Source organism: Camellia sinensis, chromosome 12, assembly GCF_055761805.1.
Source record: "Camellia sinensis isolate YWXY chromosome 12, ASM5576180v1, whole genome shotgun sequence".
NCBI lineage: Eukaryota > Viridiplantae > Streptophyta > Magnoliopsida > Ericales > Theaceae > Camellia > Camellia sinensis.
In genome coordinates this window covers 161,726,131-161,798,219 of record NC_138972.1, presented here as the reverse complement: position 1 = coordinate 161,798,219, position 72,089 = coordinate 161,726,131, and the positions used below count along the sequence as shown (strand labels likewise).

Genomic DNA, 72,089 nt, shown 5'->3' with positions numbered 1-72,089 from the left:
ACCGCGACAACGAAAATCGCGAGTCCGAACTGTAGCGAGGCCCCCTCCCTCCGCGGGCTTGTTACAGGTGAGCATTAACCTCTCATATCCGTTTGAGTATCCCTCAAACTCTATGACACAACATGTCAAGCCTTTGTATATCAAGGCTTTCTTCGATGGGATACAATTGAACCGAGTCTTGATAGATAATGGGGCAGCAGTGAATTTACTACCGAAATCTTTCTTGAAGAAATTAGGGAAAAAGAACCTCAGGTTAATCCCAACCAACACAACCATTGCTGGTTTCACTAGAGACAAACAGATGGCTCAGAGAATTCTGCCCATCAACCTGAGTGTGGGAATCAGGGACTGCATGACAGCATTCTTCGTCATCGATAGCAATGCTAAGTACAATGCTTTACTTGATAGAGACTGGATTCACACTAACAAGTGTGTGCCTTCCTCTTTGCATAAGAAAATAATGATGGCCTTAGGCAATAGAGAGACAGAGGAAATTGATGCATATCCTCAACCTTTCATAGCCTGTGCAAACTTCGCAGAGGCCAAATTATATATTGAGGGAGTAACCCCACTCAGTATACTGAGGAAACTTGATGGCTCAACCGAAGTGATGACTGATGAGGAAGTGACACACCTGAAGCACTTAGTCCAGGAGAGTGCTGATGAAGAGGTTGTCATGAAAGATGACAATGATGCCTGGTTGTAGGCAAAGAAATGAAGTCCAAGAAGCCAAGTCTTTGGCTCTAATTAAGTTCTCTATATTGGATGTAAAATAAATAATCCAGAGAGTGTAAGAGTAAGAGAAAGAAGCCATGATAACTGGCTGCAAGCAGGAGCAACAACAGGCCAGATTTTTGGTCCTTGACAAATACTGTGCATTGGATATTGAAACAAAAGTCCAGGAGATACAAGAAGAAGAAGCCTTATGGACAGACTTTGTCTATGAGGAGGAGGGTAAGGATGTTGAATTAAAGAATCTGGGAGTATAACAAAGCAAGAAGATTGTTTTGAAGGCAGAAGGAATCAAAAGAGAAGCCTCAGTGAGCTCTCAGACACAAGACCCCTTAGAAGAAGTAAATTTAGGGGGGGATTCTATACAACAGCCCACCTATATAAATGCTTGTTTGAATGCTCGGAACAGGGACCGTTATTGATTGTTCTGAAGAAATATAAAGATTGTTTTGCATGGTCTTATAATGAACTACCAGGATTGGATAGGTCATTAGTGGAACATAGGCTCCCTATGAGGCCTAATTTCAAACCATACAAGCAAAAACCAAGAAGAATGAGTCCAGAAGTAATCCAGAAAGTTAATGAGGAAATTCTTAGACTACTCAAGGCAAGCTTTATTAGGACAGCCAGGTATATTGAATGACTATCCAATATTGTGCTTGTAGTTAAGAAGAATGGTAAAATGAGGGTATGCATTGATTTAAAAAACTTGAATCTAGCTACTCCAAAAGATAAGTATCCTATGCCTATAGTAGATTTGCTGATAGACAGTTCAGCAGGGCATCAAATTTTGTCAATGATGGATGGGCACTCTGGTTATAACCAAATCTGCATTGCAGAGGAGGATGTTCATAAGACAACATTCAGATGTACTGGGAATATTGGCACATTCGAATGGGTTAAAATGTCATTTGGCCTGAGGAATACTGGGGCTACATATCAGAGGGCTATGAACACTATCTTTCATGACCTCATTGGAGGGTATTTAGAGTGTTATATTGATGACATTATAGTTAAATCTCAATCCATAGAGGAGCATCTGTTTCACTTAGATGCAGCCTTTGAAAGAATGAGGAAGTTTAGGTTGAAACTCAATCCTCTTAAGTGTGCTTTTGGCGTATCATCTGGAAACTTCTTGGATTATGTAGTACACAAGAAAAGGATACAGATTGACCAGAATAAAGCCAAAGCCATCATTGAAGCCAGACCTCCATCAAGTAAGAAAGAATTACAAAAGTTCCTTGGACAGGTTAATTTTTTTCGAAGATTCATTTCTAACACTGCAGGGAAAACTAAAGTATTTTCTTCCTTATTAATGCTGAAAGATGAAGAGGAATTTGTGTGGACAATAGAGCATCAAATTGCTTTCGAAGGTATCAAAGCCTACTTGGCCAACCCTCCAGTGCTGATGCCACCAAAGGGTGATAAGCCCTTGAAGTTGTACATAACTGCAGCAGAAAATTTATTGGGAGCTTTCTTAGCCCAAGACAATGAAGAAGGCAAGGAGCAAACTGTTTATTACCTTTGTAGGTTTTTAAATTCTTGTGAATGTAAATATTCAGCTGTAGAAAAGCTGTGTCTTGCATTGTATTTTGCTGCAATGAAATTAAGATACTATCTTTTGTCTACAACTGTCTTGGTAATTGCAACCACAGATTTGGTTAAGTATATGCTATCTAGACCTATGTTGAGGGGAAGAATTGGCAAATGGGTATTAGCCTTATCAGAATTTCATTTAGAATATGTTCCCCAAAAGGCAGTGAAAGGACAAGTTTTAGCCAATTTTTTGGCAAACCATCCATCTCAAACAGAAAGCCAAGAGATAATGGAATTTGGTATGGCTAGTGTTGAGCCATGGCAAATGTGGTTCGATGGATCGAAAGCCAATGGCCTAACTGGAATTGGTATAGTGATTAAGTCACCACAAGGAATAGAAACCACACATGGTTTCAGAGTGGATGAAATTACTTGTTCTAATAATCAAGTTGAATATGAAGCCTTAATAGTGAGATTGGAAATTCTTATTGGATTACAAGTTCATGAAGTTAACATATTTGGTGATTCTCAATTGGTGGTCAACCAAGTGAAAGGGATTTTCAAATGTCAAAGTATAAGCATGTTGTCATACTATGTTGTTGCATTACATCTGCTTTCTCAATTTCAAATAGCAAATGTAACTCATGTCCCAAGATTCTTGAATGATAGAGCTAATGATGTGGCTCAGAAAGCTTCGAATTTCAAGAGAAGGGATAATACTCAAAGGGACATAAGCCAAACAACATTCCAGAAATCTATACCGCCCTTAAATAAAAGGAATGTGGTCCTGGAAGTCAATCATAATGAATTATAGGAACAAGATTGGAGGCATCCAATAATGCAGTACTTGGCTGGCCCATTCTCAAAGGCCAACAGAAAAATTAAATTGCAATCTATGCAATACATCATATACGGCAATGCTCTCTACAAAAGGAGGGGAAGATGGTTTATTGCTGGAATATTTAGGCCTAAAAGAAGCATTAACAGCTATGGCTGAGGTTCATGAAGGCATCTGTGGTGCTCATTAGCCTAGTGTGAAAATGAGGTGGTTGCTTCGAAGGCATTCCTACTATTGGCCAACTATCCTTAAAGACTGCATAGAATATACAAAAGGTTGCCATGCATGCCAAAAGCATGGCACAATAAGGCATGTGCCCATAACTGACCTACATGCAGTAGTAAAGCCTTGGCCATTTAGAGGATGGACCATGGATATGATGGAGAAAATACACCCACCCTCTTCGAAGCATTATTGTTTCATTTTAGTGGCCATTGATTACTTCACTAAGTAGGTCGAAGCTAAGCCATGCAAGGCTGTAGACCAGATTGGGATTTAATCCATCAAGGATTTAATCCATAGATTTGGCATCCCACAACTATAACTGTTGATAATGGGACTGTGTTTGATGGAAAATGGTGAAGTCTTTTGTGGCAGAGTTTGGAATTAGCCTTGTTAATTCCACCCCCTATTATGCACAAGCCAATGGTCAAACTGAATCATCCAATAAGTCCTTGAAGAAAGGAATACAAAGGGTTGTGAAAGACAATCATAGGGATTGGCATAACTTATTGTTAGATGTATTGTGGGCTTAAAGAACTTCTCCAAGGTCAAGCACGGGAGTTACTCCTTATGCCTTGGTGTATAGGCATGATGCAGTGTTACCTGTGGAAATTAATATCAAGTCTTTGAGGGTAAGATGCCAGGACCAGCTAGATCCTGAGCCATACCATCAGAGTATGTGTTTGGAATTAGAAGGCATAGATGAAGCCAGAATTTTGGCATTAAATAGCATTCTCTTTCAAAAGAAGAAAGCAGCCAAAAATTACAATAAGAAAGTCAAATACATTGGCTTTGATGAAGGTGATTTGGTATGGAAGACAATACTCCCAATAGGAATTAAAAGCCATAAGTTTGGTAAATGGTCACCTAACTGGGAAGGACCATATCAAATTTATAGAGTCCTGCCTTTTGGAGCATATCATTTGAGAAATTTGAATGGCTACATACATCCCAAAAATGGCAGATATTTGAAGCCTTATTTTCCAACTATTTGGGAAACACAAGGAATAGAATAAATGTCGAGCAAACGAACACAAGAGTACTCAAATGATAAATCAGAATTTGTTTTGTCATAAAGAGTTAAATTCATTTTGCCATAAATTGGCCCGGAAATCATTACAATACCTTAATTTCTCTTTTACAACAGACTTCCTATTCTTAAATGAAGAAAACAACTGCATGGCTGTGGTCATTTCTTGCTTTCGATCGGCTAGTCCTTGGTTGGTGATCTGCAGTTTGGTGTCAGTTCGGATTAAGGCCTGGTTCACTACAGATAGCTCCTCCTCAAGTTGAGTTTTCCTGTCCAGTAGTTGAGTTCGAAAATGGGAGACAGAGGAATTTTGTTCTTTTAGCCCTGAGACTTCAGCATGTACTGTGGAAACAAAGCTCTAGTCGCTCACTAATTTCTCCTCTGCAGCCTTCGCAGCGTGACAAATGTTGATGTAGAAGTCAATAGTAGCTGCTGTCCGAGATAGATGACTTGAGGCAGTTATACTGGATTGCTCAATAACTTTGCAGCACTAAAGGAAGCCATTTCTTATTATAGGCCTTTGTAAAGCCTCAAAAAGAATCCTTGAAAAAGATGTCAATAACTCCAAACAGCTGTCTAAGTCCATCAGAGGTGCAGAAGGCTTACTATTGGAGGAAAAGGAGCTCTCAAGAATTTCTAACAAGGAATCAGCCAGAACTAATGGCTCAGCCTCATCATTAGCTATTGGAGAGGTAGAGGGCATGTCGAAGAGACTGGCTAGTCTTGCTTTGAAGATATCTACCTTATCTGTGGACATGAAGAGTGCAGAAAGAGTAGTGGTGGAAGGCACAGAGGACTGCATAGGGATAAGAGAAATGGGTGGAGCATCTTCAGCAGTCTCTATGGTCCTAGCCACCAATAGGTCAAGGGAAGAAGGGCTGGAAGTAGGTAAAGGTAATAAACCATGGGTTGGAGAGCTGCCAGCAACCCTCTGTTGGGGAATCGACTACCATCAGAGATGGAGCAGCAGTTGGAATTCCTTAGGAGGAGGGGGAAGAGCAAGGCTCGAAAGAGAACTGAATTGAGGTAGATCCAAAGATAAGTAGGGAAGATATGGATTTAATCCAAAGGAAAGAGATGCAAGAATGCTTGGCCTCAAGAAGGGTACATTGAATGTAGGCCTAGGAAGTGAGAGTATTATCTGAATAGTCCTCACATTTTGCATCTGATCAACTTCAACTGAAACTGAGGGAGTCCTTATTGGAAGAATAGGCTCAGTAGTTGTTGCTGCAAAAGAAGAGATGAAAAGTAATGTCAAGTTTCAATACCAAAATTTTGATAAGGGGGAAACAGTAGAAACATGAAAGAAATTACTTGTTTCAGAAGTGTTGGCAATGATGAGAGAACTACGAAGGGAGTAGTGCTCAGCAATGTGTTGTCTTCTTGTAGCCTCCCTTTAGATTGCATCAGCAACAGCAACTTCATCTCTTAAGAACTGCAGCTGCCGTCTCTTCTCAGCCCTTTGGAAAACAATTATGGCTTTAGAGTGTTCCTACTTTACTGCCTTGGCGGTCGCCTCATGAATAGGGTCTTCGACCAAGTCAAAAGGAGAGATAGTCATTTTCCTTCTCTTTCTTCTTGGTACTGGTATTTCATGTTCTTTCTCAATTTCTCTCTCTCCAATCTGGGAGTCGGATTCTTCAAAAGTGAGTTCCTCTTCTACTGCTCTGGCAGTTGTCTCATGAGTGGGATCTTGTACCAAGTCAGAAGAAGGGACGGTTACTCTTCCCCTTTTTTTCAAGGGTGAGTCCTGCTCTTAAGTTGCCTCTTCTTCTTCTTCTGCTTGAACCTCAAGTACCTCCTTTTCAGGCTCAAGTTAAAGTCTCATTTTCTTTTGTTGCTGTTTGCTTTTGAGAAGATTTAGAGCTTGGGTCTTCTGAGGAGAATCTCCCTGTGAGGCCCCCGCACCACCTTCACAAAAGAAGAACCAAAGATAAGGCTAAAAGCATTATAAAGAAAGCAAAAGGAGAAGAGACAAGGGTATATACCTTTCTTCGAGGCGACCCTAGTAACTCTAGGAGGAGTTGAGGCAGCAGAAGCAGACTGTGTGGTGGCAGGCACAGGGACCGAAGTGGTAAGAACAGTGGAAGAAGTAGCAACTCCAGCTCCTTTGGGCTTGGGCACATCCAACACCATTAGTAGGTCTTGAGGAGAAATGGCCGAGTACACTTCCATATTGGTCACCCACCAGTTTTGGTACCTCTTCAAAATGTTACCTTGAGGAAGGAAAGGGGTATACTCAAAATCGATCAAGTCCTGTATAAACTTAGAAGTTGCCTCTTCTAGTTTGGACCTTCGAACTTTCAAATCCCTGGTGGTAAGACTTAGATTGGTGTTACTGTAGAGAGGTATTGGGACCCCTTGTGAGAAGCCAAATTGTCTAACAAATTGAGCAGGGCAAGAGAGCTCAGCAATGCATTTGTAAGCTCTTGGGTTCATGGTCCCAATGAATAATTCTCTTGGGATTAAAATAGAGGCCCATATATCTTTGTGAGCAGGTGAAGTACAGAGCCTATCACTTAAGAAATTCTTTAACCAAGATGGGCCAATGGTAATGGGTTCGAAGGGACGAAAGTAGTAGGAAGGAGGAGAAGCTGGAAGTTGGTGGAAGAAAGAGAAGTAAAAAAGCAAAGGTAGAAGGATAAAGTGAAGCTTTGGCTAGCCTTATGCCATGAGTAGGAGGGTTTGGTTCAAAAAATTTAAGACATTTTGATTGTAACTTAGTGAAATAAGCAAAAAGCTAAAGCTGAAGAATCCAAAATGGCCCCTCTTGATTGGCATCTAAAGGTTTCTCATAGAAAAGAGAGCAGGCTCTATATACGTGGCCTAGAATGTACGGAGCTAAAGCTACCCTCTTCTGTAAAATAAGGGCTTTGGCAAGAGAGGCAAATTCGGGCATAATTCTTTGAGAGGAGGTGCAGAAAAGGAACTTGCAAAGCCAATATAGTAGGAAAGAAAAGAATTCCCTATCAGTCACAGGACCCTCCCTTCTATTCTCAGCCTTGACAAAGTCACTATTGGATGAATTAAGAGAGGGGAGGAAAAATGGACTGCTAGGTCAGGATAATCTGGTCCAATGGGGGTTCCAATAGGAGATAATCCTAATAGATGGCAAATGTCAAAAACAGTAGGGGCCATTATCCCACATCTAAATTGGAAGAAATTAAAAATAGAATTCCAAAAGCACAGGGCAGCAGGAATTAAGAAGGGATCCTCTGACATAGTTGACCTGGATAATCGGAGGGCATCGAGAAGGCAGAGTTTTTGAAGGTCCAGAGTCCTATCAGGGACAATCCGATCATACCATTCTTGCCACTCCGGTCTCACTGTGGGCCAGCATCGGTGGGGGCGATTCGTCCTACAGTTTCTCCAGTCAAGGTCACCTTCGTAAAGGAGACAATGGTCTTCTAGACGAGAATATAGAGCTGGAAGCTCAATAAAAATCTCCTTGAATATAGGCCCAAGCACATAGTCTTGTTGCTCATGACGACGAGGGATGGAGATGCGTCCGTCGATGTTACTTTTCTCCCCAGCCTTGTACTTTTCACATTCTGCATCAATGATCCTTTTCAGGACTACAGACAGGCTCGCACGTTCTACGACTGGCACTTTCAATGAAGAAGAAGCCATTGATAGAACGCTTTCTCAGAGGGCGAAGCTGGAAAGGGAGTAGAAAGAAGTGGAAGATCGGTAGAGATAAAGGGTTTGTGTGTTAGGTGAGCAAGTGATTTCAGAGCACAAAATAAAAAGGTTTTAAAAGCCTTTGTGTCTGGAAAATATATCGCGTAATTCGTTAAGTACTGAGAGTACGAATACGAAAGAGTTTCCTTCAATATTGATACTTTTGGAGGGAAAAACACAGCCCAGATGTTAATGCCAGCTTCGAAGTAGAATATTTGGCTTCGAAAACAGATTTTGACGCCAAAAGTCAAACAACAGTGGCTTCGAAACAGAGAAGTCGGCTTCGAAGCACATTCCATACTTAAGGATGCAAGAATACTCAAGTATTTGTTTACTTCGGAGGGATTAAAGACATGTTTTAGGTTTCTTAATGAAAGTAATGTCGTTCGAAGCAAAACTTGAGACCCCTTAAGGATGGGAATTAATGTTCGAAACATCAAAACCAATAGTTGGTTTGTATATATACAGAAAGAGATTGTCTTTTGAACTGAAACAGCATGAACTGTTGTTCGAAGCAAAAAATGGTCAATTTAAGATTGATTGATCATGCTAACCATGACCATATGTTGGTTATGACTAAAACGAGCTTTAAGGGGTAAGATTGTTAAATTCGAAGCACTAATTCTAAATGAAAATCAGCAAAAACTGTTAACTATATTCCATAAATTGGAAAAGTTCATTGTTGGTTCTTTCTAGTGTTTCATTTAAAACGATTGAGTCCAAATTCGAAGCATAAGATTGTTCAGTTCGAAGCCTTGAATTTGCTTTAAAGACAAATGGGGACAAGATCAAACCATACCAAACAAAGAAAAAGTCTTAGTGGTATTAAGGCAAAAGCAATTACATCGAATGGCCCTATTTGGGTACAAACTCAAGCTCATAAAAATAGGGAATGGAATAAACAACAAGATCATGAAATTTAGTCAAACTATGATCAATGAATTTCTGTTCTTTCTTTATTCTATTCTCTATTTCTTCTAACATCGGCTGCATGAGTTGATGTGCTCTCACTTCGTAAAGAGCTCTTCAGCCTTTATTTCGAATACTGTTTCTCTCAATCCTTGTTCCAATTCGTCTATATCTAAGTCATCCCAGTACGTAGAATCTTTATTCTTGAAATCATCGAATTCTTCAATGAAGTTCTATGCTTCGTACTGGACATGAACTCGAAGGGACGAGAGTTGGTCTAAAAATTATGTGGTGGCCATAGAGGTCCGATGCCAGCAAAGAAGCAATGGAAGTTGGTCCAAAAACATGTGAAGCTCTGCTTGGGCGAGGGGATTGAGGACATGACCCCGAGTCAAAATATCACAAGCCCATCGAAGGTTCTTGAGAGGGACTTCGTCCTCAAGAATATTGAAGGGCAAGTAAGAGAAAGCCGCGAGCAGAAGTTGAGCTTGCTTCCGCCTCAACTGGAGTAGGCGAAGATGGACGCTTGTAAGGTGGAAAGACCTTATCCGCGGAGAGGGCAAGCCTCAATGTCTCTGTCTAGCAAGGATTTGGCGGAGGAAAAGGTGTGGATGCTTCTATTTCAGGAGATGGAGCAAGAGCAGAAGGAACAAGGGCATTAATATAATCGAGCCAGTCAGAAAAACAAATCTTCGCCTTCTGGGCTAAGAATGATGGATTGTACCCTTGTGCCTCTTCTAAGCGTCGGGCGGCGTGCACTATCTTTGTAGGCATGGAGGATGTATACCATGCCACAAGCAGATTCTCCTCCAAACTGCGTTGATGGTCAATGGGCACGTAGGGATAGACCACCGAGCTTCGCACATAGGAAGGGAACTCTAAAGGGTCAGTAAACTCGACAAAGTGATGGTTAATTTGTTCTCTCAAATCACAGGCCTCAGGTTTTGACCAACTTGTCTAGTCAGAAGCCCCAGAAGAGGAAAAAGTTGCAGCCTTACCCCATGCAGAGTGTTGTGAAGAAGAACTTCCCATGTCCATATTTGCTACTTTCTGAATCAAAGGATTGAGAGCAGTTTGTTTGTAGTCCAAGGGTGAATCGGAAGAAGAACTTCCCATGTCCATATTTGTAAGTTTCTGAATCGAAGGATTAAGGGCAATATGTTCGAAGTCCAAGGGTTGATAATTTGCAAAGGCATCCATGACCTGAATATAGAAAGGTGGGTAGAGGTGGCTAATTAATGCATGAAGGTTCTTTCAAGGATGAACAACATCATCATATGACTCTTCATGTGCTCGATCAATGGAGGGAAAAATTGATTCGGCCATAAAAAATGTATCAATCTGTTCGAATACTAAGGTGGTGGGGGTGTTCAAAAGATTGAAGGAGAGTTTAATGTAGATGATGAATGACAGTTGCATTTCTGGGAGAATGCAAAGCCCATGCACATTCTAAGACGTGGGAAAAAGACCTTGATCCACTAATATCACCAAGTATTGGGTATATTAGTGCGGGGGGTAATGTTGGCTACATATTTTGTACAGGCCAATTACAATTCGATGCGTGGCAGAATGAGGGTAATACAGGAAGACTATTCAAGTCTTCGATCCTAATTGTACACGTGACAGTTAATATTGGTTATTATGAGATCTGAGTAGCAGTGGATCAACAAAGAGATGCAAGGTGACGTGGCTTCAATGGTTACTCACATTTAAATTCAAAATTAGGAGGGAAGTCTAACTGCAAGAGACAGCATAGTGGAGCTAATTTTTCTGTCTCATATAAGTCTGCACAGCTCAATGGACATTGTATATTGTTATTTGCTTCCGCTTGACCCTAATATTATGTTAATTTGTCTTAGAGGCCTTCGGTAATCCCAGGATTACTGACCGGTTACGATGCTAAACCTATAGGGGCGGGTTTGGGTCGTGACAGCCTAGAAGGCCATTGTCAAGTTTTTGATCGTGAAGTAAACTTTCGTTATGTGCATACGTTTTGTATAAAATGTTAAGTTACAAGTTATGTATTGAGTGTGGGTAAATTAAAGTTTTTGCATGATTAATGTTTGTTCATATAGATGCACAGCTCATTGGACTATTATTGTATTTTTATATATTGCTTCCGCAAACCCCGATTATTTTATTGTACAGGAAGGCCTTTGGTAATCCAAGGATTACTAGCCGGTTACGATATCAAACTGTTAGGGGCAGGTTTGAGTCGTGACAGAATGGTATTAGAGCACGAGTTAATATCTCACACACGTGTCCATTGAGCATTAGAATGTCTAGAATGAATTTAAGTTGGCATGCATCTAATAAGTAAATGTTATGTTATGCATTCAGAAAGAATTAAAGGTTGTTTTGGAATTTCAATGATTAAAGAAGACTGGGATGTTTGTGTTTAATAAGTTTAATATTGAAATTAAGAGCTGTTGTGAAATTTTTAATGTTATGAGGGAAATGTAATTTTTGGTTGGCACATTAATGAATATGAGTATATTGATCCGTGGGAATGCGATATTAGAATGAATTAATAAAATCCTTGATGGAAGTTATGGAAGTTACATAGTTGAATGTAAAATTAGGCTATGAGAATATTTGAAAAATCGAGGAATTTGATGATCCAATGAGGTATGTGGAGCTATGGTGATTGAGAATAAGAAAACTGTTAAGTTTGTAAGAAATATGTTGATTCAGTAAGGAATCTAATGTGTGAACCATAGAGTCTCATACCTTTGTTCAATGACCTTGAAAGTCTGATTGGAATCATGTTCGGCCAGCATAGCTTCAAATTGAAAATTCTCGGTCAACTTCATGGGAATGAATAGGTTGCCTTACCAATGTCTTTGTAAAAAAAAAAAAAAATGTTTAATTATGGTTGAATATGTGATGTTATGTTTCACATTATCCAATGTTACCCCAAGTGTTTTCTACTTTTGACTTGTGATTTTAGGAAAAGATGACGAGAAGTAAGTATGAAATGGAAGTTAAGTCCTTGTTGGAATAATTGGGCAAAATAGAAGAAGTGTTAGAAAATATGATGAAAACTATGAAACACTGTGACTTTGACAAATCACCTATGCTGATTATCGGGGGATGAATTTTGTTATTGAATTCTAGTATTTCCGAATTTATAACCAAATGCTTATGTAATCATGGAATCTGGACTCGTATGTGTGTGTATCTTTCCTCGGAGTAATTTGTTATGATATGTGACCCTCAGAATTAGATCCTCGAGACCATGGTTTTGTGACAAAGGAACCCGTTTGAAACGGAACCTTTATTTGATTTGATTTTGTTTATGAGGACTATGAATTGTTATTGAACGAAGGATGGGGTTATCTTTGCTAATGGAGGAGTAAACTGAGAACTTGTTTACTGTATGACTTCCACTGATTGGGGGCACATGCCTTATGACAAAGATTGAATGTCTTGGTATTATCTTTGTTATTGCTTGTTCAGGGAATGGTTGCATTTATATTACGAGTTACTTGAAAGTGTATTACTTAGATACATTGTCTTATCTTCTAATTGATTTTGTGGAAAATGTGAAAGATATGTTCATTATATGCTTAACTGCGACTGCCTTCACTGTTATAGGATGGAAATGTGGAGTCAATTTAGATTTCTGAATGACTAAAATGGATCTTTAAATTGCATTGACCATGTGTGACGGAACTGAATAATAATATAAGACCGAGGTTTCTAATCGTGTTACAGGGTAAGATAAGTTTGGAGGACCAAACTTCCTAAGGTGGGGAGATTGTAATACCCCAAAAATGCAAATTATAATTATTTGAATTATGCATGTGTTAATTGCGGATTATATGATTTAATTTGTGTATATCTGTCCAAATTGAAAAATTATTTGTTAAAAATACAACTTTGGAATTGAAATTGACGACCTTACTAGGTTCAGAAATCAAAATTGAGTACATGGATATGTTAATTGAAATTTTTAGAGTTATCCGAGAAGTTTAATTAAAAATTGATTCTATTTAATTCGCTAATTTTAACAAATTAGAATTAAGAAATTGGGAAGGAATTAGAGCCTAATTCACTTTAGTATAATTTAATTTGAATCAAAATGATTTTAATCTATTTAGTTTAATTAAGCCAATTAATTAAATTCTTATCTTATATCTTATAAAGTAAACATAATTTAAATAAGTTGAAAAAATTTATTTTTTAAAAGTTAGGAGAAACATATTTTTACTTCTATCTTTTTATTATTAATTTTAACTTGATAAAGGTGCACCAAACAAGCCCAATGTAAAACCTATTCCCCATTCTGTCTTTTGCTTCCCAATGGCAAGTGGTGTTTCAGATCATTTTGGGCCCTTTGGGGCTATCTTAAGGGTCACCTCAAGAAGAATCCAAAACAGAACTACCTACCTATTGTAAAATGTTCAAAGAAAATAAATAAATATTTTTCTGTTGTGGTATGTGCACTGTGTAAATGGGATCTATTCTTGGCTTCCATTTCATTAAACTTCTTTTACTGTCTGCTTTATTACTCAAGATTTACATTAGATACTAAGTATTGAAAAAAATCATTTAAATGTCAAAAATAGTGAGTATTTTACATTTAAATGTCATCAAGAATTCAATTTAGCAAATTCACTTCACTTCGATTGCTCAAGTATTGTTTCACACTATGTTATGTATTGACATGGGTGGACCCATAAAGGCTACAGCCCATTATGAACAACCCATGCCCACCACTTAGGACCCAATATATAATCCAATTAATGAAACCCAGCACCGCTGAAGCCCCACATAACAATAAGAACCAATGGCATCAAGACACATGGCAAAAGAAGGGTAAGCCACATCAGCAGACAAAGATCTGCAAAGTTATTGCTACACCACATCGCCATTAATGAGGCCCCTTACAGCATTTATTGCGATAACCCCTCTCCGTCGGGACAGCACGCCCTCACCCTGAACAAGGTAAGCTACAGCATAGACTTTCGGCCAAGGTGATAGGTCGGAAGGGACAACGAAATGATTACCAGAGGATATAAGCAGACGTTGAAGACAAGAAAAAGGTTAAGCTTTCTATCTCTAATCTCGCTATATACTCCACTTCTCTTTCCAACTTGCACGTCAGAGGGTTCGCTGGGAGACTCCCCGTTCCCCGTTGAACTCGTGTGCAGGTCTTCCGATGGTCTTGGTCATTCGGACATAGGCGTGAGGAGCGTGGATCAGTTCGACTCGGTTCATTGGACCGAACTGTATCATCAGTTGGCGCCGTCTGTGGGAATCTTTCTTACTCTGTGCGCCAGTTGTGCTCATTGTCGCCGGAGGCCCTTTCCCAATAACCCCTTCCTGTCACCTGCGAAGGTGAATGGTCACGACTAGATCCATGGCTTCCCACCCCAATGTTCCCGACCACCAAGCCACCCCTCCTAATCCAAACAACCCACCACAATACTTTACCGAGCTCACCAACAGCGTTAACCGCCTTGCTGAGCAGAACCAAGCTCTAATCAATGCCCTGCTCCAACGAGACCTTCCCATGCCCCCTCCACCACCTCCAGATATTCCACCCAACCAAGAACGAGCCCCGAGCCATCCTATCCAGCAGCCTTATCCACCTAACTTGGAAGGCTTGCAACCTCCTCTCCCAAACATAAATCCACTACCTCGACCCCCACATCCATCGGTCCTGGCACCAACCCCTGAATGAGAGGCCAGTAGCGTCCAGCCCCCGCTGCCCTCCGGTGGTGACAACATTCCTCTCTGGGACGCAGAACTCTGAGCCATGAAGCTCCAACTCCAAGGGGTCATGTAGAACATCCAGCATAAATCCTCTACCACAGCCAACTCGCCATTCGTTGCCTCTATCAGGGACAAACCTCTACCCCCCAAGTTCAAAATGCCCACCATCGACTCTTTTGATGGTACGACGGACCCAGTCGACCACTTGGAGACCTACAAGACCCTCATAATCCTCCATGCTTTCCCTAACGAAATCATGTGCCGGGCTTTCCCCGTGACACTCAAGGGGTCAGCTCGACTTTGGTTTAGTCAACTGCCAGCAAACTCTGTCTCCACTTTCCAACACCTCAGTGACTCTTTCATCAGTCATTTCATTGGAGCCTAGCGCCAGCGGCATTCAGCAACCCAACTTCTCAACATTCGTCAGACCGAGGGGGAGTCGCTACGCAGTTTCGTTACCCGCTTCAACATTGAAGCCCTGCAAGTAGCGGAAAACGATGACAAGGTCATCCTTACGGCTTTCATGGCCGGTTTGCGATCGTCTGACTTCCTTTTCTTCCTCTCTAAAAACCCCCCGACCTCCATGGTAGTCCTACTCTCCAAAGCCCAAAAATACATGAATGTTGAAGACTCCCTAGCCGCCCGGCAAGATCCTATAACCAAAAACCCGACCCCTAGAGAAAAGAGAAAAGATTCAGAAACCAGAAATACCTAGTACAATAACCAACCCCCAAGAACCGACCAGTCGGCCCCAGCTCGACCGCCCGGCCGGTTCGAGCGGTACACCCCCTAAACTCCCCCATGGAACAAGTCCTCTATCAGATCCAGCGAGACTACCCCCTAAAATGGCCCCAACCATCACGGGCTCCTTCAAATCGGAAAGACCAGTCCAAATATTGCCATTTTCACCAGGATCACGGCCATAATACCGAGGAGTGTTTTAACCTCAAAGATCAGGTCGAGGGCCTGATTCGTCAAGGACGCCTCAGCCAATTCACGAATACTCGCCCTCAGCAGAGGTAGCGGACTGAACCCATCAGAAACAACTGCCGGCGCACCCCTCCCCGACAGCCAGCACGGCCTAACCAAGGTCATGATCGTCTTCCACAGCAACCTCAGGCACAAGGTAACCCCGCCCGACCTGTTGGAGAAATCAGAGTTATCTCCGACGGGCTTGCTTGTGGAGGACCATCCCTGTCGGTTCAGCGGGCAGAACTCAGAAAAATAAGGCAGGGCTCAGACAAAGAAGTTGCCACGTTGGACCGACCCTCCAAACACCCCAGGCAGTCGACCGAGCCTATCACCTTTACGGACGCCAACTGCACAGGCATCCGTTATCCTCATGACGACCCTCTTGTCATTTCCGCCCTCCTCTCCAATTACAAGGTCAGACGGGTTCTCGTCGACAACGGTAGTTCTTCAGACATCATCTTCCTCAATTGCTTTCGCCAGCTCAAGATTGGAGAAGAAAGTCCGTCTCCCCTCCAAACCCCTTTGGTCGGTTTCACTAGCGACCGGGTGACCTCCATCGGCTCCATCAATCTTCCTATCACAATTTGTGATTACCCGCGGCAGACCACAAAGTTGCTCATCTTCCTCGTTGTAAACTACCTCTCTGCCTACAACATCATCCTTGGCCGCACTGCCCTAAATGCTTTCCAAGCTATCACATCCACTTACTACCTTACCATCAAGTTCCCCACTGATCTTGGGGTCGGAACAGTGAGGGGAGGGGAGAGCAAACCGTGGCCAGAGAATGTTATGTCGCGTCACTTAAAGAAGTCAAGCTGAAGAAGGCTATGATCATTGAAGGACTCAATGTCAGAGATAAGGACAAGCTGGCCAGAGGGGAACCAGTGGAGGAGCTTGTCAAGGTCCTCGTCGACTGCACAAACCCGGCCAAAACCGCCAAGATCGGCACGCAACTATCCCCCCAAGCCAAGGCCGACCTCACCACCCTCTTGGTTGAACACAACGACGTGTTTGCTTGGACTCACTCCGATATGCTGGGTATTGATCCCTCCTTCATCAGCCACCGTCTCAGTGTTGAGCCCTATTTCCGACCTATCTGCCAGAAGCAGCGCATTTTTCACCCGGAACGCAATAACCTTATTGCTTCTGAAGTAGACAAACTCCTTGAGGCACAGTTTATCACTAATGTGGACTACCCCAGATGGCTGTCGAATGTGGTTCTGGTTCATAAAAACAATAGTAAATGACGACCCTATGTCGACTACTCTGACCTCAACCAAGCTTGCCCCAAGGACAGCTACCCTTTCCCTCGCATAGATCTGCTGGTCGACGCCATGGCCGGTCATCAAATGCTTAGTTTCATGGATGCCTTCTCTGGATACAACCAAATCATGATGCACCCATCTGACCAAAAGCACACCTCCTTCATCACCGACCGAGGCACCTACCATTACCGTGTGATGCCATTTGGGTTGAAGAATGCCAGGGCCACTTACCAACGGTTGGTCAATGCCGTCTTCCATCATCAGATAGGCCGGAACATGGAAGTATATGTCGATGACATGCTGGTCAAGAGCAAGCTCTCCACCGATCATCTGGCCGACCTGCGAGAAATCTTCGCCACCCTACGAAAGTACCAGATGAAGCTCAATCCGAAAAAATGTGCCTTCGGCGTAGGATCTGGGGAGTTTTTGGGATTCATGGTCAGTTAGCGGGGCATCGAGGCTAACCCCAAAAAGATCAAGGCCTTAATTGAAATGTAGTCACCCAGAACGGTCAATGAGGTTCAGAGGCTTACTGGCCGAGTGGCCGCCCTCAACCGCTTCATTTCCCGAGCAACGGATAAGTGCCTCCCCTTCTTTAAAGTCCTTCGGCAAACTTTTGAATGAACAGAAGAATTTGAAGAGGCCTTTCAACAGTTGAAATAGTGCATGGCTAACCCCCCTACTTTCTCAAGCCATCACGGGTGAACCCCTCTTCCTCTATCTAGCCGTGTCACACACTGCAGTCAGTGCAACATTCGTTAGGGAAGACAGCTCTGTCCAGCGACCGGTCTACTACATCAATTGGGCTCTTCGGGGGGCGGAACAAAACTACCCATTGTTAGAAAAAATGTCCTTGGCCTTGGTCACAGCCTCCAGACGACTCCGCCTTTACTTCCAAGCCAATTCCATAGTAGTCCTCACTGACCAACCGTTGAAGAAGATAGTGCAACAACCAAAGCTTTCTAGCAGGCTTATGCAATGGTCGGTCGAACTCAGTCAGTTTGATATCTCCTACTGGCCTCAGACAGCAATTAAGGGACAGGCTGTTGCCAACTTCATCCTAGAATTCACTAACCTCACCTCAACCACAACTTCTCCACCGCCACCAACCCCTACCGAGCCAGAAGGCCCCCATTTTTGGACCCTCAACGTCGACGGATCATCCTACAAAAAAGGCAGTGGGGCTGGTCTCATCCTCACCGTCTCTAACTGTGGTTATTTCAAATGTGCTCTCTGCTTCCTATTCGATGCAAGCAATAATGAGGCCGAATATGAGGCACTGATAGCAGGTCTCCGCCTAGCCAGAGACATTGGTGTCAGCCACATCCGGGTGTTCAGCGATTCCCAGCTTATCGTTGGGCAAATTACGAGAAAATTCGATGCCAAGGAGGACACCATGCGGGCATATAGGGATATTGCTCTCCCCTTTGCTCGCCTCTTCAATACCTTCCACATCAAGCACATCCCTCGGGCTGAAAACTCCAAGGCAGATGAGATGGCCCAATTGGCTTCTGCAGACCAGTCAGACCTCAACCACGGTGTCCGCTTCGAATACCTGTCCCACCCGGCCATCTCCCCTAACCTGCAGGAAGTCCACTTCCTCCAAGATGAACCTATCCCATGGGCGGCAGACATCTTTCTGTATCTGACAATGGGGGAACTTCCAGACGACAAACAGGAGGCCGCCAAAGTCAGGGCCCAATCGTCTAATTACACCCTTGTCAGCGTCCTCTTGTACAAACGTGGCTTTTCACGCCCGTATCTGCGATGGCTCAATCCCGCTCAAGCAACCTATGTGATAAGGGAAGTTCATGAGGGTATCTGTGGTAATCATTCGGGCACCCGGTCCCTCGCCCATAAAATACTTCGCACTGGTTATTTCTGGCCTACTCTCAATCAAGATGCGACTGACTTCGTACTCAAATGTAATAAGTGTCAACGTTTTACCAACATCCCCACGCCCCCCCTACAGAATTGATCACGCTTTGTAGCCCCTACCCATTCGCCAAATGGGAGATCGACCTGGTTGGCCCATTACCCACTGGCCGAGGCCAAACCAAATTCGCAATTGTTGCCATCGACTACTTCACTAAATGGGTGGAAACAGAACCCCTTGCTACCATTACTGAGCGGAACACAACCCGATTCATCTGGCAGTCAATCATATGCAGGTTTGGTATCCCTCAAGCCATCGTCTCCGACAACGGCAAACAATTCGACAACGCCAAGTTCAGGAAATTCTGTGCAGAACTCCAAATCCAGCCATGTTTCTCTTCTCCAGGTCATCCCCAAGCCAATGGCCAAGTTGAGGTCACCAACCGTTCTCTCTTGAAGATCATCAAAACCAAGCTGGAAGCTGCTAAGGGACTTTGGGCTGAGGAATTACCCAATGTACTCTAGGCTTACCGCACCACCGCTCAGACTCCTGCTGGAGAGACCCCCTTTCGCCTAACATACGGCACTGAGGCGGTCATCCCAGTGGAAGTCAGTCTACCAACCCCAAGGGTTTTACACCCAAATCTAGAACTAACCGAAGAGCTGCGTCGGGCAGACCTAGATCTGATCAAAGAACTCCAAGAAACCACCGTTGTCAGACGGGCCTCATACCAACAAAAAATGAGAACACACTACAACCGCAAGGTCAGATAGAGGGAATTCGCCGTGGGGGACCTTGTTTTGCGCGAAGTAACTCTTGCCACCAAAAATCTGACTAAGGGCAAACTGGCAGCCAAGTGGGAGGGACCTTACGTTGTAAAAGCCAGACCACGTCCGAGCACTTACCGACTTCAGGACATGGAAGGTCCAGACCTCCCCCATCCTTGGAACGTTGAGCATTTGAAGCGCTATTTTCAATAAAAGTTATATTTTTGTATTGTCCAATTGCTGTATGTTCTTTTTGACAATCTGCACACTTGAATGTTCTCATTTTCTCCTCATATGGTGTAAATCTATGATCCAATGGGCTACATTTTGTATGACAACAAGCTTATATCTCAGTTATCTGTGGTATTCCAATAACGCTTTGATTGCGACCTCAGCTAGATTGAGCATGAAGAACTCGGTCAGACCGAGTCACTTAAAGCCTCAGCCAGACTGAGCATGAAGAACTCGGCCAGACCGAGTCACTTAAAGCCTCAGCCAGACTAAGCACAAAAAGCCTCAACCAGACTCAGCATGAAGAGCTTGGCCAGACCGAGTCACTTAAAACCTCAGCCAGACTGAGCACAAAAAGCCTCAACCAGACTAAGCATGAAGAGCTCGGCCAGACTGAGTCACTTAAAGCCTCAGCCATACTGAGCACAAAAAGCCTCAGCTAGATTTGGCATGAAGAACTTGGTCAGACCGAGTCACTTAAAGCCTTAGCCAGACTTAGCACAACAAGCCTCAGCCAGACTGAGCATGAAGAGCTCGGCCAGACCGAGTCACTTAAAGCCTCAGCCAGACTGAGCATGAAGAGCTTGGCCAAACCGAGTCACTTAAAGCCTTAGCCAGACTAAGCACCAAAAGTGTCAGCCAGATCGAGCATGTAGAGCTCGGCCGGACCGAGTCACTTAAAGCCTCAGCCAGATTGAGCACAAAAAGCCTCAGCCAGAGCCAAACCGAGTTACTTCAAGCCTAGGCCAGACTGAGCCACCATTGCAACTTCATGATCATAAGTATAGTGGTCATACTTAGTCAAATTCCAGTCCAACGTTTTCCAAATCAGACTGGTTCCTTGCTGGGTCGGGATTCACAAACTTCGCATATTTAACACTCTTACAAGTTAAACTTCATTTTACATTGAGTATTCCTTACAGTCACTTTGCATTGAGGTTGTCTTACATTTTAAACTTCACTTTACATTAAGTTTTCCTTACATTTTGCACTTCACAATGATTTATACACAAGCCTTATACAAGTCACCATTCTCATTCATTTCAGACGCATAAACAAAAGCAATAACATGAAAACATGACTCAAAATTTTATTTATTCACAAACTTGTACATAAGTTTATTACAACCATTCAAAAAAAAAAAAAACAACCAAAACTCTAAGTACATATTTTCTTCACTTCACTCACTCCTCTCATTCACTTGGGGCGAGATCTTCCTCTTCAATGCCCTCATCTAGGGGGGTCAGGGCCACGTCATCTTCGTCAATTCTAACACTGCTGGAGTCTATGTCTGGGAACAGCTCTTCTGCTTTACGCTTGAACATCTTCCAGCCACTGTTCCAGAATTCAGCCATTTCGTGTTTGTAAAAGTCCGACCGCTGGAAGCTCTGGATCACTTCATCTTCGCTCCTGCTCCTAGCGGTTGTCCTCGACGGACCAACCCCCCCCAGCCCCCTCTCTCGCCAAGTTGCTGGCAATAGCAGCATCGATGGCCATCTGAAAGTCAGCAGACACCTTAAATTGCTCTACTGCTGCGACGTACAGATCAGGGTATGCTGCCCTTTCAGAGGCTGCCTTGGTTTTTTCTTCCTCTAACTCTTTCTCCAACCTCCCCTTCTCCTCCATTGCCCTAGCACGCTTATCTTCCAGCTCCGTCTGCAGCCCAGCAATCTTTACGTCTGCTTCATCATTTTCTTTGATCTAATGGGCGCGCAGTTCTTCATTGCTGGTCATAGCCTCTTCAAACCGCTCGGTGGCGACCGTGCAGGCATTTTGAGTATCCCCTAGCTTCTTCTGCTCGCTAGCCAGCTGGAGCTCGAGCGAGACTACCTTGCAGCGTTCATCCTCTACCTCCAACTTGACCGCGAGCAGCTCAACATGGGCTCGAGCGGCAACATTGCGCTGCACGATCGCCAACACCTCCATCTTCTTCGCCTTTTGACCCTCCCCCAACGCCCTGGCACAAGCACTCTGCACAGCCCTCCTCCAACCCACACTCTCCCTCTTGAAATTTTCAAGTTGGGCCTCCACCTGCCCCAACTTCTCCCTCTCCCTCCTGAATTCGCCCTTCGCCACCGCCGCCTTATTCAATAGGGCTCCTGCTAAGGCAGTCGCCTCCATCTGGGCTGAGCACAACTCCTTCATCAGCTCAGCCTCAATATAACCAGCCATTGAGCGAACGGCTGCGTCTTCCACGACCCCCAAGAGGCGGTCTACAGCCATCCTGGCCTCCCTCCTTTCCCTTTCTACTCGCCCAGACACCGCAGAGACGTGGTAGAAGGCGGTCTTCAACCCAGGCCTCTCTCCATCTCCTTAGGATGCCAGACCCTCCTATGGTTGTGGCTCTTCCCTTGGCTCTACCCTTGGCTTAGCGCCGACCCCACCACTTTACATTTGCTCCCCAAGGCCAGTCGCCCCACTCTTTGCCTCTTTAGCCGCCTCCTCCAACCCCATTTCAGGGGTCCCCTCTGCCTCCCTTACCAGGGAGGTCTGCGCCGTCGTCGCCTCCTTCCTCCTCTTCAAGGCTGGCTCCTCTTCCCTCCTCCTCACTCTCCTCTTCTTCTTCACCACACCTTTCATCTCTTTGTAAGCTCTCTCCTTCAAAGGATCAACTGGGGGCGATTGTGGCCCAAATCCACCTAAGTCATTTTCCCTCAGGGGTTTAGGGCGTGGTTGGATCCTCTCCCTCGCGATCGGCTTCGGCGGTCGGTCTGCCTTGGACTCTTTGAACTTACTGGCTTTGGCGAGGATGGTCATATCCTTATCCTCTTGCGCTTTCCTTCTCGCCTCTAACTCCGCCGGTCCAAGGTCTCCACCGATCAGTTGAGGACCCAACCCTGCCGCAAACAAGGTTGACGGCTGAACAAGCTCGTCCCATCTGGCGCCCTCATTCTCCCTCTATTCCTTCACCTTCTTCATTCTCGCCTCTGCTGCTGCCCCCAGTTTTAGCTCCACAAACTTGGTGGGCACTTTCCAAACTGTGTGCACTCTAACCCCTCTGTTGGTGGACACATAGAACCACCGCGGCGTCCACCCCTTTATCGATGACGGCAACCCTGCCACCAGGCCCTTCTCTGTCATCGCCTGCAAAGTGACCCAAGTCTCTTGCTGCCCCGATGCCTTGTAGCACGCAAAAAACTCGTCCACCGTCATTTCAGCCCCCCCGTTCGCTTTCGGCCACGCACTCGCATAGGCCAGCAAGATTTTCCACGCATTGGGCATCAGTTGGCCTGGAACTACCTCCAACCGGTTCAACACGTCCACTATTATCCGGGGTAGGGGCAACCTCAAACCCCCCTTTAGCGCCTCCTCGTATAGGGCGAATTCCCCCGATCGAATATCGGATGCCTTCTCCTTTGATTCCGGCAGTCTCAACTCTATCTCTGCGGGAATCTGGTACTTCTCCCGCATACCCTCTAGCTCATTCGCGATAATGATTAACTTATCGGCCTTTGTATGCCAGTGATCTGGCTCCACCTAGCTGATTGGCGTCGGCGCCACCATCATTGTGGACGAACGAGGTCGCCCCGACGGCTCCCCTCCACTCCCCACTCACCTTTCCGTCCTGTATTGCTCCGCCAAATCCACCGCATCGTCATCCCCCAATGGATCAACCCTGGCGTTTGCAGCATCTTCTTGGGCCATTTCTGTGGTGTGTCTACGAATAGCTTCGGACACGGGCGCAAGGACATTCAAAAAATGTCGCAAGGGTGTATCACTTGCAACGAAGAAGTCTACACTTGGAATGTTTTGATTTTTCGAAAAATGGTAGGTAAAATGTATATACCAAAAGCCCAAGGCTTGCCTGTATTCCAGGGGTCACAATTAATTTTCGCCAGTTTGAAAAATTTTCAACCATCCGCTAAAACTGTCTTTTCAACACCCATAATGACCTCTCATTTCACTTTTGCCCCAACGCCTAACCTTCCCTACCACGTGTACAGCCACGATTAATTGCCCCCTTTCCCTACCCTGTCTTTTCCACTTCAAGTCACCACGTGACCCGCCGCCTCTCGAGCCCCGCACCCCGCCACCTCCCCTTTCGCGGTCGGCCCTCCCCATGGCCGGTCCCTCCACTCGGCTACCCTTCGCGGTCGGCCCTCTTCGTGGTCGGTCCCTCCACTCGGCTATCCTTCGCGGTCGGCCCTCCTTGTGGTCGGTCCCTCTACTCGGCGACCCTCCGCGGTCGGCCCTCCTCATGGTCAGTCACTCCACTCGACCACTCTTCGCGGTCGGCCCTCCTCGTGGTCGGTCCCTCCATTCGACGACCCTTCGCAGTCGGCCCTCCTCATGGTTGGTCACTCCACTCGGCCACCTTTCGTGGTCAGTCCCTCCACTCACCGACCATCCGCGGTCGGCCCTCCTCATGGTCGGTCCCTCTACTCGGCCACCCTTCGTGGCTGGCCCTCCTCATGGTTATTTCATCCACTCGGTCACTCCTATTGGTCGGCCTTCATCCTACCGGTCTCTAACAACCCTATTTTTCTTCATTATTCCCCTCGTTGGACTAAAGCTGCACATGGGAATGGGGGACTACTGACATGGGTAGACCTATAAATGCTACAGCCCACTATGAACAACCCAAACCCACCACTTAGGGCCCAATACATAATCCAATTAATGAAGCCCAGTACCGCTGAAGCACCACATAGCAATAAGAACCAATGGCATCAAGACACATGGCAAGAGAAGGGCAAGCCACATCAGCAGACAAAGATCTGCAAAGTTATTGCTACGCCACATCACTATTAATGAGGCCCCTTACAGCATTTATTGCGATAACCCCTCTCCGTCAAGACAGCACGCCCTCACCCTAAATAAGGTAAGCTACAACATAGACTTTCGGCCAAGGTGACAGATCGGAAGGGACAACGAAATGATTACCAGAGGATATAAGCAGACGTTGAAGACAAGAAGAGGGTTAAGCTTTCTATCTCTAATCTCGTTATATACTCCACTTCTCTTTCTAACTTGCTCATCGGAGGGTTCGCTGGAGGACTCCCCGTTCCCCGTTGAACTCGTGTGCAGGTCTTCCGGTGGTCTTGGTCATTCGGACATAGGCGTGAGGAGCGTGGATCAGTTCGACCCGGTTCATTGGAACGAACTGTATCATCATGTATGAACCATGATTTCTTTTTGGTTATTTTTTAATTATTTTTTCCATCCGCAAACTTTATAATTTGAATTAAGATTATTTGTTCTATGCTTATACAGAAAACTTTATGCAGTCATATGTGATCCAAGTGGACCTCTTTATTTTTGCAGCCAGGGATATGCATATGGTATGAGAAGTTTCCAGATCTCAAATTTAGAGATTTGTTTCTTACATGAGAAAGTTGTGCAGGTAACAAAAGAGAGAATATAGTCCTAGTCTAGTGGCAGACTTCTTCAATGAAAAGTATGCAAGACCGAGGAATTAGTGACTATTTAGGTTGCGTTTGATGTTTGGGATATGTCGAATTAGTGACTAATTCTTGTGACAGTGCTTGATGAAGTGTAATGCTTTGTTTAGCAATTTTTATTTTTATTTTTATTTTTTTGTATTGAGTTGCAAAATTGGAAAATGAATATGACTCATCTTTATTTTAAATGGAATTCAATTATTGTTTGATGATTTAGTGAAGTTACAAGAAAGGAAATTTGTTAATTATTGTTTCTAAGTTTTTTATTTAAAAATTAATTTTGGTTGGGTTGAATGAATTTTGTTCGATATTGGATTGAATGTTTATAAACAAAAATTGATTGTTCTAGAAATAAAATAAAAAAAAGATTTCGCAACTAAAAAATTGGTCGGCAAATTCTACACTTTTGCGACTAAAATCATTGGTCGACAATTCCTTACCTTTTGGCGACTAAATTGTTAGTCGGCGATTTCTCGACTTTTGGCGACTAATTTGTTTGGTCGTGGAATGTGACAATTAGCAACTAAGAAATTTGGTTGGGAAAATATCACTTTTCGCGACCAAAGTGTTTTAGCGACAAAATGGATTAGTCGCAGTAATTATATATTTAGCGACTAAAAATTTAATCGGCAAATCTAATTTTTCCCGACCAACAAAAATTTTAGTCGCGAATTACTTTTGCCGACCCTCAATTGGCGACCTAAGCAGCGACCAAAAAAATTGGTCGCGGATAACTTTTGCCAACTAAAAATGGGCTTTTAGCGACCAATTTTTTTGTTGGCAAATGTGTTATTTCTTGTAGTGAAATCTCAAACTATAGGGACTGTTAGTATAATTCGCCCATATTTTTATTATATTCTATATAACTATTAGTGACTTAGAATTGTTTTAAGAATTAGTTGTCCTATTTGAATCGGTAATTTTTTACCAAAGGAAAATTGGATTCTTTCATAAAATTCATGAATTTTTTTTTTTGGTGATAAAAATGATGTGGCAATATCATTATTGTAAATAAATTCATCTTCAATGATATTTTGTTTTGAAGTGAAAGATCAACAATGAATTACATCATTATGTATGAAAATTATGTATGTATTTTGAGAAATTTTACTATACACCTCTTTAGAAATGGTATACCATATGTACTTCTAGTTATGCCATTTTTTTTTTAATTATAATCAATTTTCTTATTTAGTTATGATATTATTTTAATTATGACTCATAAATTCTTTAGTTATACTTTATGTTGTGTTTGATTATGAAATTTTTTTTTTTTTTGAGTTATGACTAGAAAATTAAAATTATGTAATTTTTTTTTTAGTTATAAAGTGCATGTCCACCATAGTGTTTCTCATGTACTTTTTTGTTCGTATAATATTATTTTTTACGAAAAGGCGTATAAAAAAATAAATAAAATAAGTAACCTTTTTATAGTGACCTTTTAATGATTTCAACTTATTATCAAAACAACGTATGAACATATGAATCTGTGACAAAAATTACTCAATGGCTAACTATTTTAGTCATCGCATCTAAAGAGAAAAATGTTTTAATTGTATTTTAAATTCATTTGACGATGACTACATTTTTTTCCTTCAATGCACTTATTATTTTTATGATATATATTACATAATTTTTATCCTTCAATGCACTTATTATTTTTATGACATATATTACATAATTTTTATAGAGTTACAATAATTTATAGTTTAAAAATAAAATTATATATATATATTTTGATAATATTATATATTTTTATATTAATGATGCACATTTTGTGATTAGAAACTATTTATATAAAAAATATATAATCTATTACAAAAAGATATAATATGTATCATAAAAAATGCATAACATGTAACATAAAGAATCAATAATATAAAACACAAAAATATATACGACAAAAATGCATATCGCATGTGTACGCTCCAATGACTATTTTTCAAGTTTTGTTTACTGTGTTTGATTTTAATTTTTTGAATTTAATTTTTTAAAAATTGAGTTTTTTTTTGTATTCTTATTTTTATTTTTAGTGAATATTTTTAAAATTTTCATTTTTTTTCTTTTTTAGATACATATTACTTAGATGTATCTAAAAGTAAAATATTTATAAGAAAATATTTTAAAAAATTAATAAATACGAAAAATGTACTAAATTCTTGTATTTTTTTTTGTATTTTTGCTATTTAGTGATTTTTTTAAAAAAAAATCACAAATATTATACTTTTTAAGTATATTTATATTAGGTGTATTTAAAAATAAAAATAAAAATTGCTTAAAATATTAAAAAAATTCAGTAAAAATTTTAAAAATATGAAAAATAAAAAATTTTAATTTTTTGAAAAATGAATCTTAAAAAACCAAATCAAACAATTCAATTATATTTTACCCTTGGTAAATCTATGTGATGCTTCAATTTAAGTTTGATTAATTAAAACAGTGACCTCACTACTTTAAAGACAAATAGACAAATATTCAACCCTAAATTGTGTGGGGTAATATTTTAAAATGGGAGTAGCTTCCCTCTAGTTTTAGATTGAATTAGAGAGTGCTGGTAGGTCAATGAGATTCATCACGAGTCCCGTTTTAATAATTCGAACTGTTCAATACGTAAAACTCATTGAGTACTATATATTTATAAACAATCGCGTTGATCGGATATCGATAGCTATGTGATCAAATCAGTTTTGTATAAAAAAATAAATGATGAACAAATTAACGGTTGACACAAAACTGATTCGATGAGATAACTATCGATATCTAATTAACGTGATTTTTTTTACAATCATAAAGTACTCGACTAGTTCTACGTATTAAACAGTTCAGATTATTAAAATGAGACCTATAGTTGGCCCTTACAGGCCCAACAACACTCTCCAGTCCGATCTAGGACTGAAGGCAAGCTACTCCCTTTTAAAATCATAAGTAGCGTTTTTGGTTTACTTTTTAAATATTGAATTTGATTTTAAATCATGATTTGGATGAAACATATTAATTAAACATGTTTTTAAAATACAACTTAAAATTATTTTCAAAACTCTTCTCTCTTCTTTTTTTCTATTATTATTAATCAATCAATCAATCACTTTTTTTCTCTCATCTATCATCTCTTATTTTCTTTCACATTCTATACATCAATCAATAAAAAAAATTACAAATTATTCAAAAACTATTTTCAAAACTTGGGTATGTTTGGTTTGAATTTGTAGAGTGATTTTGGGAAAAAATTTCTAAAAAATTTGTTTGGTTTGTAAATTTTTCAAAACAATTTTCAAAATCAATTTCTCTCTCTTACCTATCAATCAATCACTTTTTCTCTCTCTTCTTTCATTCTCAATCACTTTTTCTCCCACACATATCTATTCAAGTATAACAAAATATCAAATCATTCCAAACTCCCAAACTCCAAAATTACTTTCAAAATACACAACCAAACAAACTAAAAAAATTTCTAAATTCTCTCCCCAAAACAATTTTTAAAAACTATCTCTCCAAAAATCAAACCAAACATAATCAAATATATTTTTAACTTTTTAAAATTAAACTCATAATTCAAAACACAACTCTTCTCTGAAATTATAATTCTAAAACAAAATCAAACCCAACATAACTTTTCAAGACTCACCCAGTTTGCTGGTAGTTTCGTAACTTGCTATAGTATGGAGTGTTTTAAGAAGGGAAAATGTCTCGTAGCTCAAATTTTGTGGCTCAAAAGTGGCTCAAATGGCCAAAACGACGTCGTTTTGGCCATTTTTATGTTGTTCTGTACTCAAAACGACGTCGTTTTGGCCATTTGAGCCACTTTTGAGCCACAAAATTTGAGCTACGTAGCATTGTCGTTTAAAAAGATAATTAAAATTATTATTATTCAGTGTATTTATTTGAGTTTTTTGAATTAAGTTTTTTAAAAATTAAGTTTTTAAATTTTTGTGTTTTTTTATTTTTAGTAAATATTTTTAAAATTTTAATTTTTTAAAATTTTTTTAGATGCACCTTACTTAAATGTATCTAAAAAGTAAAAAATTTGTGAAAAAATATTTTTAAAAATTAATAAATACATAAAAATATAAAAAATGTTCTGAATTCTCTTATTTTTTTTTGTATTTTTGGTATTTAGTGAATTTTTAAAAAGTTTTTTTTTTTACTTTTTAAGTATATTTATGTTAGGTATGTCTAAAAATTTTAAAAATTGCTTAAAATATTAAAAAAATTCAGTAAAAATAAAAAAAAACGAAAAATAAAAAATTAGAATTTTCTGAAAAGTATTTTTAAAAAATGATAACCAAGCATAGTGATTATTATTATTATTATTTTTTTTTATGAGAGAGGGAAGTAGGCTAAAAAATGAGCCTATATCCGGAGGATGTTTCAGTAATTTCACGCCAGATCTCTGCAACTACAAATTTCAGCTTTCCCGCCCAAGCACCCACCCTTATTCAGATCTATCTCCAAAAACCCGCTGCCCTGCCTGCTTCACACTCAGATCTCCCCCCTTCTCTCTCTCTCTCTTTCCCCCTCTCTCTCTCTCTCTCTCTCTGTGTGTGTACAACGCCCATGTTAGAGTCTCTTTCTACTTTCTCTACTATCTGTCTACTTTCAGTTTCTCCAGCTGCAGTTGAATATATAAATTTGCATATATATATATATATATTCCAAGCCTAAATTTGCCGTAACCACACAAGGGCTTTTAGGGTTTTTGAAGCGACCATGCCTGACTTGGGCAATATCTTGAACACGTCGTTGCTGTCAATCTCTCGCTGCCCCTGCGCAAACCTAAAACCTGCTTCCGATCAATGCGATTCGGGTGGTTCTACTACGTACCCCATTCCGGTGCAAACCCTAGGCAGAGACGGCGACAGTTGGTGTTGCGATCTGGACCAGAGTTTGCGATTCCCGATCGTGCACAAGGGGAAAATTTGTAATGGCAGTCGGATTAGTGTTTTTAGGCGGACTCGGACTCGGTCTCGGACTCGGGGGTCGGCAGAGCGAAGCAAGAAGTCATCGGGAATGAAGAGTTTGGACGCTTATGTGAAGGCCTGGGCAGCAATGAAGATTGAGTCTGGAGTTCCTGAGCCGAAATGCTTCCTTCCCTTCCTTGCTGGTTCGCCAAGACTGGTAAATTCTTGTCTTTGTAGCTTCCATGTTGATGATTTTTTTCTTTTTTGTGTGTGTGTCCTTTGTAATGAATTTCCAGTTATCTCTTATAGGTTGTGCTGCTATTTTTGTTTATTTTTAATATTGTTTTGTTTGTTATTTGTAACTTTAACCTAGACTTCATTTAATTTAGTGGTGTGGTGTTCAAATTTTGATTTGAATCTGAATATGAATTTGATGAGTTTCAGGGGGTAACTAACTCAGTTACAGGACTCAATTAGGTGAGGGTATTTTCAGTAATTTTGGGATATACAAAAATCTATTTGGCAAAGGGCCTCAGGACACCAACAGAGGTGTGCCCTTTATATATAGTACAGCAAATTTCACTTTATACCCTTGTGGTTTGGCCAATGTGCGGATCACCTCCTTGTTATTTGGAAATAACTATATAACGCACCCCAATGTGATTTGTACTTGTGCCTAAATTTGGCCAATGTGATTTGTAGACTAAAACACACCCCAACTTCTTTAACAAAACTTGTGAATTGACTTTTATACTCTCTTCTTCTTCCTCTTTTCTTAATAAATCTCTCTCTCTCTCTCTCTCTCTCTCTCTATATATATATATATATATATATATATATATATTCTCCACTTTCCTTCCATGGCTGCCATATATTCTCTCCATTTTTCTCCTATGGCTGCCAACTTCCACCCGCAGTCCATTCCTACCCCAGCGACCATCACCCAATCATGAAAACTCAGTGATTTGATCACAAATTTGCACCAACCACAATATGCATATGTATTTGATTTAGAACCTCTGTTCAACACCCATTTTAACCAATCTACACTAAAGGAATCATGATAACAATAGCTGTATATGGATATATACATGAGAATAAGTGAATAATTATAATCTGTTCAACACTCATTTTAATGCCATTATATTTATATATATGTATAATTATTATTGTAATTAAATCAAAATCACTTTTACAACAACAAAAAAACAAAAGGGAGTGGTGGGATGATCACATAAATTGGGGGGGGGGGGGGTTCAATGGAAGTAGACCAAAGGCAAGCTTGTAATTTCAAGATTTGAGTTCATTTTACAAGTTGGAAACTTATTTTTTATTTTTTTCTACAACCTGGTTTTAGTGTTAAAGGTTTTGCTTATAGTGTAATATGAGATGTGGGATTTGCATTGCCTAGACTTCTTTTTTTTTTTTCTACAACCTGGTTTTAGTGTTATAGGCTTTGCTTAGTGTAATATGAGATATGGGATTTGCATTGCCTAAACTTCTTGCATATCGTTTGAGTATTAGCTTTTGTTTTATGCAGATGAATCATTGATCCCCCATTTGGAGGTTATTGTCCCAGATTAACAGGGTATTGGTGTTTTTTGACAAGCATAGGAGGTGCTGATGACTGGGGAGGAATAGAGTGAAAAACATTAGAGAGGGAAAAAAGAATGGCATTTGAAGATGTATAAGGGGTGTTTTCATCTTAAAATAAGCTTACTCTCCACATAGATGCATGACTGTCACACATTGTTAGTTTAGATGGAAAAGCTAACGGTGCATTTTAATCCACAAATCATATGGGGCTTATGTGGTTATTTCCAAATGATAGGGATCCACACGTAGGCCAAACCATAAGGAGGTAAAGTGAAATTTTCCGTATATAGTATAGATGTGAGAGGTTGAAACATGAAGGGAGAAATATTTTTACACTGAATAGGAAGTCCTTGTGCAATTTGTTATTGGAGTTTTAAACTGTAAATGAATGTGAAGTGGTAGAGCAAGATAAATATATTATTTTTAAAGAACCAGATATACTTTTTGTAAAAGTTTGCATTTATTGGCCAATGGTTTAAATTTCCAATGATATGAGTCTTCTAGTGGATCCTTTTTAAACTTCTTTTATGTGTTGTCTGTAATGAACCTTAGATCTTGTAAAAAACAAAGCTGGTTAACTAGGCTAGTAGTTGACATATATGTTGTTAAGTTTAAAAGTTACAATGCTGTAGCCTAATGATACTTTGCTTCTTACATTTTACAAATAACAAGTTACAAATTTCTGTTAGGAAGCTTGATATCACCATTTAATTTATGAATCAAACTACTAGGATATAGTGCCATTTGAAATGGCATAGCCACTTACTAATATATTGGACAAACGTCAACAGAATAAGGTTATTTTATAGTTTATAGTTTCTGAATGGTTCAACGTCTTGTTTCACTTTAACAGTTTAAACATTTAATGGGTTTCCTTCCTACTAAGGTTTTGGACTATAATGCTGGTAACGTTTAAAGCGGAATCAGCCTGTTGGAGTTTAAGTTTGTAGCATGTTGCTGCCCATATAGCATTAATAAAGTTTGGGCTTCTCTACTTTAAACATTGTTTTAGTTATGTGTTCACAACAAAAGTGGAGTGAGCTGCGGTAGTGCCCCAACCTGTACAAGGGCTCACTCTTCAGCTCAATCATACCATACAACGGGGTCGATTGCAGCAATACAACATGAAATTAATGAAAAGGGTGTTGCCCCACTGCTTATCTCACCATTGCTTGCAGGCTAGCCGCTAGACTAGAGACAAACCTAACCTTAGCAGTATCAGTAGAAAGTGGCTGCTTTTTTAATCAAATTTGTGTTTCATGCTTGATAGCATGAACTCTTGCCATTGCACCAGGCAATTATTAGTTGAAGTAGATGTAGCGGTAATCTTTGGCAAATTTATGGAATCTAGAATTCTGCTTCCAGCTAACTATTAATTTGAATGCTGTCTTGGTGAGATAATTCATGCTGATATGGGAAGAGATGAATGCTTGTACTTTGTCATGTACTGTTACTTTCAAACGCATTTAGTAGTTTAAATTCTGTGAGATGGAAAATCTATGGCATGAGATGAGAGTAGTTTTGAACTATGTTACACGGACTCAGGTATGGGTGCATATGTAGAGGTCGGATCCATCAAATCTCAAATTTAAAGATATGCGGACTCGACAAAGAGGGGTCATATTTTTATATTTTTAATCTATTATGTGGGATAAAATGGTGTTATATGTAACATACTAACATGTAGTGTCAAAAAGGCATTATACTCATGTCATAGCAATTATACAACAATACAAGTATAATCTCTTCAATTGTTTTCTTCTCTTTGGTGTATCCAAATGTCAAGGCTAATTTTATCACTAAAACTGATTAAATCATTTTTGGTTTGAAAAATACTGTTTGTTAGGAAAATGAAACTGATGTTTCATAATCACTTAAGTAATGAGCTAGTTGAATTATAATCAATTTTTTTGCCATTTATCATTATAAGATATTAGATATTTACACTTGGAGCTAGGAATTCATAAAATAAAAACTAAAGACTAACTTTCTTTGCTTTGCGAAAAGGACTTGGCATCAGATTATTAATTATTACCCATTTTTATGATAATAATTGTAGACCAAAGAATTCTGAATAATTCAATTGAACATATCTTAAACATGGCCTTAAGTGTTTCCAACATTTATGTTGATTTTCTTTTTGATATTAGTACAACAAAATAGTAGAAGTTACTGTTTTGTTTGATGCATTGGTGGCAATTGGCAACTTCCATTATTTTATGTTTCATTTTGAACCAATAAAATAGTGTTGTCAAATATTTTCATAATTTATTGCAGGTTGAGTGCAGAGTTTGCCAGAACTTAGTCTATCCTGGGGAGGAGGTGTTATGCTCTGTTCGTGGTTGCAAAGGTGTATTCCACTCAACATGTGCGAAAGAAAAGCTTTGCTTCTCTTCTTTGAAGAAATTCAAGTGTCCTCAGCATGTATGATTCTCTCCATTATGATCTTATCTTTGATTCTACTTTTAGGTTCACTATCTAATCTTTGAATTGTGTTAGTATGCATGGTTTGTGTACAGATAAATTGCATGTTTGGTTTTTCAATAAAGAAATGAAAAAATAAAAGTTTGCTGTTATTTTGTACTGTGATGGTATTTTTGGGCTTTTTTGTGCTTTGATGTACAATATACTCTCTACTTGCACAGGTTGTCAAACATGTAAAGTTGTTTGCTTTAGATTGATCAATGGAATAGCGAGAATTGAACACCCTTAATGAATTTTACTAATGCTTATTTACAGAAAACTAGTGTTTCTTTTAAAATTTTAGTGAGCTTAACTTATGTTTGTGATAGCCAAAATAAGTTACTAGTGTATAAGGATCTAAAGCAAGATGAATTTCACAAAAATACACTTGTGCTTTATCTACTAATTCTGAATATCTTGTTTCATATCTGTTTTTTGGTTTTGTTTTTTGGACCTGGCATTTTTCAAATATAGGTCGCCCGGTCTGGATTATATTCTGTTTGCTATATATTTTTTCCTCTTGGTTGTGATATTTCAATATTTATAGATTATCAAAACATAATTTTTTGTTTTAAAATTAAGAAGTAATGTTCTTGTACAGATACTGATGTATTATTAGTCTTAAATTATTACTTGCATTGTTGCTCATGTATGTGACATCTATATTTTGAAAAGGCATGCTTCTTGTGCAAACAAAAGTCATATTGGCGATGTGTGCGATGCACGTTAGCATCACATGATAAGTGCGCTGCGTTTCAAGAGGGCGTGATCCATTTAAACGATCAACCAGGACGAGCTGTTTGTTGGAGGCATCCTACTGATTGGCGGCTGGAGAAGAAGGTCAATTTCTTCTTTCCTTCATCAGGGTGGTTTCTCTATCCTGATTTGTGAAATATTCTAATTTTTTTGTAGATTTGTTCGAACATACATTTGGTGAATGTGTTTAATTTGATTGCATACACATTGGGGTATAAAGGTCAAGTCTATTTAGTGATTTTTTATTTATATAAAAAAATGAGGAGTTTTTGCATTTTCTAGCTATGGTCATGGAATTATCTTGGCCTTGTTATTAGATTGAATTCCATAGAGATGGTGTCCTCTTTTAATTCATTTTGATTTTTTCCCCATTTGACATAGGCCCTCATCTCTTCCATTTGCTCTCACCTTTCCACTCGCGCTACTTGAAAGGAATTAGAAGTAACCTTTTCCCTAAGCTAAGCTTGCCAGTCTCTCTATTCTAGTTGAGTAAGGAAGTCCTCATAGCTTATAGTTTGTGAATGCTTAAATCACTCTTTTTGAATGAAAAATACGGGGTTTGAATTAGGACCCAGAAAAAAAAAAGCTCTTCTATTGATGAGGCCTGTGCTTCCTTTGTTGAAATTAGGACAAATGGTTTGATTCGAGATTTCTTATGTATCATTTTGTATGCATTTGTTTAAACATATATTAGGTGGCAACATGTGGGTCCTATTGAGCTATGTTGAATTTTTTTATTAATTTGAAGTAACTATACCTTCAATACTTTGCTACCCTGCAATTATTTTTTAATTACTCATTGATTTTATGGGTCTTGCTAGACTGATTATTTCATGATGTTGGCTGTGCTCATTGCATTTGTCGTCTAGAAATTAAGCTTTATGTTTGGGTTTTATTATTTTGTTCATATTTTTTATTGATTAGGCTGGCTGACAGGACTAATATATCTTGTTCAATGAGCAGCATGTGGCCGCAACGAGTGTCATAGAGGTCAGAGTTTTAGTATTTTGTTACCTTTTTTTAACATTGTATATAACAAAAAATGCTTTAGGAAATTTCTTTTTTTCTTTATGCATTTATTTATTTTATATTTTAGGGTAAATTACAATACACCCTTTGAGATTTATTTAAAATACAGATAGCCTTGTGGTTTGAAAAATTACAAATACTTCCTTGTTAGTATTTTTTATTTAACAGAATTAACTAAAAAAATAAAATTTATAATTACTCTTCTATACAATAATAAAATTACTTCAACTATTAATTGAAACATATTTTTAACATTATTAAAAACTGTTAATTGACTTGATGAGTTATTAATAAAAAGGGCGATTTATTATGAAATTAGAAATCTCAGGGGGTGGAATGTAATTTCCAAAACCACAGGGGGTGATTCGTATTTTAATCAAATCTTAGGGATTGTGTTTGTAATTTACCCTCTATTTTAAATTATACACTACATGCAGCATGGAGGAAGTAGTCATCAACTGTTTTTACTATTTGAGATATATGGAGTTTTTCACTTCCCTTCCTGTCCTCCCAATATGGAGGAAATCGAAAGAAAAAAGTTACAAGCTTTATCCCTGATTCCTTAAATGCAGACTTGGCTTACTGGAAATTGAGACAATTTTGAAGACATATTTTTGGGAAAACTAAGATAGTTTTTCAGTTGTTCTATTGCAAAAATTAGTTTATAGATGCTCTATATATATAATCATTATATGTTAAGGCTAACTGTCTCACCTCTCAAATTTAGGAAATATTTTGTCGCTTGCCTCTACCCTACACTAAGGAGGAGTTCAAGATTGATTTTACTTGGAAAGACATGATGGAGAATAAAATGGAGCCACCTCCATACGTGCACATTAGACGTAGTATCCTATTCATACTTTTATTGAACTAGGCTGAACCAGTTAAATATTTTCCTCATTTTGTGATTAAATTGTATGCCTTGAACTAAAAGTATTGAGTTTCTTTAACATTTGTGCAAGGCTAAATGATTTTTTGCTCCAGATTGATGTTTAGTATTCTATGAAATTGACATCCTTAACTGAATTAGACGTGTACCTTATTAAGAAAAAGCGAAATGATGTTGATGCTGACATTGGTTGCACGAATTGCAGTTCTACACAATGCTGTGAAGATTGCGTTTGCAGGTATTATATTTCCAATGGTCATCCAAATGCATGCAACACTTAGGGCTCCACATTTATGAGGGCCCATTTTCTGTTTCAGAAAATAGCTAACGTGCTCGTCATAATTCACATGTTTTAAGATTCACTACCCAAGTATACCAATGATCCTCTATATTTTTTATTCCAGGAGTTAATTTAATGATACCGTATCACCAAATACATGTTTTTTTTTTTTTTGGTAATTAGTCTACATCATGAATGTTTATTTTGAACTTTAAGAAAAAATATAAGCCACGCAGTCTCTCATGATCTATGAAGCACAATCATGTCTCTGGAGGTGACGTATTGGTGTTCGACATGTGCTAGATAGGCTTTAGAAACATGTTGGACATGTTTGAAGAAGTGTTTTATTTTATTTTTTCGGGTCGCACTAGGACATGTTGGGGAAATGCAGTGTCCCAATTTTTTTTATTTTTTATTTCTTTCTCCAACCAAAGTAGCATACCCAAGGTTGATGAATTTGATAAGAATAAATATTTGACATATAATAAATATATAACATGTAAATATATAAAATTATATGTTTTTCCCATGTCATGCTGGTTTGTTTTGTCTTGCATTTTTTTGAAAATTTACATGTTTGCGTGTTATTTCTCATGTCCATGTCTGCATTTGTGCTTCTTAGCATGTGATAATTAGCAAATCTATGTCAATGCAACTGGTGGCCCTCAAAACACCCTCTTCCGATACAACAAGAATAATGAAATAGAAAATTAAGGAGGTAGTTTTTTGGCGTAAGAATTTGTGTCTTTTTATTTGATCATCTAGTTTCTCTGTTTGTGACGTTTAAAGCTTCTGTTGAATAAACCCAAGAAGCTCATACAAAGCAATCCTACATTTTATTTGAACGATATTTTGTTAAAATTCACCTATTACACACCTACCACTACCACCTACTACACACTCACCTACTCCACCTACTCTCCACCTACTCCTCACCTACTCCTCACCTACTACACACTCACCCTCTTCTATATATAGGAATCATGAATCATTGTAATATATATCAACAATACAACAATCAATAATACATCAATTTTAACATGGTATCAGAGCTATAGGTTAGCTCTCGGTGATCTTCACTTTCCGGCGGGCGGCAACCTTGCCTTCACCGCCCGCCGGACCCCAACCGTGCCAATTGAAACCTCCAACACATACCTCCTCTCCTTTCACCTTGGTCTCTGCAACCTCACTCTGTAAAATCACCACCTCCATCGGCGTCGTCCAAGTCGGCAACGGCAGCTTCCGTAGATCAGCATCCGAAGATCTACTGCATGAAGCTCTGGGCCACCAACGAGGTTCGGGCCAAGTCCAAGTCCATGCACTGAGGAGTTATAAAGAGTAACAATGTTTGGGTCAAGTAACCCTTTTGGGCAGTCGTCCAATAGCCCATTTGGGTCCCAATCAGTTTTTGGACAGGCTAATAATGCAAGCAGCAATCCATTTGCTCCCAAACCCTTCGGTAGTACAACAACCCCTTTGGGTTCGCAGACAGGGGGTTCCATTTTTGGCGGCACTTCAACTAGCGTTTTTGGTGCAACCCAATCATCATCACCTTTAACTTCCACGCCAGCTTTTGGTGCTTCATCGGCTCCAGCTTTTGGTGGTTCCATGTCTGCTTTTGGAGCTTCATCAACTCTGGCACCGTCGGCAACATCACGCCGCCATGAAATCCTCGTCCCTCCAATCCTCCGTCATCTCCGACCTCGTCCTCCTCTCCTGCGTCGGCATCCGCATCGTCTTCGTCCACGGCGGTGGCCCCGAGATCAACCAATGGCTGAGTCGACTCGGCCTCCAACCCAACTTCCTCCACTGCCTCCGAGTCACCGACGCTTCCACCATGGAAATCGTCTCCATGGTCCTCATCGGCAAAGTCAACAAACACCTCGTCTCTCTCTCCTATCACCCACCAGGATCTCTAGTCCGAATTCGGTGTCCCTATTGATTAAAGGAGTCACCCATGTGACCTACTTTACAATAAATAAATAAATAAATAAAATTAAAAAAAAAAAAGGGAAAGAAAGATGGCATGACATGCATCATCGTCAACTTTCATCATTCCATTCACACTTTACACACCACACCACTCAACTTTCTTTTTCTTTTTTTTTATTATTTTACTCCATCTTTTGAAAAGCACACGAAACACAAATTGATTTGCACATTATATCTCTTTTCTCTCTCTCTCTCTCTCCCTTTACACCCTCTCTTTTCCTTTCTTTTTCTTTTAATATTTACCTCCACTACCTTTTGTCTTTCCAATACAGCCACCACCTTACCCCAAACCTCTTTTTTTTTATTCGTTTTATTCTTATTATCATCCTCCTCATCATGTACCCCACTTTCTCTCTCTCATTTTTCACTTTCCAATCCCCCGAGGCACATGCTTTCGCCCTTAATCTATTCTTATTTTTATTATTAAAAAAAAAAAAAACAAAAAAAAAACAAATACCAAACCCATTGCAGGTTTTCACAAAACCGTGGGCCACAAAACTTTTTTTTTTTTTCATTATTGTTTCTTTGCCAAAAAAAAAAAAAAAAAAAACACAGATGAAGAAGACGAACTGCACACCAACCTCATTTTATTCATGTCGGGGCTCACCCCGATCACCATTTTACACCAAAAAAAAAAAAAAAAAACCCACACCAAAACAACCACACCCACAGTGAGATTTTTCTTCTCTACTCTGTCGCCGGTCTCTTCTTCTTGCCTCCGTCCTGGACGGCCCTTGCCGGTGTTGCCTCCGTGTTTCCTTGTCCACCGAGCACGTTCACTCCCCTATACTCCTCCACTGCAGCCTATGAAGCACAGGTACGGGTACGAGTACGGTACGGGTATGAGTGCGGGTACGTCGATACGTCAAAATTCAAAAAAGTATGATACGGGTACGGCTGCGGTACGCCAATAAATATATATATTTTTATTATATATGATAAAAATTATAATTTATAAAATTTATTATATATATTATATATGATCAATTATATTATATATTATACATGATCAATTACATTATATATAAAAATTTACATTATACATGATTTTTATAAAATTTATGATCAATTACATTATATATTATATATATATTACATTATATATAATATATATATATATTTTTATTACATTATATTATATTATCAAGATATATATTATAATATAATATATATCTTATTATATTATAAGATATATTATATATCTTATATTATATATATATTATATGTATATGTCTTATATTATATATATTATATTATATATCTGAGGGATCAAAGACGAAGAGGAGCAGACGCAGAGGCGAGAGAGCAAAGGCGATCGAGAGACGAAGAGAGAGAACAAGAGAACAGAGGCGATCGAGAGACGGAGAGAGAGAGAAAGGAGAGAGACGAAGACGATCGATCAACAGTGAGCAGAAATCAGTCAAAGAGAGAGACGATTGATCGATCGATCGAAGAGAAAACCCTAGAATCCTTCATTGCCCTAGCACACAAAGGCGACGCCTCTTTACACTATCAGGTTCGATCTCTTCCATCTCCTCTGTCTCTCTCTCGATTCCCTCTATAAATGTGTTTATGGTATGTTTAAAGCACGAGGTTATCTCTCTCTCTCTCTATGTATGTATACATGTAGTTTTTGAGTATTTTTTGCCCCGGAACGTACCCATGGCGTACCCCCTCCGCACCCATGCCGTACCCAAATGTACCAGACGTACCAGACCCCTTTTGGCCGTACCCGGTACGCGTGCAGCCGTACCGGTACGCGTACCCGTACCCGGTACGTACCCGGTACTTGTACGGCAACATTTTAGGAGTACCGGTGCTTCATAGACTGCAGCATATGGCGGACCTCCAAATCGGAACATCACGGTGGCCTTCCGCTTCAGCTCTTTATTTTCTGCTTTCAGTACACTTATCTCTGCTCGCGCATCCTTATACATGCGCTGGAGCAGAGTCAGTTGGGCGTTTAACTGCTGCACCTCATTTGTCCTACTCTGCAGCCGGTGCGACAAGTTTGTGACCGCCGTCATGGTCTCCACACATGACTTCAGTGTATATTGATTGGCTTCAATATCTGTTTGCCCTGCCATTTTTTGCTCCACAGACCGCATCGGAAAGTTCAACGGAGCAAAACCAGCGGTGTTTGGTTGCGGTTCACTAGCCACCGCACCAGTTATCTCTCTTGTTGACTCGTTGAGGTCTGGAAAGAGAGTGAGCAGACTACGGGACGAAGAGGCCATTTTCTGGGCAACTGAGTGTTACAGAGTGTTTCAAGATTTGCAGCTCTTAGAGACAATCTCTCAGAAAACGAATATCTCTCTCAGAAAAATGAAGAGTGTTTCAGAAGTTTTTTTCACAAGGTTTTTTTTGTCTTCGCTTCTGCCTCAAGTACAGCCTCCGCCTCAGTTTATAAAGACCCTGACGAAGAGGCAGACACGCGCATCATGCGCCGCTCGGCGCTCGACGACAACATGGGCGCGCCTTTTGATGGCATGTCTTTTGATGGCACGCCTTTTTATGGATTGGGCACGCCTTTTGATGGCACGCCTTTTGAAAGATTGGGCACACCTTTTGAGGGTGCGACTTTTTAAGGGTCCGACAAGACTCTGTAAACTGTCCCGACATTGATTCCGGTTAGTTTCTACAAGGGTTCAGCAAGACTCAGTAAACTGTCACAACAACTGTCACAACATTGTCTGCTACAACGGTCCGACATGACTCCATAAACTGTCTTCTACATCGGTCTGACACCGCCATCCAGTGTCCTCTACACCGTTATGACACCACCATACAGTGTCCTCTACAACGTTATGACACCCCCATACAGTGTCCTTTACAACGTTATGACACCACCATCCAGTGTTTTCACCAATGGTCTGACACGACCAAACAGTGTCACTTATTCTCTTTTATTTTTATGTATTTTCTTGTTTTGTAACTCTCTCCAAACTCAAGTTGGTTAGTTCCTATCCCCCTTGAGTTTGCGGGGGGCTGTTAAAATTCACCTACTACACACCTACCACTACCACCTACTACACACTCACCTACTCCGCCTACTCTCCACCTACTCCTCACCTACTACACACTCACCCTCTTCTATATATAGGAATCATGAATCATTGTAATATATATCAACAATACAACAATCAATAATACATCAATTTTAACATATTTCAATTCTAAGAATTGATCTTTTGTTGCATTCTATTTCAAGCATTTATTTTTAACCTTCTTTTGCAGTCAAGTTTATATATTTATCTATTGATTTCGCTATGCATTTGACTTCAAGTGTTTTGGGTTTGATTAGTGTTTTATATACTATAAATGTGTGATTAATAGGGTTCAATGTATAAGCTGCTCAAAAGCTTGTCGTTGCTCAGAAATGTGCACAAACAGACCATTTCGTAAAGAGAAGAAGATCAAAATTGTCAAGGTAAGTTCTGCCTCATAATCTCATCAATTTTCTTAATAAAACGTTAGTCACTAATTTAAATTTTTTCAGTAGTATTATTGAGTGAACTGTTCTTTGAATATGGTGTTATATTCGTTTGCAGACTGAATTTTGTGGATGGGGAGTAGAGGCAGCTGAATCCATTAATAAAGGTGATTTTGTGATCGAGTATATTGGGGAAGGTAGTTTTCTTTACCTGATATTTTGAGCTTAATTTACTTTTTTGTTTTTTTTTTTTGGGGGGGGGGGGATTTTGTGATCGAGTATATTGGGGAAGGTAGTTTTCTTTACGTGATATTTTGAGCTTAATTTTGTTTTTTGGGGAGGGGGGGGGGGTTAGAAATGTGATAATGTCATTTTGATCTTTAACATTATTCTAGTCACAAGCATTTCCCTGATAGTTTCGTCTGTGCGAGCAATAGCAAGGTACACAAGCTTCACAGCTCATCCGGTGAACAAACATGCTTATATCCCCTATTACTTGACTGAAACTTTGACCACTGTCAAGTTAAGTGTGACTGAAACTCAGAACATTGTCAAGTTAACAGAACAAGATGTGATTGTTAGATAGCTTGATATGCATGATTGGGCCTATTTCCTAACAACTTAGGCTTTTGGAAAAATTAATAACTTAATATGGTATTAGAACTCCGGTTAAAAGAGGTCTTGAGTTCAAGTATTAACATTTGGTATTATGTCTAGCTTGGTTTCTTCTTTTCTGTTTGGTTGTTTACTTCTCCTTCTGTTTAGTTCTCTGTTTGTCTCTCTATGTGCAAGACGGGATTACACGTGAATGAGGTGTAGATAGCTAGATATACATCGTTGGGTCCATTTCCTAACAGCTTAGACTTTTGAAAAAATTGGTAACTTAACAGTGACCTCTCTTATTTTACCATTATAGTTTACATAACCATGATCTCCTTTACCATCACCACCACCACCCTGTGTTACATAGACTCACCGTTTTCAGCTAAATACCGGTGTTAGACACAAGATACCTACATGGGTGTGGAATATGGCTTGGGCACATCACTTCGCAAGAGGATACGGCTGTGTGAAGCATATCAAGGAAGACAAACCACAGATTGGGAAGCTTGAGGAAGAAAAACATGGATTGGGGCAGATTGAAGCACAATAGCGATTGACGTTGACCATTGTCGATCTGAAATTGTAAAAATATATGTATTATTGATTGATATCTGATTGATGTTGTACAAGATTTATTAATTACAATTCCTATACAATCTATATATAGAAGAAAATGTGGTAGTAGGTGTAGTGGAGGTGATAGTGGGTTAGGTGAAGGTGTAGTGGAGGTGATAGTGGGTTAGGTGAAGTGGAGTGTGTGGTGAAGTGGAGGTAGGTGAAGTGGAGTGTGTAGTGGAGTAGGTGAAGGTAAAGATGGGAAATTCTATTATTGATATCTGATTGATGTATGTATTATTGATTGATATCTGATTGATGTTGTACAAGATTTATTAATTACAATTCCTATACAATCTATATATAGAAGAAAATGTGGTAGTAGGTGTAGTGGAGGTGATAGTGGGTTAGGTGAAGGTGTAGTGGAGGTGATAGTGGGTTAGGTGAAGTGGAGTGTGTGGTGAAGTGGAGGTAGGTGAAGTGGAGTGTGTAGTGGAGTAGGTGAAGGTAAAGATGGGAAATTCTAACAGCCCCCCGCAAACTCAAGGAGGAGAGAAACTAACCAACTTGAGTTTGGAGAGAGTAACAAAACAAGAAAATACATAAAAATAAAAAAGGATAGGAGACACTGTATGGTCGTGTCAGACCGTTGGTGAAGACACTGTATGGGGTGTCATAACGTTGTAGAGGACACTGTATGGTGGTGTTAGACCGATGTAGAAGACAGTTTATGGGGTCATGTCGGACCGTTGTAGAAGACAGTTTATGGGGTCATGTCGGACCGTTGAAGGAGACAATGTTGTGACAGTTTACGGAGTCTTGTCGGACCCTTGTAGAAACTAACCGGAATCTATGTCGGGACAGTTTACAGAGTCTTGTCGGACCCATAAAGGAGCTAACCGGAATCAATGTCGGGACAGTTTACAGAGTCTTGTCGGACCCTTGAAAAAGCTAACCGGTATCAAATGTCGGGACAGTTTATAGAGTCTTGTCGGACCCTTGTAAAAGTGGCACCCTCAAAAGGTGTGCCCAATTTTGTCAAAAGGCGTGCCATCAAAAGGCGTGCCCAATTCATCAAAAGGTGTGCCGGACATGATGGCGAGGCACGTGGGCGCCTTGGCTTGCGTGCCCGTTTGTCGGCTGGTGGTAAGAGGCGCGCGATGCGCGTGGCTGCCTCGACTATTTAACCAAGGTTGAGGCGGAGGCTGTGCAAACCAGTCTGAAACCGCCGAAAATCCTTTGAAAAAACTCTTCCGTTTCTGAGAAAGAGATTCTGGAACACTCTGTTGCCATTCTGTCACCAACCCTTCCGAACATTACCAGTCTGAAATTGCTATTTCGCTGAAACACTTAGCAACCCAAAAAACATGGCCTCGTCTTCCCGTCCAGCTACCCAGAACCTGCTCACGCTCTTTCCAGAACTGAACGAGCCCACAGGAGAAATAACTGGTGCGGTGTCCAGTGAACCGCAACCAAACACCTCTGGTTTTGCTCCATTGAACTTTCCGATGCGGTCGGTGGAGCAAAAAATGGCGGTGCAGTCGGATGTGGAGGCCAATCAGTATACTCTGAAGGCATGTGTGGAAAGCATGACGGCGGTCACAAACTTGTCGAACCGGCTGCAGAGTAGAACAAATGAGGTGCAGCATTTAAACTCCCAGCTGGCTCTGCTCCAACGCATGTATAAGGATGCGCGAGCAGAGATAAGTGTGCTAAAGACAGAAAACAAGGAGCTGAAGCGGAAGGCCACCGTGATGTTCCGATTTGGAGGGCCGCCATATGCTGCAGTGGAGGAGTATGGGGGAGTGAACGTGCTCGGTGGACAAGGAAGCACTGAGGCAACACCGGCAAGGGCCGCCCAGGACGGAGGCAAGAAGAAGAGACCTGCGGCAGAGTAGAGAAGAAAAATCCCACTGTTTCGATTTGTGTTGTTGGTTTTTTTTTTTTTTTTTTTTTTTGTGTAAAATGGTGATCGGGATTGATCCCCGGCATGAAAAAATGACAAGTGTGTGGAATGTTTGTGGTGTTATTTGGTGTTGTTGTTTTGTTTAAGAATAAAAACAAAATAAAATAAAACAACGGATAAAGAAAATAGATAAAAATATTTGGAGATGCTCACTAACGAGTTGTAGAATAAGGAAATATTGATGGAAAAAAAAGAAAATAAAATAAAACAAACAGAGAGATAGGAAAAATATATTATAATAAAAAAATATAAATATATATATATATATTAAAATAAAAGAAAAGGGAGAAATAACGTGGTTGTTTTTTTTTTTTTTTTTTTGAATAAAAAAGAGAAGATAAAATAAATAAAGAAAGATAATGTTGGGGGGCGGTGGTGTAGTTGTTTACGTGTGGCTTTGTGTACTCATGACTTGACCAAATAAAATAAAGCAAAAGAGGGGACAATAAAATAAAGCAAAAGAGGGGGACAATAAAATAAAGTAAAAGAGGAGACAAAACCATGTGCTCTGCTTCACCATCTCCAAACAAGAGAGAGAAAGAGGGAAATACTGGCTTTCAAGAACAAGCCGCTTTCATTTTCGTAAGAACGACTGTTAAGAATGCAACTCTCTAGGCCATTATATGTCATTATTCTCTCTTGTTCATCAAAGTCAAGGCTAATCTCTCTGTCCCGAGAACAGCAAGCCAGTCTCCTTCTCATGATCATCATCTTTTCTTGTACCCTAGTTGATCTTCACAGCAAATTTCAGTGGAACCCAGATAACTGGTCTAGTATATTCCAAAAGCTATGGCTATGCACCAACCCCTTAGATGAAGAAATCGAAGAACAACAATCTGTAGAGAAGTCTGGAGTCGGGACTTGTTTCAGAGCTGCATCTGTAGAGAAGGTATGTATAGAAAATTTTAGTAGACTAGGTTGAGGTCCGGCGGGCGGCTAAGGTGAGGTTGCCGCCCGCCGGGGAAGCGAAAATATTAGGTTCTAAACCTGCTCTGATACCATGTAAAAATATATGTATTATTGATTGATATCTGATTGATGTTGTACAAGATTTATTAATTACAATTCCTATACAATCTATATATAGAAGAAAATGTGGTAGTAGGTGTAGTGGAGGTGATAGTGGGTTAGGTGAAGGTGTAGTGGAGGTGATAGTGGGTTAGGTGAAGTGGAGTGTGTGGTGAAGTGGAGGTAGGTGAAGTGGAGTGTGTAGTGGAGTAGGTGAAGGTAAAGATGGGAAATTCTATTATTGATATCTGATTGATGTATGTATTATTGATTGATATCTGATTGATGTTGTACAAGATTTATTAATTACAATTCCTATACAATCTATATATAGAAGAAAATGTGGTAGTAGGTGTAGTGGAGGTGATAGTGGGTTAGGTGAAGGTGTAGTGGAGGTGATAGTGGGTTAGGTGAAGTGGAGTGTGTGGTGAAGTGGAGGTAGGTGAAGTGGAGTGTGTAGTGGAGTAGGTGAAGGTAAAGATGGGAAATTCTAACAGAAATAGAAGTTTTCCAAGCACTAAAGATGTGAGATGAGAGATGAGCAGTTTCTAAGTTCAGGCTAAGAAGTGGTTCAGATTCTTCTCTTCTTTTTTTCCTATAGTTTTGGATTTTACATTTTTCTTAATCAATGACTTTATTTAAAACACAGAAATATATGGGCCTGGGCCTGCCCACACTTTTAAGAGAGGAATGAATTACAACCCAAACTTTTAAAAAAAAGAATGATAAAATGCCTGCCCAAACTTCATTGTATTTGGGCCACAATAATTTGAAGTGACAACATTTATTGGGCTAATTTGTCATTCTTCATAATTATCAAACTATAATCCAATTAGTTTTAGCCTGTACAAACCAAAATTCTGCAACAAAATAACCAAAAAAATAATATAAAGAGAAACAAGAAAAAAACCATAAATGAATTTTTTCTCATTAGTCTAGCTAACGGAATAGATGAATGGTTCTGATTGGGACCCATTCAAAAGATTAGGTTCAGATTGAAGAAATTAAAAATTCAGGTATTGATTTGTTATATTGGTTAAACCTGAGTTTCTTTTTCTTTTTATTTGTAATTCCCCTTTTTAATAATGCTATTATATTATTTAGTATGTTTTTGTGAATTTTATAATTATATATTCTTAAAATATATTTTTTTCTTGCGTCTCCATGTTGTGTTGTGAATATTTTTGGTTGAATTTTTTGTGTTTGTTGTGTTGCATTGTACGTGTCACATGTCCATATCTGTGTTTATTAAGTCTTAAGGATTTTTGGACATGAGATTGCAGAAAGTGAGAGAAAGAAGTGGAGTGAAATGAAAGCATGCATTAGGCCACTTTCTTTGAGAGGATATCTGCTTCACCATTTATTTGTGGTTTATGCTAGGTCATGGAAAATTCTCCTTCAAGAGTCCATGCCTCCATGGATGTCACCTGCTGGTTTTGTACAGTGTAGATTGTATAGTGATTAATATTAATTCATTTGAATGTTGGGTTTATGGTCTACCATTCCAATTTTTCATGATTGCCACAGGTGACATTTTTCTCTATAGTTTTCTTCATAAAATTTCATTCACTCTCTCTGTTAAGTGAAGCTTATCATTGCATATTATGGTTATGGAACTCTTAAAACTAGTGAATAGTTTTAGAATAAAGTGGGTTAGATTCTGAATAATAAGATACTTCAAGTGAAGTTGGGTTAGATTTTGAATAAGAAGTTCAAAGATAAGTGTTTGCAGGTCCAGGAGGACATGATAACCCCTTTTCAACATTATACATTCATGGGTTCACACTTCTTACAATTGAGTTTTATATTACAGAAATGCAGAATCACAAATATTATGATGTGCTATGTTGGTCTTCACTCCCTAAGGGACTTAAAATTTTCTTGGAACTAAAGTTCAAATTTTCTTCTACATGCCTTTAAGATCACAAGTTATTTGTTGTTGCAGTTATTGATGATGCTATGTGTGAACAAAGGCTATGGGAGATGAAGTACAGAGGCGTTAAGAACTTCTACATGTGTGAAATACGAAAAGACTTCACAATTGATGCCACTTTCAAGGGAAATTCTTCTCGCTTTCTAAACCATAGTTGTGATCCCAACTGTAAACTGGAAAAATGGTTAGTATGAACCACTTCTAAGTTCTACAAATTTTTTAGGTTAGCTGTAAAAAGCTGCAGTTTCCTTCTAGGAGCTGAATGTTGAATGTATATAATGGATCTTAACTTCTGGTTTTCAATAAGATTATATTTGTCTTCCACCATTTGCTAAATCAGAAGGTTGGCGTTGTTCATTTGACTGTTTCTTGGGGATCATAGAACTTCTTTAGTGTAGAAGTGTTAGAAAAATGGAATTGTAATTCTCTTTTATGGCAGTGTTCTTATTATATACGAGGAAGGGTCCTTTAAGAAAGTGCTTTTGTTTGCTCAATCATATTTTTTAGACTAAGTAGGATCATTCATGGAGTGAGTTATGGAACACATGTCCCTTAGGGAGCCTATGTTTCCTAATGCCATAGATAAATTAGATGATGGGGTACTTGAAAGTTCAACACCACTATAAAACTTGCTCATTTAAGCTGATAATTATATAGTAGAAAGTCATGATTTTTAATCCTATTTATGGAACCTGTACCTTATTGAGCAAATTTTTGGTCCATATTTTCCCCCCAAAATGCTTTTTGATATAGTTTTTTACGATCTAGGAAGCATGGATACGGGGATATGGCAATACGGGTACGGCGAGGATACGATTGTAAAAAGAAATTATTTTTTATAATTTTAATAATGTAATATGCATGAAAATGAAACCTAAAGTAAATTAATAAAGAGAGATTCCAATTAAGCTAAGGGTCACTCATAAAACATCCAAAACTAAAAGCAAAAGCAAATGCAAATTAAACATTGTCCTTACATGCCGACACCCAAAAAAGAACGAGAGCAGAGAGAAGAAACGTGAGAGAGTGAGAGAGAAGTGAGAAAGACAACAAGGACACGTCAATTTGACAAATTCTACTACTTTAACTCTCACTATATTCATCTTATCAAAGAACTAAACAAAGTATTAAAAGTAATATGTGACTTTAAGTATCTGATATTCCAAAATTAATAAAAAATTAATTAAGAAGTATCCAATACATATCCGTGAGTATCCAAGGAGTATCGGTTTCCGATAAGTATCCGATATAGATACGTCTCTATTTTTGAAGTATACGTGCTTCATAGTTTAAGATAGTAGAATTTGGAGGTTCTTTTCAGTGGCCTCAGTTTTTTCATTCCATTTTTTTTGGTGATCTGCATGATCTTACAGTTTCACCTTTTGTTTATTTTGGTAATAGATTTTGTGTGCCAGATTGATATGGTCCCATAATTTTTTTTTTTTGTTATTTTAGTGGATGTGATTCTTTGACACTATCTGTGCGAGTTTCTTGCATCTATTTGCTGAGCATTGGCATGTCTAATAGTATTTAAAGAGTATAGTAGAACGTGGTTGAAGAATCTTCCTCTGATATCAGAATTTGACTGCTTCACACAAAACAGATTCTGACCTTTTTTTGTGTTTCTGCAGGCAAGTGGAAGGGGAGACACGTGTTGGCGTCTTCGCTGCTCAATCTATTAAGATTGGGGAACCATTAACATATGATTACCGGTATGTTTTAATTTATTTTCTAGTTTCAATTATTGTTTCTTGTTTGCAGTGCTTTATTTTTCATCACTAGCGTTCACTATATTTTAAATTAGGTAGTCAAATGATTAACATCGTCAGTAAACAGATTATGATGAAATTATTCTGGAATGAACAATTGTTAGACACTTATAGTGGTCTCACTATGTTGCATCGTTTCATGTATCACACTTATTTTCTTGTTAGGGTCCTGTACATGTGGTCTCTCTCTCTCTCTCTGTGGGGACGGTGATTTTCATATGGAAGTTCTGGGCTTCATATGTAATTTTGTTATGATTATAAAAAAAAATTGTAGGTTAATTGAAATTGTAAAAAAATTCTGGTTTAATTGTAGGTTAATTGTTTGATAAGTAAAAAATTGTAGGGCCTGATGATTATAAATCTGCCCTGGGATGCCATTAAATGGGATTCCAGACATGAATAGGTAAAATATGTTGCAAGACTAAGAGTTCTATGCTCTTTGGTTTTGTAGATTTGTGCAGTTCGGACCTGAGGTGAAGTGCCATTGTGGCGCTCCAAACTGTCAAGATTATCTTGGGACCAAAAGAAAGATTGTCAAGATTGATGTTTGCTGGGGTTCAAAACGCAAAAGAACACCAATCCTCAGCTGCTTGCTTAACAATCGTTAAACTGACAATTATACTGAGAAGGTGATGTTGTATACTGCTCTTACAGTAAAACACCAATAAACAAAAGAAATGGAGAAGTGCAAGAATACTGTCTCATTTGTCATTGCTGTTGATTTACAATTGCTACATTCATCAAAGAAAATAAAAAAGAAACTTGTAATTTGTAAGAATGCATGTAATTTCCCCATATCGTTGCTAAGTTTTTGTTTGACAAAGGGTACACCTTTCGAAGTATATAAAAGGAATAGTGAATTCTACTTCTTGAGTAGCGTTGATGCTTTTGCTATTCCCCAATCATGATTTAGGGATGGCATCTTGCTATACATTCTTATTTTTCTGCATTTGGATATGACTCAATTGATCTGTGTGATTTTTGTATTTGAAATGGAGCTGCAGACATTTCAATTTTGTAAAGAATTTAGGAAGTACAATTTTTATCATCCTGTGCTTCAAGCAGTTCTTTCTTTCTCTAGTTTATGATTTGTCTGTTATCTTTAGTCTTGTTTTTTGGGTTATAAATTAGCCATTAATGTCCCGATGGATCAAAGGATTGGATAATTTCTCTATTTTTCATGTTGTAATATGTTGTCACCCTCAGCTGGCCATGTTAGAAGCAATTTCTAAGTCTTTCTTCTTCTTCTTCTTTTATTTATTTATTTTAAATTTATTTATCACTAGTAATTTTCATTAAAGTAAGATTAGCCAAACGACATTTATAAGGAGATTAGCAAGAAGCTTACACTAAATTAAGGAAAAATCCTAGTTCAAAAAATAAAGGAAAAATCTTCAAATGAAGCACTAAGGAGAAATTGTACATATATCAAGACAATTTATATTGCGAAATAGAAGTCAATCATAAGAGTTCGATAATATCTTAAGCTTGAGATAAATACATAGGCTACATTTATCTGTGTGGGAAAGTTACAATCACATCAAAAAAAGACAGAAAAAACACAAAATTCCTCAAACCCAAAATGCCCAAGTAGTGGTGGTGGATGATTTGGTGATGAAAGGCGGTAGATCTGGTTGAAGGAAGGTGGTAGATTTGTCAAAGAAGAGTTGGAAGGCGGCAGATCAAGTTGATGGTGGTCGAGCAAAAGGCGGTGACGTGGTAGCGATGGAGGAGAGTGAAGGCAAATTTGGTGAAGGTCACGACCAGAGTTAAGGCAGAAGGGAGAGAACACCTCACAAAAAGAGGGAGAAGGGTAGTTTCCAAGTTATTTGAACAAAAAAACAAGGAAACGAAAGAGAAAAGGGGTAAAAAGAGAGAGGAGGCTAGAACCCTCTCCTATCCCGGCTGTTGCACACAAACGAAACCTTAGGGGAAGAAAAGTTTAGAGAGAGAGAGAGAAGCAATTTCTGAGTTTGTTTTGTTATTTTATCTTTTTTGAAAACATAATGTAAACCAAAATATTTTTTTTTAATAACTTGGATAATTTAAGTTTAAACTCAAAATTACTGTTCATTTTAAAAAATAAAATATAATTTGTTTGTGTCTAGTGATATTTGATGAAATTAATTTTTTATACATATATCATTGCAAGGTTTACGATTCAGATCATCTTGTAGGCCCCAAAATGGGGCCCATTAAATGAAGTATAGAGAATAGTGTAGACATTCCATTTTTGACCGTTCTCAAGACTTGGATATCGTCAATTGTGTATTTGATGATGATTATGATTGCATGTGCTCGCCAAGCGCTCGAAGTCCTCTACAGAATGCCACAGCTTTGAGCCTCGCACTCCTGTCACCTTGTTTTTGGACCAAAACCTTGGTGTTTCAAGCCTGAACTTTTTGGTGACTTGTCGGCCATCACCATGGGCTGTCGGCCATGACTTCTGGTTGTTGGCCATTGGTGTAGCCAGTCAGCCACCAATGTGTTTTGCAAATATTTTATGCTAATTGTGCCAACTGTTTGTACAGATGCATGCATCTGCACCCACATGTAGGGCTGGATCTCTTTTTATGGAATTCATGTTTTCTATATATATGGGGGCTCCTTTCTCATTTTTGGGGGTTAGAATTTTTGGAACAAAAATCTCTCTCTCTTTCTCTCTCTGTTTACATTTTTCTCTCTCTTTTGCAAATTTGTGCATAGTTGCCTACATATACTACATTTTTGCATATACCTCCTTGACCAAAATTGATCACCTTTAAGCTGAGGTTCCTCGAGGTCTTCTTAGAGCTCTTGAAGGTGATTTTAGCTTGAATTGTTGCTTAAAGTTGATCTTTGTTTCAAGAGGTATAACATTTCCCTTTTTACCTTACTTTGAATGCTTGTTTTTCTATCTTTTTTCCACTGTTTTTGGGTTGTTTTTGGGCTATAAAAACTCTGTTTTTGTGGGCTGAAATTGGTGGTTTTAGGCCATTTAAGGTTAGGGGGTTGTTCACCCTTCCTTATTCCTTGTTTAAAAGGGTTTTTCACATTTGTTTCCCACTTTCAAACTATCTTTTGTTGGACTTTTGAACACTGAATTTTAGAGTATTTTCAGTGGTGAAAATCATGTTTTGAAGTCCAAAATTGGACGGGTTAGCCTTCCATTCTTATGTCTTGTTTGTTAGCCTAGTTAGCTCCATATGTTAGCTTAATTTTCTAGCTTTTTGTAGCTTAACTCCAGCCTGTTTTAGGCTCTATTTAAGATTGTTTTAACTTTGTTTTGGGTTGGTTGAGACATTCGAGTCTTGTTTTGCATACTTGTAGTATAAGTATCCTCACAAGCTTGGTGTTCTAAACTTTTAGACATCACTTGTTTGAGTTGATTTCATTGTTTTAGTATTTTTCTTACTTAATTCAACACTTTAATCTCTGCGACCTCCCTTATTTCTTGAATTTTTCATTTGTTTTGAGGGTTGTTTCAACCTTGGGATTGTGTAAACTTGAGATTGAGGCTCATGCTTAATGATTTAATCATCTTTTGGAGGTTCATTACCAACGGCATGCCACCTTTCTCTTGCCTTAAACCTCCCATTGTTTGACACTTCTTTCTCTTTAGAGGACTTGATTTACCAATGGACTTAATTGGTTAAGGAACGGTTGGTAATCTAAAATGAGTAACTAAAAAGTTACAACTAAATGGTGAAAAATAAGAATTTGATTGTGTTTTGGTGTGTTCAATGCGGACGTTAATTGAACACAAGGAAATTTGGGACATTTCATACTCAGTGATGAATTGTGCCAAGTTTTCAAGGTCACCATTGCCCTTGATCATGCATGATAGGGTGAAAGTTTTGAGTCTTGTTTATGCATTTATTGAACTTGCACATCTTGATTCTTTGGCTATCATGTAATGAAATTTCTTAATTGATGGTTTAAGAGCTAAGGGTATCACTCATTTGAGATGTTTTTGATGATAAGGAGGGATATACAGTACAAATAATCATTGAGAAATACACTGTCCTACTCTGTTTGCTTTTTGTTGCAGAAAGGAAGTCCAAATCAACAGTGGCCGACAGGCCTCATCAGTAGCCGATCGGCCACCATCAGTGGCCGACCGACCCCCTGTTGGCCACCAATGAATTTTGAGCAGAATGTTTGTGAAGCAGAGCAGCTTTGACCTAGAGGTGGAAAACCAGTGCAAGGGTTGGGCAACAGAGGCTTTTGAGGGCAAACAGTGGATGTTCTTTGGGTGGAAATCAAGCATACATGGGCCTCCCTCGCTTCCCGAGAATAGTTAATTAGTTTAATTAGCATTTAGCCATTTATTTGTTGTAATTAATTAGTTGTAGCTAATTAGTTTGTTTTGTACTTATTTAATTAGTTTTGATTAATTAAATTAGTTTGTGTTGTAAATATTTAATTAGCTTAGCCTAGTTAAATTATTTAATTGTTGTACTTATTTAATTAGCTTAGAATAGTTAGTTAATTTATTTTATTTGGTTTGTAATGATTAGCTTAACTTAGTTAGCTAGTTAGCTTAATTCATTTTCCTTCGTGAGAGCGCAAATGTAGTAATGTGTATATCTTCCAACTCCATGTCTTTCTCCCTTTTATTTATTCGCTTTTGATGGTTAGATTATGGACATCACGATTCAATTAGCATATCACATGTTTGCATCTATTCATTTGTATTGCATGCACTGAGGCTCGGTTCATCATTCTAACTGCATTGTCATTTCAATACTTCTTTGAATACGTGCTTAGACCGCATGTTATCAAATCGATTCATATGCCATGTTAAGTGGCCGAGTCTATTTTAGTTGCATTAGTCACCTTATATAGTTAGGAATCATGCATTTTTTTCTAACTCTTTTGTTTTATCCTAACTTAGAGTACTAGGTGAGTTTTTAGAGTTTTAGCATACTTGCGTGAGTGTGAGTGATTGCCATGATTCGCATGCTTAACATGAGGCTAAATGCTTACTTGTTAAATTGTTTGCATGCCTGTGGATGAAGGCTTGTTGCTTGAATTGGAATGATTCAATAAATGTACGTTTTAAGCCCACTTTGTCAAGTGGCAAATTCACAAACTTTAAGCCCACTTTGTTAAGTGGCAAAATCAAACCCTTTTCAGAAAACAAACATGAAATTGGAATGTTCCAATTCGGGAAAATTAGTCTATACTTGCTTGTGCGCATCACATAGTAAATACTAGCCTAATAATCAGAACAAGAGCATATAATGTTGATAAAAATCATATCATGATTAGTAGAGGCCGATCTTTGATCGGGCGAGCGGGGGTGCTCAATTCATGACATTCTGTTCTCGTACCTAAGTTCCTGAGCCAAGACAATCTTAGTGATGGCGGACACGTGGCCTTTGGCACGAGTTATGGGTTTCCTAAATTTCCTAAAAAAATATTTAGGTGAGGACTCTGTATCCGACAAAACAGTCTATCTTTGGCATTTGATTCAAAATCGATTTTTCAAAAGATTTTATTGGATTTGGACTCTTTGGTGTTTATCAATTTCACATTGCATTTGTGAGATTAGATTCAGAACTGCGGGAGTTCGAACTGTAGAGCTTCTTTCGAACCTTCTGAAAAGGGGCGCGAAAAAGTCGAGTTACAAATAGTGATGGGGTCTTGGGAAGGGGGGGATCCATTCCTTCCTGTTGAGAAATAAAAATTATATATATGATTTGAGTTTTGTTGATTTTTAATTTAATACAGATTAAAATTGTTAGGAGTTTTGTAGAAGTTTATACAATCTTGCATAGAAATGAATATAAAAGAGGGTAAAATTAGAAAATTTTGGTAGAAAGTCTATTTTTATTCGCTTATATGATATTAGGTCTAATGATTGATTTGTTTTAATTGTAAGAACATGATTAATCAAATATAGTGATGAGAATTACAAAGTATTGTTTTAAAGGATATTTATTTTTTCATTTTTACTTGTGTATATGGAAATTTTTTTAATGATTGATTTTTTTTAGTTGTGTGTGTATTTTTTCATTTTTACAAATTGTTGTGAAATACTAATTCAATCCCTCCCCGTTGCGACTACCCTACTCCGTTGTCCCATTTACAGTCTTGAAACCCTCCTCCACTGCTACGACCCTCCTCCGTTGTCCCTCTTACAATCGTGAAACCCTCTCCCATAGTCAAAACCTTAAACCAACTCCATCCTCCACTCGTAAAACCCACCCTACCAACCTCTACAATTTGCGAATGAACCCTCCTGGCCAGCTGTGACTAACGATCCCCCCTTTTCTCCTCGGCACCATAGACCCTAGATCTAGGTTTTAGATAGGGGAAGAGAAAGAAGAAGACGAAAAAGCAAATAACAGATGACGGGATGAGAAGAAAAAGAAAAGGGGACGACGGATGGTGGGGAGGAGTGGAGGCATAGAGGAGGTGGTGGAAGGGGTTGGTTTAGGGTGGGGGTAATGTTGGAATTAATTAGAATATTCGAAGATAAAAGCCAAAATTTTAATTTTGGGATGAGATGTGTTAAGAAGTGGGGTGCCCAACAAAATACTTCTATTACCTTTGGTAAATTAGGAGATAAAAAGGAAAAAAAAAATGATTATATAAGTTGTGAGAGAAAATGAAAGATTTTAATTTCTTTCCCTTTTTTTTTTTTGAATAAATAAGAGCGAAGAAAAAAAAAATTGATATGAATTTTTCCCCTATCATTAGGTTATTTTGTGTGTATGTGTATGATTTTTTTTTTTTTTTTTTTTTCAAGGATAGGACAAGAATACCCATGCAGGGAAAGTAGAAGTCAAGTCAAGTATAGGACAAGAATACCCATGAAGGGAAAGTAGAAGTTAAGTGTACGTGGGGCCTCCAATCCAACAGCATGTTTCTTTTCTTTTCTTTTCTTCTGTTCACATATATATAATTTGATTATATTATTTTACAAAAAATGCAACCACTTATTAGTAAGCTCCTTTGAGCTTTTTTTTTCTCTGGAAGATGGAGCCTGGATAGGTGAAAGAAAGCCCCCCTTTGTCTCATCTTTTGTGTGTATGCTATGCCATGTTACGCTCCTCTCCTCTTCTCTCCTCCTCTAGGACTACTGTTGGCGCGGCAGGGGTGGCTACAAAGGGCATTGGATCATGGTGGAGGCTGGTACTGGTGAAGCTGTCATGAGAGTATATCTATGATGATGGTTGGTGGTGGTGGTTTTCTTTAACTTTTGTAAGGATTGGGCTAATTGCGATAATCCCACTTTCCATGTCCAAAAATCTTTGCAAGTTGCTCTCTTCTTATGTTTTAATGACTTCTTGTAAGAGATAATGTAGCAGTAGTGGCGGTGGTGGCGGCGGTGGTGGTGTTGTGATATTGGCAAAAAGGCTCAATCTATACATTGCTATGAACACATTATTTTCCACTTTTTCACTTTTGCACGTTATTACTCATTTGGTATAGATAAATATATATATATATATATATATATCAATAAAAATCAATTATTAATTGTTAAATTAGTACTATGGAGGAGTTAAACCCTCAACTTTTCCCTTGCAAATACCTAAATGTTGCACTGAGGTCACAAAGCCATTGGCACTTACTTGGTATTTACAGCTAGCTATGTAAAGTTGTTCTTTTACGACATGTTGGCCTATTCTGATTCCACTTTACTCTCTCTCTTTCTCTCTTCCACAATTATTTCATCATATTTTGAAATTTTCATAATTCAACCACTATAATGAATAACAAGGAGAATGGAAGATTTAAAAGAAACCCCATTTTTAAAGAAAATAAATACTAAACACATTTTGAATCAGTTTAATCCTTCAAAAGTACAGTTATTTTTGCATTCTTCAGTGTTTAACATGCTTTTATTTTATTTTATTTTAATCCAATTCCTTCGAAAACATACTGTCAGTGTTTCTTTAGTGCTTTCCTTTATCTATCTATTCTTCTTTGCTTTTGCTTTTGCTTTTTCTTTTTCTTTTTCTTTTTTCTTTCTCCTTATAATAAGTAAATATTATACATTTATATGTGAAATTTGGAATCTCGTAGTGTATGTGCATTTCAAAAGCAACCCATTTACAATTGAACTGCTATCCATCTTTGCACTTTGATAATCTATTAAATTTTGTCCTATATATATATATATATATATATTGTGTTAAGTGAATGGGTGCATGGAATCCAAGGATTGATTTCGAAGGGCAGGGGGCGGTTCCCTTACGTTTTAAAAAAAACTCTACTATTATAAGGTTAATTTGGGTGAAGGACATAGTCTAAAATAATTATAAAAAAAAAACATTTACATACAAATTTTAATTTATGAATTTATATCCTATTAAAGTCTTTAGTAAAAAATTTTAGACCTTCAAATCCTATAAATTTTTAATAGTCAGAATTATCTTTCAAACAATGATTGTTTATCATTTATGATTATTTATAAAGGAACATGATAATTTAACATTTATTTTGATTTTCAAAACTTTAAAATATCAACTTTTAACAAATTATGTGCAAACAAAATAAAAAACTAAATTATTTTTTTTGTGCAAAACTGAAAATTTTATGTTTATAAAGGATCATGATGATAGAATACTGATGTGCAAAGTTAAAAAAAATAAAAAAATTAAAAGTTAAAAATTGAAAATGAAAAAACTGATAATGTTATTGATTTAATTGGATAGTTAAATCAAACTAATAAGTAGAATGACAAAAATGTTTAATCTCATACTCTGTTTTTTTTCATCAGTTAGTGAAATAATTATCTGAAACACTACCATGCAAAGTTGATAATGTTCTTAGTTTTCAAAATTAGAAAAAATTGATAATATTCTCAATTTTACTAAATAGGACTTATTGATTCAAAAAATCTTAGATAAAACCTGAGCGACAATAACATTTGTAAATAAGACTTTTAGATAATTAACTCAATAAAAAATTATAAATTGAGGGTTTGAGCACAAGACCTTCGATCTCAGTAAGAATACACTTACACTTTGACAACAAATAAGTATTATAATATTATTTTTTTGATTATTCATTTTTCTTCTTGCTTATTTGAATTATGCACACATCACATATATCACCCAGGTAGTATCTAATATTGTATTAATCAATAAAGTGTACTCAGAGGGAGGGAGAAAACAAGAGACAGAGAGCCATAGGTGTTCCTCCTCAACATAGTTGTCGGCAATCAAGTCGCCGTCGTCTCAACCATCATTCCTCACCATTGTGGCTAGCAATCTAATCATCGTCCCTTATCTGTTCAGCACCATTGTCGACGATCTAGTCTGTGTGGTTTGTGATATGTCCCCGTATTGAATTTATTTGTGATTTGGCCATCAATTCACACCAGCGTCCGTTGCTTTGCTTTGATGAATTATTTACATTTGTTATCTATATATGAAATTAATTTTCAGAGGTGAACCCAAATCTTTACGTTTGTGAGTGATATGACAGTATGCTTTGTATATGGAAGAGAAATATTTGCCTCGCTCCGTACCTCTTTGCTTCCAAGCTTTTCTCACTCCGTTAGAACTCCATCGCACTGTGGATAAAACAAAGGTGAGCTACCCCACAAGTGGGTTTGCCAAAAAACCCTTCGATGATCAAGTTAGCTTTTTAGAGAAGAGAGAAGGCAGAGCACTGTAGAGAGAGAGAGAGAGTTTGAAATTGCTTACCCCCAATGTCTGCATGCTCCTTCTTTTCAAGGCTGGCCATGCAGCCTCAGAGATTGTGGGCGCACTACCTCTACTGTCCTTCACTGGAAAGGCGGCTGTGCTTCCCTCTACATTTCTTGCACGTGTAGAGACCAAAACCTCCAAACAGTGCTTATCACACTGCCAAACGGTATTGACACATACCAGGAGTGGATTTATTTCTTCTCTTTATTGGTCCACACGGGATGCTCGACTAGGCTGTTACTTGTGAACCAATAACACTACGTTGGTCTCTTCGTGCCGAGCTGGATCATAACCGGCCTATCATTACCGATTAGAGGCGAGCACATCGTTCGACATCTCGGCTTCTGACCGCTGTCGCATGGATCGCCTGCCTCGGTAATAGTAGCTCAATTAGTCATTAGCTCGATCTTCACTTGACTCCGTTACCTTGGAAGTCAACGATAGGGTAGTTCTGCCCGCCAGTTGAGTCAACTCGGCTTGGTCTGGCTGACACAATATTCTGTGTGGGCCTAGCTCGGTTCGGTACTACATTTCTTGCGGATCTCGCTTGGCCAAACGCACATCGGATAACCTCAGTCCGGTCCAATGACGCGTCCTAGGTTCTTTTCACCTGGCCCAACACCAAATTTTGTGTTGGCGTAGCTCGGCCCATTGTTCGGTACAATCTCCCTTTCAATTGCCCCTTAATCCTATCCAAGTTGAACGTGAAGGGGATAACCTTTTCTGACCGAGCTATATGTTTTGGCCAGTCATTGAGACTTGTGTTAGTTGCCTCGTCGTCAATCAGTCGGCCATACTGACGTTCCATCGATTGTACTGACAACCAGTCATCTCCTTGCCATATGGCGTTTCCCCATTCGCTCCGTGTAACCCCATAGCTGTCAACATTATGGGGAAAATTCAAAAGGTTGTCGTCCTTTTGTTTTCCCTCCATATATACGCACAAGAAGACCAAAAACCTTCATCATTGTTCATCTTCTTTCTTGCTCAAAACCCTAAACCCTTGAGGTTCTGCCATCATTGTCGTCGCTGTCATTGCTCCTGTTAACGCCATTTCCAGTGTTTTCCTTCATCTTGGACGTTGCAGCAGAGGACGAGGTTGATTGAACCTCGATTTGGCTTCTGAATCTGTAAGTTTTCCTTGTCCTTTTCCTCTTCGTATTACTGTTCTTCAAGTTTTTTTCTCGTTTAGGGTTGTCAATACCCTGCCAATGCCCCTCTCTTTGGAGTAGAACTGGTAGGTGTTTATAGAAATTAGGTGAAATCGCAATAGAGAGCATGTATGGCGTCTTTGTGCCCCTTATTCCCTTGAGTTTCTATATGCAACTTAGCGTTTAGGATGAACAACACAAATTCTGGATAAAACCGAGCAAAATCCTACTTTTAGATCCAAAAATAGGATTGAGTGGGGCTAAAGCTAGTTTGTGGTCCTACCAAGAGGCGGTGGCCGCGCTAAGAGCTTGTAGGGGCACCGAACCAAGATAGGAGTCTGAATAATAGACTAAGGCACAAGCTCGGTCTAACACCCTCAGGTCCTGAATTGAGCTATCAGGCTTCACCCTGATAACCAAGTTAAAAATGCTCTTTAATCTTGGAGTTGTGCGGACTATGCCGCGCTAACACTTGCACTTGATTTCTATTATATAGACCGAACTAGGGCCAACCCAGGCACACACCAACATCATAATCGGTGAAGCTCAAAGATCGAGCAAATAATCACTAGGATCTGTTGTCGAGCTATTATCATATAAAAAATAAGACCGGGGTAAATGGGAAAACACCGATTTATGGTTAGTTCACCAAGTGCCATTACCGAGTTCTGTAGGGACTTCAACATTCCAGACAACGTCCATTTAGAGCTGGCCAAAAAAGAGTTACTCTCTAGGGCAAATTGGACGTCTACCCCTTCACTGTTGTGTCTATTGTGGAAGGCAGCCTACGCTTCTCAGTCCAACCCCTAGTCTGCAAGTTTTTGAGACAGACTAGGTTGTGTCCAACCCAAGTGTCCAACAATACTTACAAGATAATAAATGGCGTGGCTGCGCTGAACCGAATCCTCGGTTTGAACCTTGGCCTCGCTGAGATATTTCACCAATATACATTTAGCAAAAATAAAGGAGGCTTCTGCTGGTACCTGAAGGCTAGAAAGGGCCGAGTAAACTCATAGAAGGTAACTTGGACAAAAAGTTGAATGATGATGACTTTTTGTGGGTGTTTGGAAATTATGAAGACACCGAGGCGCCCATACCAGGCTGGTGTATACGCAAAAATTTCAGGAGTGATGGTGAACAACATAGCGCGGTTTAAAATTTTGTATTCGATCTGTCTTTGCCGATCTAACGTTTGGAATTTTTACGTAGATTATACAACCTTGGCAGAGGATTATTCCCGAGCCAATCAACAGGCCATTAGAGTTGTTCTGTGGCATCCGGCTGAAGAACGAGAGCCCTAAAAGCTGCTCGGATACAAACTGAGCTATCGGCACACTACATCGCGCAAAAGCAAGGTCATCGATTTTTTTCTTGCCCCCTCTCCAGAGCCCAATCCAAACCTTTCCCTAATTAGACTTGTGCCTCTGACTACCAAACAAGAAATCGCCAAGACCTATGCTATCAAGTCCATGATCACAGGTGAGCTGAGCGATTGGCAGCCAGCCGAAACAACTGGGGGCCAGTCCTCTAAGCCAGCTGCATAAGAAGTAGGACCGGTGTTGGCTCTTGCCAGCGAGAAAATTGCTGGTCGGTCAAGGAAGAGGCCTAGGCGCACTTCGACCGAGTAGCGTTTGGTCGATGAAGATTTAACCGAGTAGCCTTCTACCGAACAAGAATGAATAGCCCTTAGCCAAGCAGTCCACTCGCTCCACTGCCTCGCCAGTCTGGTAACCTGACCTCAAGAATAAGGGCCGAGCAGTGACTATGGCCGATTCAGTTTATGCCAACAAGGACTACTTTCTTGGCTTCAACATCACCAAGGGTCTACTCCTTCCGGTAGATATGAAGAGGCACGAAGAACTTTCCGATCTAAAGGTCCTTAGGTCGGCCGTAAAGTCGATTTTTTTAGTGTGTATGCGACCTTTTGTGTCATCAAGTTATTGTTCAGTTTGTATGTATTGACTTTTGTCTTGTCTTAGGCCGTGCAAAAAAACTACCTTACCCACAAGTGCATGGTCTCTGTGGGACAAAGTTTGAGAAAGGCCATAATTGACAATAAGGTCAAAACTGCTGAGCTGGAAAAATTGAATGCTGCGTAGGAGGCGGCAGTGGCCGAGTGTGACCTACTCGTTGAGCAGTTGGTAAGGGCGGATGAGGACAAATAGAAAGCTCTGCAAGCAACCAAGGCCAGATACACTGTCGAGCTGCGCAAGCTCCGTGATGTCCATAAAGCCAAGCTGGAGAAACAAGTTGACGACGTTGAAGATTGCGGCTACGCCGAGGGCGAAAGAACATATGAATGGCAGGTCGAAGGGACAAAGGACATCTTTTTCTAGTGTGGCTAGAAAACTGCCGTGGAAAAACTTAGCCTTGGGCAAGTGTGATACCCCTGTTCCGTAGTATGCTAATTGGTCCTTAATTTGAGTATGATTATGTGTTTAGCATGATTTTATGTGCCATTATGTGAATATATGTGATTTTGAAGTTTTATCTGTTCACCGTAGGAATATCTGTTCGAATAATCTGCTTTGGAAATTAAAATGAGGGCCCTATCGGCCACAGGACCCGAAATTGTTTACGTCATTGTAATTGGCATAATTTTTAGAACCTACCGTAAAATTTAATTGAAAAATTGATTCGGGTTAGATAAAGTCGACTTAATTGATAAATTAGAGCCCAATTACTTTATTAATATTATTTGGCCTTAGTGGGTTTTGTTGTAAGTCTCTATACTCCCTACTCTCTCTTATTCACCTCATTTTGGCTGAACTTGGGACTCAAAAACAGAGAGAGAGCCGACTGTAGAGACAGGGGAGGAGAGAATTGTGTAATTATTGGCCCAATCTTTGGAATTTGAAGATTTAGCTCAAGAATTGACTAGAGCTTAGAAGATCAAAGGTTTTAGGTGAGTAATTCTTGGATTATAGTTTGTAATCTTGTGTGTTCAAGCTAATTTGGTGATCAAGAGTGAGATTGAAATGAAATTGTGTTGGATTTGTTGAATTGAAGCTTAATATGTGCATGCATGTAAAGACTTACTTTGAAATTGCATGTTTGAACACAAATGTGTATAATCCATGTGAAATGTTAAAGGAAACTCATGTTTTGATCACCATTTGTGTTATCTAAGTTGAGAATGTGGCTAATTCATCACATGCATGTACAATTTGAGAAGATATGAGCTTGAATGCATGAGTTTGCTGTGTTAGTGTTGGGTTTGACATATTTTGGGACATGCATGTAGATAAATCAAGAGATTAAGCTTCATAATGTTATAATCTTGCATTCGTGCCATGTTAGTATGATTATATTTGAGATTTGAGTCATAACATGCATGTTTTGTTGGTTGAAATTCGAATTGGAGCTCAAGAACTCAATCTGGAAAACCCAGATTTTTGATGTCCACTCGAGCGGGGGAATAGCCGCTCGAGCGGGTAAATCGTGCTCCCAGCACTTTTTGCAGAGTTGGATGTCCACTTGAGCGTGATATCTCACGCTCGAGCGGGGAGTTTTTGTTGATAGGCCTTCTGCTCGAGCGCTCTATTCCACGCCCGAGCGTATTTTTCATGCAACTAGTACTTTTGTAGGCCTTACGGGTCCGCTCGAGCGGGGAAGTTGATGCTCGAGCGGGGACCCTATTCTCTGAAATTTTGTATGCTCATTCTGTGTTTTGTTTTCCGTTCTCTTTCACTTGTAAGCACTCTTAGGCATGTGTTAAGCATTGTAAATGAGTTAATGAGATAAGAATAAAGCCTAAAGAGGAATATGTGAATTAAGGAACGGGTTGAATTGTTAATGACCCTTTTGTGTTCATGAAATGTGTAGGGTCAAGCTCCAGGGTGAATCCACAAGCCGATCATTGTGAGTAATATCGATATTTGAAAGCTTGTCAATGTCCAATTATTTATTTCCCTTATAAACTTTATGAGCTGCTAATTGGGATTGTGGACAAAAGTTTGACATGATAGAAATGAATGGACCGAAGGTCGTTTTGATAGTAATGAATGGACCGAAGGTCATTTTGATAGGAATGAATGGACCGAAGGTCGTTTTGACATGAATGAGTGGGTTGAAGGCCGTTTTGACATAAGTGAATGGAGCTAAGGCCGTTTGGACATGAATGAATGGACCGAAGGCCGTTTTGACGTAAATGAATGGGCCAAAGGCCGTCTTGACAAAAATGGATGGGCCGAAGGCCGTTCTGACATAAATGAATAGGCTGATGGCCGTTTTGACTTGAATGGAAACCTGATTGGGCCAAAGGCCAGTATGTTTGGAACTACAGTCATTTGATCTAAATTTTGTATAAGTATATATATGTTAAGCAGGAAAATGCATTGGGCCCAAGGCCGTCCGGAGCATGTTGTTCTTCATATTGCTTATGTAACTTATGTATTCGATATTATTCACTGGGCTATCGCTCACGCTCATTCATGTGTTTGTAGATGAGCTAAGGGAAGTCCAAACCCAGCCCTAGCGAAGCCTGTTAGGAACAACATGAGTTTTGGATAGTGTAGACACTCCATTTTTGACCGTCCTCAAGACTTGGACGTCACCATTGGAACACTTGGTGATTACCCTTGTTTGTGTTCGTCTTGAGTTCTTAGAGGTCTCGGTTGCGCGCCTTGCCTCAGGATCTCCCGACTCGACTGTGTTGTGTTATGTTCTACGTTGCGGAAAATAATAAAACAGAAGAAAGAATGTTACCTCGGAAGCACCGAAGGACAGATGGGAGGTGGGCTTACGCAGGAGAAGCTCGGGTGCCACGCCCCTCTCGAAGCTCTGGAACTGGCGTAGTCCATCGGGGAGCATCACATGAACCGCAGGGCTGTAGGTCTTCGGATCGAACGGCCGTAAATGAAGTGGCAAAGGGTCGGCCTCGGGATCCATCTCGAGCTCTGGAGGGGTCCCGCCCTGTGGAAGATCGTCCGCCATCTCGAAGAGAATGTGAAAATGGCCGGAAGACGAAAAAACCGGGCGAGAATGTGAAGAGTCAACAAAAAGTCAATAAAAAGTCAACCCCGAGAGGGCCGGAAAAGGCCGAAAAAGCTGAAGTGCGGAAAAGGCACAGATATCGAGAAAAACTCAAGGGAAACAAGCCCCGAGTGGCAGAAATCGAAAAAACAACACCGAAATGAAATTTCAATCGGTTCAAAACGTTCGAAACGCAAGGGTGAACGCGAATCGAACGACGAAACAGAGCCAAAAACCAAGGAAAACGAGGAAATAAGGCTCGGAAAATATTTTAGAGAGAGAAAGGAGAAGATTTCGAGCAAGGAGAAGTAAAGAAAATAGGGCTAGAAGCCCTATTGTAAAAGACCCGTAGCGAAATGCCGAAATTGCCCCGATACAGGAACATTTTGCCGGTCGGCCACACTTTTTGCCGGTCGGCAAAATATTGTGCCGATGGAAATTGTATGATGGCCGATGGACGGCCGGTGATGCATTTTGATGGCCGGTGGACATCTAGTGGTCTCCTACAGCGGTTTTGGAGCCTCCTACACCCTTGTTTGAGTTATGTGTGGGGTCCAGGGCCTTTAGTGCTCAAAACAGTGTAAAACAGTGCATTTCTGACGCTCAACCGGCCTCCGTTTTGACCTCGGATCGTGTCTTCTGTGCGTGGCACTCGAATTCGTGCAAGGTGTATCCTTTCCGTATCCTTCTGGCTTTTACAAAACTCAAAAGTTGCCCCATGTGCATCACATATCAATTGCACTGTCTTAGGCATTTCAAATCAATCGCACTGTCTTGTGCACTTGCGTTGTCTAACGCATCGCGCTATTTTGCGCATCTTATTGCATTTTGCATGCATTCCATCGTGCTATCTTGCGCATCGCACTGTCTTGTGCACTCGCGTTGTCCAACGCATCGCGCTATCTTGCGCATCTCATTGCATTTTGCATGCATTCAAATCGCGCTATTTTGTGCATCTCATTGCATTTTGCATGCATTCAATCACGCTATTTTGCGTAGACCGCATATTTGTAATCAATTTCATTACTTGCGTAGACCGCATGTTTTGCTTGCATAGACCGCATATTTGTAATCAATTTCATTACTTGCGTAGACTGCATGTTTTGCTTGCATAGACCGCATGCTTGTAATCAATTTCATTACTTGTGTAGATCGCATGTTTTGCTTGCGTAGACCACATGTTTGTAATCAATTTCATTATTTGCGTAGACCGCATGTTTTGCTTGCGTAGACCGCATGTTTTCCTTGCGTAGACCGCATGTTTTACTTGCGTAGACCGCATGTTCTGCTTAAGTAGACCGCATGTTCTGCTTGCGTGGACTGCATTCTTGTGTTCAAATCCATTACTTGCGTAGACCGCATGTTTTACTTACGTAGACCGCACGTTTGAAACCAATTTCATTGCTTGCGTAGACCGCATGCTTATGATCAATTTCGTTACCTGCGTAGACCGCGTGCTCCACTTACATGCCTGTGCCTTCACAGCATTGTTATGCTTCCCACTTGCTTTGCGTTGTCACGCATTTTCAAGTACATTAATATGCATGTTGTTAATCACATTATACCTGTTAAGTTTGTTTTCTTTGCAGCTACGATATTTTATGTACGGTTCATTTAAGGCTGGTGCAACCCGACGAACCGGACAGGTATGATATACTCCGAGTGAGACATATCGAGAATCGCCATGGTCTAGGAGACCCTAAATCCTCTGAAGGTGCAAGTCCTTCGGTGTTTGTCATGCCCGAACGACTTTTGATAAGTTGCATTATACTTGTATTTCAAGCGACTCACGTCGTCGTATATTCAAGTTCACGTGCATCTTAAAAGCCGCGTGTTGTCGCGCATTCCATGCAACATGCATTTCATACATCATTTGCTTTTCAAAAAAAAAAACAAACAAAAAAATATATAATTGCATTGTCATGCATCATCGTAAATAGTTGCATTGTCATGCATCATCGTAAATAGTTGCATTGTCATGCACCATCGTAAATAGTTGCATTGTCATGCATCGTTGTAACATAGTGTATATTGCATTATAGCTTGCATGCATTCACTGCATCACTTCCATCTATGGCTCGCGCCTTTCCATGATTGAGCTTGGTCCGGTATGCGCCCATACTTCTCGTGTCGAAGCATAGTTCAGTAGACCACTCTATGTTAGACACGACTTGTACGTGCACATGCCTTTCCTAGGCAAGATTTGGTTTCGCCCGCAGGCCATATCCATTGTATCCATTTCCATTCCATTGCATATTTGTAGATATTGCATTATAGCTTGCATGCATTCAATGCATCACCTCCGCCTATGGCTTGCGCCTTTCCATGATTGAGCTTGGTCCGGTATGCACCCATACTTCTCGTGTCAAAGCATAGTTCAGTAGACCGCTCTATGTTAGACACGGCTTGTACGTGTACATGCCTTTCCTAGGCAAGATTTGGTTTGGCCCGCAGGCCATATCCATTGTATCTATTTCTATTCCATTGCATATTTGTAGATATTGCATTGTAGCATGCATGCATTCACTGCATCACCTCCGCCTATGGCTTACGCCTTTCCATGTTGAGCTTGATCCGGTATGTGCCCATACTTCTCGTGTCGAAGCATAGTTCAGTGGACCATTCTATGTTAGACGTGGCTTGTATGCGCACATGCTTTGCCTAGGAAAGATTTGGTTTGGTCCGCGTGCCATATCCATTGCCATTTCCCCAGTATTTTCATTATATATTACATTGTAGTGTAATTGTTGCATCCAGCATTAGGATCATTGTCCTTTCCCCAGCGGGTCGTTTCCCCACCTTTGTCATTCCCCCCCAATACTTGTTCTTGTGTCCGTCTACATTACTCATAGTTCTGTTGACCGTTCTATGGTAGACGAACTTGTTACCTTCATCAATCTATTTGACATAGGTATGGTTTCGAACCGCTCATGATTGGATCATGATTCAATTGCTTTGCATTGTAGTTTGCATTGTTTCAATTACATTGCATTTTCATTTGCATTGTTCATACATAGTTTTGTATATATATTGTATATCATTTTGCATTCATTTTTGCATTGTCATGCATGTTGCTAATACCATTGTACCTGTTAAATTTGCTTTCTTTGCAGGCACGATATTGTATGTACGGTTCGTTTGAAGCTGGTACAACCAGATGAGCCGCACATGTATTATATCCTCCGAGTGAGACGTATTGAGAATTGCATAATTCTCTTACATCCTTTTTGCATTTGTAATGTAGTTTCATTGGTGTATGCTAGCTTAAAATTGTCGCATGTGTGCTTCATTACAGCTTTCTTTGCATGATCATAAGTTATGTCCGGCTCTGTGCATTGTCTTGCATCTTGCCCCCGCCTTCGGGCGCATATCTTGTTTGTCTTGCATGCTTTGTCTGAGTCTTCGGCCTTGTAAAAAATGGGTCGTCTCTAGGCTTTGACATTCACTCCCGTCATTGTTATGACTTTCGACTTCTGTCAAAGAGGGGCAACTGTAGACACCCCATTTTTGACCGTCCTCAAGACTTGGACGTCACCATTGGAACACTTGGTGATTACCCTTGTTTGTGTTCGTCTTGAGTTCCTGGAGGTCTCGGTTGTGCGCCTTGCCTCAGGATCTCTCGACTCGACCGTGTTGTGTCTGGTTTTGCACAAAACACTTGTGTTTTGTCTTGGAGGGGTGGGGAATGCCTTGTGAGGCATCCCCACACATCACCAGCCATGGCTTGAGGCCACCGGCCAGTGATTTTATGCCATCGGCAATGTATATTGCCGGTCGGCACTATTTGTTGCCGGTCGGCTATTTATTTTGCCAAAATGGCAATTTTGAATGGCCGATCACTGTTCATCTACTTTTAGTAGATATTTTGTGCCAGCTGTGATAGTTGGCACCCACTCTGCTCCCCTCCATACACGTGTATGGAGGGATTTCCCTCTTGGATGGCTTGTTTTGGAAGCCTTACAAGAGGGAGTTGCCTATAAGAACAGGCCTCCTCTCTTGGAATTAGGGTTACAAAAAATTTCAGAGGGGGTTTAGACTAGGGTTAGGGTTGATACATATTTCCTATCTCTATATCTCCCTCTTGTGTGTGTCTAGTGTGTGTTTGTCCATACTATTGCACACAAACACATAGTGTTACACCTTCTCTTGGTTGTTGAGGGACCAGAGGGTTGTTCTTGGTGTTCTTGGCTGGATTTGAACTCAAGGAGGCAACAAGATCATCATTTGTGAAGGAGGACTTCAAGGGTAAGAAACTAGTCCTTTTTTACTCTACTTTTGCCTATCTTGGAACTGTTTTTTGGCTTTCCATATAATACATAAAAGTTATGTTTTTAAGGCCTCTAAATAGTTTGTTAAGAGTGTTTTAAGCTTTGGGGTTGTTTGACCCCTTTTAAGCCTTGTTTGGCCCTTGTTTTGTGCTATTTTGTGTGAGCTCTGGGACTTTGGTGTTTGGGCCTCCTCACCACTGAAATCTTGAGGGATTTCAGTGGTAAGGATGGTGCCTTGAGGTCCCAAGAAGGAGAGGGCCACCCCCTCTCCTTATTGTCCTTGAAAAGGACCATTTTTGCCTCTTGAGGGAGCACCTAGCTTAGGCTCTTGTTGACCATGCCTTAGCTGTTATTTATGCTTATTTTGACATGAAATAGCATTGTTTTAAGTTGGTTTTGGTACACCATGCTTGCTTAGTATACATGCCTTGTAATGCCCATTTGTTGCCTTAACATGCCTTAGGTTGTAAACCATTGTTCTAGCATGCTTTACGCCTAGCTTTGTGAAGCTTTCATGTTTGTTTTGCCATGTTTAAGGTCTGTCCTTGGCTGTTTTGGTCGACCATAGCTTGCATTGCATGCCCCCTTTGCATTTTGGGCTTGTTGGCCTTAAGTATATAAGTGTATAGCATGCCTTGTTGTATCATTTCAATGGTTTGGAACCTTTTAACATGTTATCTCAGGTCTTATGACATGCTTATATGCTTGCATTTAATCCTCCTTCAATGTGTTTAAGGGTTGTTACCTTATGCCCCTTGTTTAGGCCTCGGAGTATGCTTGCACTTTTAGACCACTTAGATGCCATCTAAGTGCACCCTTGGCTTTGTTTAAGTCTGCATTTGACTTGTTTTAAGTCCCCTTAGCCTTGTGAGGTTTGGTGGACTTGACCTTGGTTTAAGCCTCCTTGGCTTGTCTTAAGCACTTGGGCCATTGTGGCATGTTTTGCTTGTCTTGTTTAAATTGATTTGGCATCATCTTGTAACATGATTTTAGAGCTTAATGCATGCTATATGTTCATGTTTGCATCCTCTTGAGTGTGCTTGAGAATTGCTCTTTAATGCTTAAAGTGTTGGAGATCATTTGCATGAATGTTTGTGTGCCTATTAGTCCTTCATTTTTGAGCACCTTGGCCACTGTTTTAGGCCTAGTAAGGGCTGCCTAAACCGTGCTTAAGTCCATCCTTTGCTTGTTTGCATGCTTACCTTGCATATTTGCTTGCATACTTGTATAAATGCATTGTATGCCCATGTTGCATGCTAGTTCACATGCCTAGGTTGCACTCCATCTAGCATGCATGCTTTGTTCCTTGATTTAGTGATGGGAGTTGGGCCTTTGTTTGTTGGTTTGCATTGCATTTCAAATCAACATGCATAACTTGGTCTCTTGGGTCATCATGCATTGAAATGCGCGATTGATGGTCCAAGAACTAAGGACCATGTCCCTTTGAGTCATAAACATGATAAGGGATATGGTTGGTGCGTACATTGCTTGAATTGCATTGCCATGCAAAGCTCTGTCCTCTGCTGCTGTCAAACAGATTCTGCAGGAACTTTTTGCCGATCGACTGCACAGAGTGCCGACCGGCAATCCATCTGTGGCCGATGGATTCATTTTTGGCTGATAGACACCAAATCACAGCCGATGATGATTCCCTCCAGCCGGTGGCATTCCCCAACATCTAGTGAGCACATCAT

General features: G+C 39.7%; 1 protein-coding gene across 1 annotated transcript; it reads left to right on the top strand.

Annotated features, from left to right (window-relative positions):
- The first annotated feature begins 29,665 nt into the window (after positions 1-29,665).
- Positions 29,666-51,220, top strand: SDG4 (SET domain group 4). The gene is given in 12 exon segments (XM_028200845.2): positions 29,666-30,297; positions 33,954-34,100; positions 34,815-34,979; positions 35,859-35,885; positions 36,652-36,769; positions 36,955-37,051; positions 42,422-42,515; positions 42,637-42,715; positions 48,596-48,767; positions 50,215-50,295; positions 50,804-50,933; positions 50,935-51,220. Coding segments are annotated over 12 exon segments (1,569 nt in total). The 5' UTR covers positions 29,666-29,889; the 3' UTR covers positions 50,986-51,220.
- The last annotated feature ends 20,869 nt before the right edge of the window (positions 51,221-72,089 follow it).